The 58283-nt window shown below is 39.8% G+C and overlaps 3 protein-coding genes across 4 annotated transcripts; 2 read left to right on the top strand and 1 right to left on the bottom strand.

Annotated features, from left to right (window-relative positions):
• Positions 1 to 1109: 1109 nt before the first annotated feature.
• LOC116334387 (metalloreductase STEAP3) lies at positions 1110 to 11788 on the bottom strand. The gene is made up of 6 exons (XM_031757801.2): positions 11683 to 11788; positions 10696 to 10957; positions 8019 to 8285; positions 7365 to 7892; positions 6372 to 6536; positions 1110 to 2975 (listed from the first exon to the last, which is right to left on the bottom strand). The coding sequence occupies exons 2-6, from the start codon at positions 10915 to 10917 to the stop codon at positions 2688 to 2690; spliced, it is 1470 nt and encodes a 489-aa protein (XP_031613661.1). The 5' UTR covers positions 10918 to 10957; positions 11683 to 11788; the 3' UTR covers positions 1110 to 2687.
• Positions 11789 to 29445: 17657 nt separating this feature from the next.
• On the top strand, positions 29446 to 33327 carry LOC116334406 (complement C1q-like protein 2). Its single transcript, XM_031757830.2, has 2 exons — positions 29446 to 30462; positions 31039 to 33327. Exons 1-2 carry the CDS (start codon positions 29863 to 29865, stop codon positions 31216 to 31218), a joined length of 780 nt encoding a protein of 259 aa, XP_031613690.1. The 5' UTR covers positions 29446 to 29862; the 3' UTR covers positions 31219 to 33327.
• A 19175-nt stretch (positions 33328 to 52502) lies between these two features.
• Positions 52503 to 56788, top strand: en1b (engrailed homeobox 1b). Of its 2 annotated transcripts, none has more exons than XM_031757823.2 (2): positions 52503 to 53358; positions 55559 to 56788. In XM_031757823.2, exons 1-2 carry the CDS (start codon positions 52824 to 52826, stop codon positions 55876 to 55878), a joined length of 855 nt encoding a protein of 284 aa, XP_031613683.1. In that variant the 5' UTR covers positions 52503 to 52823; the 3' UTR covers positions 55879 to 56788. The 2 variants fall into 2 exon arrangements, with proteins under 2 accessions (XP_031613683.1, XP_039462527.1); XM_039606593.1 differs by having other exon boundaries at positions 55547 to 56788.
• The last annotated feature ends 1495 nt before the right edge of the window (positions 56789 to 58283 follow it).

The raw sequence follows: 58283 nt of genomic DNA, 5'->3' as shown, positions 1-58283 counted from the left end.
TTACTTTCCTCAATAACTAGTTGGTAAAACATACCTTTAAGCTTTTCGTGTGTTTTGAAATTTGGTGACCTGGAATGTAAACATGTCTGTCTCTGATGCACTTAAATATAAATAAAGTAGACATGACAAAGTATTGATTGTCATTTCATAGTGTGTTGCGTGTATTTTGATCTCCAAAACCAATTTTTTTTTAACAATATCAGTGGACAACATGCTGATCTTGAAGCATAGAAACAAAATATCAATCAGATACTAATACCAGTGTCAGTATCGATACTTATACTGATACTTATAATTGGATCGATCTATCCACATCTACTCTCCAGTATGAATCTGTGAGATATTTTACACCCACTATAGCAAACCTATATATATTATACTTACAAATTTTCCTGCAAAAGATCTAATCGTTACATGTCAAGGGAGTGGTTTTGTGTGACAGTAGAAAAAGTCACCACAAGAGGGCAGCACGCACATATTAATCTATGTGCGCTTTTTCCAGTCAGTCCTGGTGAACAAACCAGTTGTGGCGCTCCAGCTTCATCAGCAGGAAATGTGAATTTAAAAGCATATTTTAGTTATGACGGCAGGAAGGTAAACACACGTTTCCGTCTCTGTCATATAAACACACATAGAAACTCTGTACCTGGCCACTTTATTAGGTACAGTTTGCTGTTACATGGTTAGACTCTCTGTTGCCGTCAGCACTGGCTTGATTCTTTGTGGCACAGATTCAACAAGGAGCTGAAAACATTACTTTGTCGACTGGTTGTTCATGACATGACTCTCCCTTTCCACCACATCCCAAACATGCTCTACTGGACTGGGATCTGTTGACTGTGGAGGCCATGAAGTGGGTGGAAAAAACATCCAAAGGAGAAGTCGTGCAAGACAATAGAAAAAGTCACCACAAGATGGCAGCAAACACAAAATCACATGTTCGGCCTTGTGTGTGTGTGTGTGTGTGTGTGTGTGTGTGCGCGCGCGTGCAGATTTGGTGGCATTAAGTGTAATATTTAAACCATGAAGATGGTTTATTTGAATCCAGAAGTTAATCTAATCTGAAGAACCCCAAAAACAACGACAAACACCAGAAATGTGAAAGCACGCTCTGTTATAGAAAACTTTATTCCAGGTTTTATAAATTAACACTTGAAATCATCATGTTGTCACAACGACAGACACAGACTTAACACATCCAGCATATAAATGAAAATCTCTGGCAAGAGCAGAAAAATGAGAGTGCACGTAGGGCTGATGTACAAGGGTGTTGTTTTGGGGAGTTTTTTAATGAAGAAAAAGTGTTTAAGTTGGTTAAAGAGTCAAAACTTCCTTTTTAATCCGTTTTTATTTTTCCGCTCCGCCTTCTCCGTATGACAGATTATTTAGAACATGAGAAAGACTTCTTCATTTTGTGCCACGCTTCCTAACAGAGCATTACACCTGAAATTGCATTCGTTTCTACATGCAGATATATCCACTTAAAATGAACATGAATCTGAGTTTTCAAACTATTTTCAATCAGTTTGGTGTGTAACAAGTATTAATGTCACATGATGCTTAGTTACATTTAAACTATGGGCTCTTACTTTACCCAATATAAGCCTGCCGTACCTTAATTTAGAGTCAGGACTGTCACCTGACATGAAGTGAGCTTAAATAAATAATTTCTTATTTAGATTTATCCAACTCCTAACAGTAAAATATTGTAACACAGCTTCTTAACTGTGAAATATTACTGCCTGTGTTGGTGTTTACTTCATCAGAGTGGGAGAAAAAAAAAGCAGCAGAAACATCTGACATTTTACATCAGAATAAGTCAGAGGCCGTGGTGAGATTCCCCTGAGCGAGATGGCAGCAGCAGACGTGCATCTCGCCGGCCTGGATGCTGCATCTACGTGCATCGATCTGGAAAATGAGAGCAGTTAGCACCTCTAAGTTACGACAAGGCAGGCAGCTGATCCGTTTGAGAAAATGGCTTAATTCAAACGTGTGCACTCGTGTCAAATATTGTGAAAAATAGTGATCTATGATGATATTCAGTGTTTAAATATTATAGTTTAATATTTTACTGTTGCAGTGTTTCTCTGTAAAGGAGAGGATTCCAAACATAGTGTCAACTCTGGGAAGGAGTCTGTTTTTCTTTAAGATACGCCTTTCCCAAAACAAATAGTTTTAACACAGTGCTGATCACAGTGAAGGGAAGAAAAGGAGAAATCAGAAAAGAAAACCTTCAAATGACTTCAAATAGAAACAGATCTGTACAGCACAAAATACTCCTAGAGAGGAACGCAGACAGCGTGAGGAAAGCCGAGCGTACTTCTGATGCTCACAGTAAACCCCATTTAAGCTCAACTATGAGCTGCAAGGTTACAGAGGCTGTTTTGATTGCATGAATACTGCTCTTTAGTTTTGGATTGACAGAAAACAAAGAGATCAATAAAATACTTTAAACGTTAACTAAGTAGTCTAACTACCAATGCATCGAGCAGTAAAGGTGGCACCACCGCTCTAAAAATCTCAAAGAGTCTTCCAGCTAATTGTTGAAGAGGATCCTCTCTGAACCCCCTCGAAAGGCCAGAGATGATCCTCCAAAGTGCTCAAAGAGTGTATAAATCTTTTATCCTCTATGTGCTTTATATTCATGAGTCTGGGTTTTCCATGCACGCCGCTGAAAACGGTGCTTCTCACACATTGCTGACATTCTCCAGCCCGTTGCGGCAGTCGTCGTCTGGCAGGATGAAGCGGATGTGCCGGCTCTTCTCCCAGCCGCGGCGGATCTGCCTGAGCCGGTGGCCCACGCAGGGCAGGAAGAGGGCCAGGCGGCCCAGCAGCACCGCGAGGGGGAGAATGAGGACCAGGAGGAAGGTGGGAGGCATGTAGAAGTGGTACTGGGCCGAGAGGAAGGCGCGGTTCCAGCCGAAGATGAGGGTGTGGAGGGTAGCCATGGATAAGGCGCAGTAGCCGAGTGTGGACTGCAGGAAGCAGAATAAAGGGCTTAATTAATACCTTTAATAAAATCTTACAACACTGATTGCATTTTTTAGCTTCCTTGTGTTCACGATTAAAAAAAATGCAATATTAAAATCGTTGTTTCTATCCATAGATTTAAAAATGAGCTATATTTTAGTTAGCACACTTTTTAAGCGAATTCCACTGGTTCTACTGGAAGTTTCTTCCTGTCAAAGGGGAGTTTTTCCTCCCCAATGTTGCCAGCTGCTTGCTTATATGGTGGTTGTCTGACTGTTGCTGTTTTCTCTCTGTTATTGCAGGTCTTTACAGTTTAATATAAAGCGCCTTGAAGCAAATGTTGTGATTTGGTGCTATATAAATAAACTTGAATTGAACATTTGTGTATACCTTTTAAAGGTATATACTGTATATACCTTTCAGCATTCATGGTGCCTTTACAGACGTCCAAGCTGCCAATTAAATAGGCACCGAAACACTGCCGTACCATCAGTCATGCAGGCTTTTGAACCGAGCGCTGATAAAAAGCCGGGCAGTTCTGCTTTGTATAAAAGAGCTTAGGTCCTGAGACAGCGGCAGCATTTCTGAATCATGTTAACATACGAGTTCCTCTTTGTTTGACAAAGCTTTAAAGTGTTTCTGAGCTCATGCATTCATTTCAATGACAGACTCATGTCTGTTTTTATTGCAGTGCCTCCCAAGGGCCCAAGGATCACAGGCATTAATAACTGATTTGTCCCTCGCATACAGAGATTCTGTAGATGAAGAGATATTCAAGGACTTCATAAATTTATGTTAAAGGACATTATTCTGAAATTGTTCCACAATTCGTAGATGCAGTTTTTTTGCAGATTAATGACACTCTGCCAACCTTTACTTCTAATAAGCTGTTTTTAGACGCACTCATGTTGCTGACCTGTTGCCAGTGAACCTATTTAGTTGCAAAAAACATAATATTTATTGAGGCTGAAACTTTTTACAAGGGATATCCCTGAAATTTAAATGTAATTCAAATCAAAAGCAAATAAATAAAAGAAAAAGAGCGGTGGGATGGTCGGCGACGAAGACTCATGTAGCAGTTAGGGTTAGTCTGAGACTAGAGGCTGTTTTTGACCGTAAAACTCATCGTGCAAGGGCAGACGGGAGGGTGGGGGGGTCGTCAGAGAGCCAAAGCCAACAGCCAAAGGCAGCTGCAGGTTTCTGCTATCAATCCTTCCACAGGTTCACCAACAGAAACAGTGCTCTCCTAGTGCTCTTGTAGTCAGCTCAGCTCAAGGTGAATTAAACACCAAGTGAGCTGCAATGGCAAGAGATGAATAATTTTCTATTTAGATCATGTGACATCCTGCAGTACTTACTGCAGTCCAGTCTGATGGCTGGTGGGGCAGTTTTTCCTAATGATTTAAAAACTTCAAAGTTTGCTTGAGTTTATCCTCACTGCTAAAAGCTATGATAAATTTATGGAAAGGTGCAGGTCAGGGTGGATCATTCTGCTTCGTTTGCTTCCAAAGAAAGCCTTTTTATGGAACCGGTGTACCAGTTTTGCTTAAACACACATACTAAAAAATAAACCATAAAAAACACATTATTTTTAAACCCAGAACATTTTTGTTTTTGCATTCGTGTCACCTAAAACAGTGATTCCTAAAGAGTGGCCAGCCCTGGTGGACTGTAACGGTACTGCAGGCAAGCCACATTAATAACAAACAGTCCCGATCAAAAGATGTTTTCAATAAATTGCATGCTCAAATATATGTTTTGTATCACTCCCATTTCTTCTTGTTGCATGTTGAAGCGCTACTTGGAACCTTGTTAAGATTCAACCATGCAAAATATGATTTTTTGCCATTTTTCAAGTGCTCTTAAACTTTTGATCGGGACTGGAAGTCAGTTTGAAATTACTTACGCACAGATTTATTTGTTTGTTTTTTTGTTTTATTTGAAAAAGAACAAAGTGCAATATTAACATAAAGGCTGCCATGATGCATTGTAACACTGTTATCTTAAAACTAATTTGCATCTGCAATCCCTTGGCAGGTTACATATTTATATACGTTTATTTATTAAAAAAAGAGAATTTAAACTGGTAATAGGAGGTGGTTAGCCTGAGATATTACTCATTACTATGACCTAAATTTACTGCTCTTATATTGAAGTTAGTGTCCCAGTGGCAGGTGGGTCACACATTGGGCTTAGCAATTTGCATATGCCTGGGTAGCAACTTATAAATGGACTGGTTTACATATAGCATGTTTCTGCTCTACCTGAGTACTCAGAGTACTTTACATCTAAAGCACCTAAAATATTAGCCAGCTGATAACTGAAATAGCAACTCAATGCCACCACAAAAACTAGATGGAGGAAGTAGCACTGGTTTGTTGGTTTGTTGAGATTTGTATGTGCGTGTGTCTATTAATGCAGCAAAGACAGAATAGCAGAGCTGAGTCAGTGTAGCTCTTCAGAAACACAGCTGCTGTGGTCTTTTACTGTCTTTTTAATCCTGTTTCAACTCTTTCTATTTTGAGCTTGCACTGCACTGCTTGTATAGACATGTAATACAGTCTGGACTTGCCTATTGATTTCACTATGTTTTGTTCCATTTTTAGAGCTAACCGTTGCTTACACCACTCATCTTTGTACTGACTTTAAAAAAAAAAAACCAAACAAACACTACCAGTCACTTGAGCTGCTCAGATCTATATAAATGAAACACCTGGATCACTCAAAGGTTCCTTAACTGTCTGAGAGCGCCCACCCTGAAGCAGAAACTAAAAAAAGACCCCAAAAACAGGGTTCTGGATACTTTGACAGCTGCTAGCTCTGACAGTGTTTATGCATTTTTTTTTTTTTTTTAAAGGGGGGGGAAAAAAAAGCACACAAAAACAAACAAATCCTGCACCTATGCTGCTCACAACAAGTCCAGAAGTGCTTTCATCACACAAACTGTTGACATGTGACTAATCTGAAGGCCACTGAATTAAGGGAAGATGAAATGGGAAAGTGGCACAAACAGACTTCAAGTCCTGGAAAACTGGAGGCCATTGGGGGGTTAAGGAGAGGAGAGGAGGAAGTGTGTGTACAAACTGAGTCACAACCCTCCTAACGGCTTTGTCACAGCACAAGTTTAACAGCAAATCTGGGGCAGCTGCGGGACTGCAAACACTAAGAGTCAGTGTTTGTATATGTGTCTTACTGCCACACATTCACTATGTGGTGTAAGAGACACAGCGTGCATTTGTCTGCACATCAGAGTGACGCATGTCTGCTCGTATGCGTGCGACTCAAACGTCCTGCCTGTCTCCAACGTCTTTGACCATCAGCCTACAAGCACGGAGAACAAAAAACATTTGACAGCACATGCTAGCATGAAGTATCTGGCTGAAGTATGTGTGGGTGCGTACCTGAACGAAGGTGAACTCCCTCCAGTTGACAGTGTTGGCCACTGAGGGCAGCGAGGTGACAGCCAGCAGAGAGAGCAGCCCGAGAGCCATGATGCCCACGGACAGGTACAGCTCCATCCTCCAAACTTCCTCCTCAACCCACGAATCTGAGCGGCCAGTCTGCACCTGCGTAACAAGCAACGATGATAGACATGCAGTCAATGCAAGGGTAACAGCAACATGACAAAAATGTGAAACTGCCTTTTCAGATCCTTTAACTCTTGAGTGCTAAAGAAGTGTTGAAGAAAAGCACTTAAAAGGACGGTACAAACACCCTTCAATCATGTTCTGATTGCTGATGTTGGACAGTTTGTCCATCAGGGGGCGCTTTGTAACTTCCCCATTTGCCACAAACAGAACAACCAGCCTACCTGGGCAGATAATAACTGAGTAACCAATGACTATCTGTTATTATAAATAAATAAGGGTGTTTATGAATGTTTCGTGTGTTAGAGCCCTGACTTTAGTTCAGGAGATGAAGCTTAAGGCTACGAGGAAGATTACATCTTATTAAGATGCAGATGGTGTCTCTTCTTTTGCATTTTCATTTCTTTGGTGAAGAGGACTCCTCGTCCAACAATACAGCATAGGCCTGATGTAAGGTGCAGACACAAATTTAAACGTCCCCTCTTCAGCACAAAAACACCTATGAGTTCCCTTCTCCTCTGCCTTCAGCATATTTGACTAGAGACCAGCACAAAGGGAGACGTCCTTCCTGGACATTGTATTCAAATATGATGGGGGAACATTGTTGCTTCCACAAACCGCAAGCCCACTGCTATGTATTTTAACGGATTAAATATAAGTTTACCAGAATACATCAGTTTGTTGGAAAATGTAATTACAGACTGTATATTTATTCTGTATATATATGTATATTATATTTATTCTGTCCTGTTTGTTAGACTCATGGAACGTCTGAACCGACACCTCTCTTCTTCTTCTTCGTCTAACCTGTTCAAAGGCCTTGTTGATCAGCTGGAAGCGGGCGGACTTCCTCATGGGAAGACACAGGCTATAAATCGCATGTAGAACTGCGCACAGGAAGCTGCACAGCCCAAACTGCTTCCTTTGGATCAACCAATGGTCCAGCCAGTTAGGAAAGCGGTTGTACTTGGTGCCCCACCACAGCTGGAGGAAGGCGGCAATCAAACCGGGCAGGTAGACCAGTGCTAACATCACCAAGGCTACACATGGGAAAGTGACATTCACAATCTCAATGGGCAACTTGTATAAATTGTTCTTCTTCGACGTCACGTAGGGATACAAGACATCACGGACGGAGTTATACAGGTAGAAGAAGACAAAGAGGGCCAGAGCGCAGATGATGGGGGTGCGCCAAGATGGAAACAGGTACAGCGGGAGGTTTTCGATCTCTAGTGAAGAGGAGAGGAGGCCCATGTCAACAGGGATGAAGCCCATCCTGCGGCAAAGCTGCATCACCGAGCTCTTGGCGTTTTGATCGTCACTGCAGAGGAAAACCTGGAGAAAAAGACGACGTAAAGACAAAGAAGTTTAGAGACTAGAAACCGATTTCATTTGAAACCGCATTTACCACCAGACCTCCGTGAATGCGAATAGTCTTAGAGTGGTGATGACGTCCCCTACCTGTCTGCTCCCATCCCGTGGTCCTGCCTGTAGCGTCCAGGCTGATATGGTATTAAACCCCTTGACCACATAACTCTCAGGAAATAGATCAGCCAGCTGTTGGGCATTGGAAGGCCCTTCTTGCTTGATTTGCAAACCGTTGCTGACATCCACGAGGGTCTTTCCAGCAAGTGCTGGCTTCAGCTGGACCAATGTAGAGTGGTGCTCAGGGTACACGGCAACAAAGACCAAGTCTGCTTGGTTTGCAGCCTCCATCTGCGAGGTCACCTGATGGACAAAGACAGAAACATCCACACTCGATATAGATATCAAAACTTTCCCTTATATTTAGCTTGTTTCATTAGTAGATTTCCCAGTATTGTTAAATACAGCCTGGTCAAATATTAGTAAAACGTAGCATAGCATAGACCTCTGCTTACAGTATTTACACTAAGCTAAGCATCTCCTAGTACATATTTGGCTCTAAAAACACACCTCTGAACGTGACACATAAATTGTATGTTTGAATTAAAACCCTGTAGCTCGTCGCTGTCAGTCTCAGTCGAATGCTTTGCACAGTTCCCATTAACCACAAACTATGTTTACTGAAAACAACCATGGAAGAGAGCCAAAAAAAAAAAAAAAAAAAAAAACTATATTGGGATTATCTGAATTTCAAACTCAAATAAGCCAGGAAGTCCTCTCTTGCAGCTTCCAAATGAATAAACAGGAAGTAATAACATATGATATTACGGTTCTGTTTAAAACTCTTCCACCAATGAGCCAGACCTTCTTGTAGTTATTAAAAGCAGTCTTAAGCAAGAGTTCTCCAGATTTTCTGAATGTCTATCAAACCCTTTCTGTGGACACTGGTTTGACAAAATCAATGACATTATGAATATAAAGAAGTTGAGCATTAGCTCCATCTAAAAAGCATCTGAATGGCAACAACTTCATTTGCCAGCAATGATCCTAAACACAGTGCTAAAGAATGCTTGAAAAGAGGAACATACAATTGAACACTATCAGTCATGGTCTCGTGTCTCACCCAAACGGTGACACGAGACCATGGCTAATGGGCTCTATTGTAATTTTAGTCAGTGCCATTTTTGGCAGTGCAACAATAAAGTCTATGACAATCATGGCGTATCCTCCCCAGACCTCAACATTATTGAAGCAGTGTGGGATCACCTTGACAGAGAACAGATGAAAAGGTAGCCAATATCCAAAGAAGAGCTTTGAAAGTCCTTAAAGAAGACTATTTAAACAAATGACAAGAAACCTGTGTAAGCGAGGTCAGGGTGTGTTGAAGAATAAAGGTGATAATACAATACGCTGCACCTATTTCCCATTTCCGTTAAAGGTTATTCAGCTGTTACACATTTCATCACATGGCTTGACTCCAAAGAAAATTTGACCCTTAAATTTTTTTTTTCCTGTGGGTTCCAGGTGCCTATACTGAGCTGAAAGCACACTGGTAAAGGCTCCACACTGGTGACAGTAGTGGAAGTGGATCTGGTCAGATAGTGTGTGTGACCGGACATTGACATGAGACCATAACTCGTGCCATCTTACGGATTTTAGTCAGCAATTTTTTGGCAGAGCAACAATAAAGTTTACAACATAGCCCAACTCTAACTTCCAGATCCTATAAAAGACAGGTTGATTACTGAGCATGAATTCTAGCAGGCACTAACACTAAATTAGCAAAACGAATGATAAGAAAATGCCTAGCCCTTGCCACTTTCATTTAAAATGATCATGTGGTGACTTTCAGCTACTTATGTTTACTCTTGTAATCCACTGGAGGGGATTTGGATGAACCAGAGTTCACAATAATCCTTATTTAGATAGCTGCCCCTCCCTGAGCCTGGTACCTGCAAAGGTTTCTTCCTGTTAAAAGGGAGTTTTTACTTCCCACTGTCTCCAAAGCACCTGCTCATTGGGGATCATCTGATTCTTCAGGTTTTCTTTCAGTTATTGTATGCTCTTGCGCCTTAAAGTGACTGTTGTGTTTTGATGCTATATAAATAAAACTGAACTGAAATTATATTGGACCTTGGTGCAGCCTTTCAGCTCAATTTAAGCCAGCCTTTTTCTGATTGGCTGCCCTTCACTAACAGAGGGATTTTAACAGCAGCTAAGTGGGGATTTCTACGCTGACTGCCAGAGTCACTGACATCCCATAAGAGTAAAGACAACTGTGTTAAACTGAGCCTTGAGAGAAGACTTAAATTAAAGCTGTTGCCTGAGAGGGATTACTTGAACGTATTTGATATAAGCCATTGTAACAGCATGTGAAAAACATAACAATAGCACTTTCTGTTCCTCATCCATATTTGTATGCTTGTGATAAAGAAACCTTAAAATAAATGATTCAAGCTGCAGATGGGAACTTAATCAGGGGCTGACGAGAAGTCATCTTGTGGTGCAAATGCATTGTGGTGCAGGCTGACTGGTGAAAAGTGATGGATTAACTGCTGTATGCTCCTCCCATACCGCAGCTGACTCTCATCTTCTTCTCTCAATCAGCTGAGATTATCTAGTAGCTATGTTTATGAGGTATAGCAACAACATCCATTATCACTGCTGCGGGAAAAGTCAAAGGAATGTATAATTACCACCAGAGGGACGGAAACAAAAACACCAATTACACTGCGAGTGTGAACGTGAGTGTCAGTGTCGCTGCATATGTCACCTCTGACTCTTCGGGGAACAGAGCCGCTGAGCGCGCAGGGGTTCGGCTGCCCACCACAACCTGATAGCCTGAGGCCACCAGCCTTCTGGCCAGAGAGCGGGAGAAGTCGCCGGTGCCCAGGATGCCAATCACCAGGGTGCTGGGCTCCAGCATGGAGGCTTCAAGGTGTCTGGAGCCCCCGGCTCTTTCTCGAATTAAAGGCCTCGCCATATCATCAGGCATAGTGCACTGACAAACCAGCAGAGAGAGCAGCAGATGAGACCTAAAACAAACATGAATCTTAATAACAGAGGTACAACAGGTTGAATTTGACGGTAGCTTTCTAGCTGGACCATTGCAGAGCACAGACGTCTAATACCCATTATCTGTGAATCTCAGCTGGCATGTCCTAGATCCACAACTCTGCACTATCAAAGCAAAGTTACTGTCCAATAATAGCGTAAATGGATATTATGGCAGCCCAAATATAGCAACTACTAATTTTGCTGCTACTCCTGGACACGCTGACTAAAAAAAAAACAATTAAAAAAACCATAACAATCATACACATTTAACCCAGGACGCTTTCACTTTAATTATTTCAACTTTACTGAAACACGTTTGCCCCGTTTGATGGGATTATCTCACGCGGAAGGATTCGAGAAAACACACTTTGAAGCACTTTAATAATCATTTAATATTCACAGTGATACGTGCCGAATTTATTTTAAAACGCTCATACTTCAGAGGCTGTCTCGGTTAATGTTGTATCTTTTGCTAAAAGTGGTTCGGAGTACGATACGAACTTAAACAGACTGAAATCCACACAGACTCTGGCATGAAAACGTAAAAGCGGATTGAAAGCTACTTTGCTTGATGCCCTTGAGTCAACTCGGGAAAACTTTGCCTCCGAAAAAAGTTAAACAAGACAACGCAGGCAAAACGAAGAGGAGCATTTTGGTAAAATAACAGCTTGTCTGACATAATACATCGTCTGTGAATACTTACAGGCACACTGTTTACTCGCGTGTAGGTGTTCAGGCTCCACGCTTCCAAAGCGCTTTCTGTAAACTGCAGCCTTCCTTCCTGATAAGATGACGCGGGCGTTAAAGCCACGCCCCCACGTGTGTAAGCGAGATAAAGCAGCGTAACGGGCTCCACGATATTTACGTGTGATTTCGGCACTTAAAGGGGCGGCTTAACACCGCATTAAGCCTGAGCACTGCACACAGTAAAGACAAAGTGGCTGTTACTCCATTTCCATAATTAATAGGAAAACTTATGCGTTTTTCTCTTAATTATGACGTTTGAGAAATGAAAAGTTAATCCTTAATAGGGGCGGGTCCAGAGGGGGTGTGTGCATGGGCTGGCACCACCCCCACTGGAATACAATATATTCTTCTGGTGCCCCCAGATTACTGCTATCGGGTCTTTAAGTGATGATGTATGAACCCTGCTTCCGGGCCAGAACTACTCTGCGTTTAATAAGGCTGTAACTTTTCTGACACCTCCTGCTTAAAACCCAAAAAGTCAGAAGGATCGTGAGGCCCCGCTTTCACGGTCTGTATTCATACTGAAAATCAAGATCAAGCGAGCTTTTGCCCTTCTGCTCCAATCTCTGCTTTGATCTTCTAGGTCTATTGATTTAGGTTTCTTCCTGTTAAATCGAAGTTTTTTTACAATGCAAAAGTGACTGTTGCTGTGAGTTGGTGCTATATAAATAAAATTCTATTAAATTGAACAGACTGATGATTTGGCCACTCTTAGAATTTTGCAATTTCTGATGGGAGGATGTGCATGTATGTGTGGCGTTGATATTTATTTGGACCTCAAGTTGAGAGTTTCAGTGAACAGCTACCATATGCAAGTTCAGCAAATTGGGCACTGTAAGTAAAAATCGATGTAATTCAAAAGCAGGTAAAGTAATACTATTTCTAAATTCCTGAATTGAATTTAAGTCTGCACCTAAATCACATCATGATTGCTTGATTTACAATCCACTGTAGTGGTGTGCAGACAATAAAATACAAAAATGTGTCACTGTCAATAAACCTATGGACGTAACTGCATATATGGCACAAAAAGAAATGCATTTTTGGCTGGTCACTCCATTTCCTTGGCTCATGTGCAACCCTGCCCCTAAATGTATTATGTGAAAACTGATCATGCACAAGAGTTTAAACACTGTTTATAGAAATTACCTGTTTTGCAATGTAACAAACCAGGTATTAAGGGCTTTTCATGAAAAAAAAATCATAATCGCACTTAAGTAATTGGCTTAACAATACTCATTTCTTCAGCACCAAAATACGCTTAAACTATCTAAAGCAGGGGTGTCAAACTCATTTTACATTTTGTTCTTTAGTGGGCCAAACCAGTGAAAGTCCCCTTTTTGTCAGTGTAAAGTTATTTAAATCCTCATTTAAACCCAAATTAAAATAATAAGAAAAAAACTGCAATTTCAGAGTGACATAAATGTTTTACAGTTGATAGTGAAAAAATAGGAAGTTTTCTATCATTTAGTTGTTTATCTCTTACATGATTAGTTGTTGTAGTATGAATAGCAACGGCAATGACAGAGGTCTGTATCAGCGGAGAAAGCTGTAAGTAAAATACACTTTAAACTGAAATTACAGTTATATACAGTTTAAAGTCCAATGTCTATGCTCTCCTTCATATATTCCTAAGCCATTTAGTGGGCCAGCTTGGCGTCTTTGACGGGCTGATTTTGCCCCCGGGCCTTACATTTGACACCCCTACTGTAAAGTAATGTTAAGATTTGCAGCTCTGTAGCCCTATCTGGTGTTTAAGTCTGACGTCGTTAGCCGTGTCTGGGCCCAAACTCCGCTGCAGGTCCCTTAGTCACACGATCACTGAGGCATCACTGAGAGTTAAAAACTGTCTAAATTCTTTCATCTGTAATAAAATGATCAGTGTTGCTGTGCTACCAGGTGTAACAATTAAGGTTAACATCCAGGCATCCATGAAAACCAAATTTATGGGAAGAAAACTTCTTTTTACAGCGAAAAAAACCCCTAAACTTCCAAGCAAGCAGCGAGTGCGCTACGACTGTAATAGGAAATTCATAGAGAAACTCGCGGATTCTTCCACTGACCGCTGCGGCACACCTGCACCAGGGTAAACCTCCGCCTACCCCAGTCCTGCTTTACAGGTGAAAATAGAGCAACTAGCCTTTGACTTTGTGTGTTTTACTTGCATCTATTTGAAAGAGTGAGTGTAAACACAAAAAAATATTTTATTTTATGTGCTGGAATGTGCAGAAAATAGGTTTAAATGTTAAACAAATTTCTTCCAGTCAGAGAATGTTGCATATAATTTAATTTTTGCTTGATGCACAAAGTTAAAAGATTAAAACTAATAAAACAAGTTTTAAAAAGAGAGTTTTCCATTTGATTACATTTTGTATGATGGATTATGCAGAAAAAGTAGAATTGGGCTGAAAGATCTATCGCTTTATCACCTATTCAGGCTGTAAATTGTGTTTTTAAAAAGTAACTAAGCAACTAAGTAATTAATTACTTTTGAAAATAAGTAATCAGTAAAGTAATGGGATTACTTTTTGGGGGGAAGTAATCAGTAATTAGTTACTGATTACTTTTTCACTCGCTGCTTGCTTGGAAGTTTAGGGGTTTTTTTCGCTGTAAAAAGAAGTTTTCTTCCCACGCACAACGGACGCTAATGTTTTTGTCACTTTTGATGGAATCAAACTCAAAGTAAGGTCAGTACTTCCACGCTTTAAACGCTGCACGCTCAAACTCTCTCCCGTACTTGATATATTATCCATTGTTGATCTGCAGACAGCTGTTGTCACGAACGTCGCACTCGCTTACGTCACTGTCATGAGACATTCTCGCAAAAAACTCACGGTTTTAGTAACGCAGTAACGCAGCGTTCCTACGGGAAAGTAACGGTAATATAATTACCGTTTTTGCAATGGTAATCCCTTACATTACTCGTTACTTGAAAAAAAGTAATCGGATTACAGTAACGCGTTACAAATAACGCGTTACTGCCCATCTCTGGTGATCACGGTCGGCTTCTCTCGGTTTTTATTACCCCTATTACATAGCTGTGTCGCTGGCGACCACGTAGCACATCATTATATACCAGCTAGCCCAACTTCAATAACCCTACAAATGTCACTGCTGTTTACTTTCCTGTCTTCATTTATGTTGGAAGTGATAGCAGAGCTGTACGTCTTAATTTGTTTCGGAAATCTCTCAGTCAGAACATGCTATATTATATTTAGATGGAAACTAGCGAGCTAACTCCCTGCTAACTTTTAACTCCGTTAAATTTCATAAATTTGGTTTTCATGGATGCCTGGATGTTAACCTTAATTGTTACACCTGGTAGCACAGCAACACTGATCATTTTATTACAGATGAAAGAATTTAGACAGTTTTTAACTCTCAGTGATGCCTCAGTGATCGTGTGACTAAGGGACCTGCAGCGGAGTTTGGGCCCAGACACGGCTAACGACGTCAGACTTAAACACCAGATAGGGCTACAGAGCTGCAAATCTTAACATTACTTTACAGTAGGGGTGTCAAATGTAAGGCCCGGGGGCAAAATCAGCCCGTCAAAGACGCCAAGCTGGCCCACTAAATGGCTTAGGAGTATATGAAGGAGAGCATAGACATTGGACTTTAAACTGTATATAACTGTAATTTCAGTTTAAAGTGTATTTTACTTACAGCTTTCTCCGCTGATACAGACCTCTGTCATTGCCGTTGCTATTCATACTACAACAACTAATCATGTAAGAGATAAACAACTAAATGATAGAAAACTTCCTATTTTTTCACTATCAACTGTAAAACATTTATGTCACTCTGAAATTGCAGTTTTTTTCTTATTATTTTAATTTGGGTTTAAATGAGGATTTAAATAACTTTACACTGACAAAAAGGGGACTTTCACTGGTTTGGCCCACTAAAGAACAAAATGTAAAATGAGTTTGACACCCCTGCTTTAGATAGTTTAAGCGTATTTTGGTGCTGAAGAAATGAGTATTGTTAAGCCAATTACTTAAGTGCGATTATGATTTTTTTTCATGAAAAGCCCTTAATACCTGGTTTGTTACATTGCAAAACAGGTAATTTCTATAAACAGTGTTTAAACTCTTGTGCATGATCAGTTTTCACATAATACATTTAGGGGCAGGGTTGCACATGAGCCAAGGAAATGGAGTGACCAGCCAAAAATGCATTTCTTTTTGTGCCATATATGCAGTTACGTCCATAGGTTTATTGACAGTGACACATTTTTGTATTTTTATTGTCTGCACACCACTACAGTGGATTGTAAATCAAGCAATCATGATGTGATTTAGGTGCAGACTTAAATTCAATTCAGGAATTTAGAAATAGTATTACTTTACCTGCTTTTGAATTACATCGATTTTTACTTACAGTGCCCAATTTGCTGAACTTGCATATGGTAGCTGTTCACTGAAACTCTCAACTTGAGGTCCAAATAAATATCAACGCCACACATACATGCACATCCTCCCATCAGAAATTGCAAAATTCTAAGAGTGGCCAAATCATCAGTCTGTTCAATTTAATAGAATTTTATTTATATAGCACCAACTCACAGCAACAGTCACTTTTGCATTGTAAAAAAACTTCGATTTAACAGGAAGAAACCTAAATCAATAGACCTAGAAGATCAAAGCAGAGATTTGCTTACATGATTAAAAACGTCTTCACATCGTTGAACCAAGTTGATAACAAACTTGTGGAGGTAGTTTTGTCACTGTCAAAGTCTACAATCAACCAATGCTTCATGAATGGAACTATAGAGGGTTCATAGCACTGTGCAAATCACTGGAACACTCAGAAACAGGAAGGCCAGATAAGATTTTAAAAATATGTAAAAGTGCCAGCCAGGTTCAGAAAAAAGCCTTTGGAGTGATGAAACCAAGATTAACTTGTAACAGAATGATGGGATGAGAAAACAGTATTTCACAGTAAAAACGCATGATGAAAACATACTGCGAAAGCAATCCAACATTGTTAAGGGCAAAGAAAGTGGATATTCCTCAATGTCCAAATCAGACACCTGATCTCAATCCAATAGAACAGGCTGTTCAATTATTAAAAACAAAACTGAATTCAGACCAACAAACAAGCAGCAGCTGAAGGAGGCTGAAGTGAAGGCCCTGCAGAGCATCTCAAGGGGGGAAACACAGCATTTGGTCTTGTTCATGAATTCTGCACTTCAGGCATTCAATTGACTGCAAAGGGTTTTCATCCAAGCATTAAAACAGTCCTCATATTAGTTTGTTCAATTCATTTGGAGCCTTTGGAAATGGGGGATGATTATGTAACTGCAGTAAGGTTGTACTGGATTATGTGGAGCTTCAGGGAAAGAAACAAAGAAAGATACAACAGTGAATCATCAGGATAAATAACAGTAGGAGACATGCTGGGGGCAGAATATAACTAAAGAGCTGCTCTGGATAAAGAATTGACCACTATGACATGTTACATAGTTTGCTGAGGCAGATAAGATTTAAACAACTCCCAGTGCAACAGTTCCCATTATCCGGGCCCCACTTCCTGAGCCAGTTATGGCAAATGAGCAGGCGGAGTGTAATACAGTGATTATACTTCAGTGATTTCTCAGCGTTTCATTTTGTGCCACTGTTAGCTCAAAATTCGAGTCTGTACAGTTTAGTGCTAATCAGTTAATACCCCAACAAGTTCTCCAACTTAACAATCATATTGGTTGGCACATTCGTGCCCAAATTTCCACTCTGTTTTATTAGCCCTGTGACAGACTGGAAACCCTTCCAGGGTCTACCTCGCCCTACATTCTTTGACAGGTGGGCACCTAAACTAAAGGTTAGAAACAGATGGCAGTTTGGGTTAAAATAGCTTTTTTCAACATTAAAGTATTAGAAAATGTCACTTTTCTAGGATACCAGGGTGTAAAGTCCTCTCCCAACTCAAGGTGAAGACAACAGCACGCATTATGAGGGGTTGTTTCCTGGGTGAGGACAGTTTATAACACCTATGTGCTGACATTTAAGATGTAGATTGTAGATCATTGTAAACAACTAAACATTAACAGCACACAGTTGAACAGCACACCGGAAAACACTATAAACACTGCCCTGGTGACTACATGCTAGTCTTGTTGAACACACCATTATTTTTATGTTAGGAATATAATGCAGGGGTACGCTTTGAGCACATAGTATGCTCAGTTTCAAGTCTGCTGACTGCTCTTCGTGTTCATTTACAAAACACAGAGAAGCCCATGGCGACAACGCTCAGCTTGAATCTTCACAGCTAATGTGTGGCGACACACCAGCCACGGCTATCCTTTATATACAGTCTATGTTCCAGCCTTACAGAAATGCTACTGTAGCTGGAGACTCAATTATAAGAATAATTTTAGAGGCGCATCCCAAACTGACAGGTCTGCTTGATGAAGGAGTAGTAACAGTATATTAGATAGTGGCGCCTCACATTTTCCCTATTGCTATTAAATCGGAGTATTTGATACACTGGCCTTGGGATTAGAAGAGAAAAGCAAAAGCAAATCTGTGTTTAAAAGCTGCCTGACCGCAGGACACGCACTGTCAACATGACTTCATCATGTCTGCCTTTGCCACTTGCAAAAGGTTGAATCCCCGCGGCTCGCTGTGCTGCATCAGTGCCACCACACACAAACACACAGTCTTTCTCCCTCACCCTCACTCAGCTATGGCCTCTAGTTTGTTTATATCTTTAATATATATATAAGTATATGATGTTGAGATTTCGTGAATATGTATCGATTACTGGTGAATGCAGGGTATTCTGATCCAGTAGTCTGTTTACACATTTGTTAAAGGAAAAAATAGTACTCTTTTTATGGATTCTAATGTTAAAAATGATATCAAGTCCTACGAATTGCCTTGTCTATGTGGCTAAGTGAATGAAAGCAAAGCAAAATTCATCATGAATCAAAAGGGCTTGGATGGGAAATATTGTGGCAGGGGACGAAAGGCAAGGTCATAAAAAGTTTGCCTGCAGGTGGACAGGTACAGCGATGCGATGTTAACATCTGACAGGACCTCAGTGTCAAAGTGCTGCAGGCAGGAAGGCGCTTCTATCAGAGCCATCAGGGGCAGAGGTGTCTCTAGTGCCCTTCATCGGGGATTGGGGTCACACGTTGAGACAGGAGCTGATGTTGCAGTTCTCCTCGCTGTCCTGTTGTGGTTCAGTTACAGGTTTCTCATGCACATTTGCAGTAACACGCTGCAACATTTTACTCGCAGCAAATACACTTTTAGGCTAATTAAAGCTTCAGACACGGCGTTAGCAGTTTTCTGAATTCCTTTTTTAATGCTGTAATAAAAACACAATATCTAATAGAGCTTTAAAAGTAATGCTTTACTGTAATCTGATTACTTTTTTCAAGTTGCACAATATGTAATTAGATTACTGTAACTTTCCCATAAGCACGCTGCGTTACTAAACCGTGATTTTTGTTTGTGAGAGTGTCCCATGACAATGACGTACGAGCGTGGCAGCAACAGACGTGTGTAGGATAATATGGAGTGCGGGAGAGAGTACGACCATGCAGCGTTTAAAGCGCGGACATAGCGTTCGCTGTACACTCTGCGTGAGAAGAAAACTTTTTTCTACAGCAAAAAGTTAAACTTCAAATCTGAGCATGCACCGAGCACGCTGCCACGGGACTGTGAGATTCACAGAGAAACCCTCGGATCCTCCCACTGACATGACCACTGCGGCACTGGTCAAACCTCCACCCTCCCCACTCCTGCTAAACAAGTGAAAACAGATTTCAGAGCGACAGGACCGCTGTATCTTTGATTTTATTTATTTTTTGCTGTTTTATTGTAAACACAAAAACTTATTTTATTTTATATGCTGGAATATGCAGAAACTAGGTTTAGTATAAGTAAGTAAGTAAAATGTATTTATGTAGCACTTTTTAAGACAGGAAGCTATTACAAAGCGCTTCACATGGGAATATAAAAGCATATCAAATAAAACAACATATTACACATGAACATTACCTAAATGCCTGTCTAAACAGATGTGTTTTAAGCTGTTTTTCAAAAGAAGCCACAAAGTCGATGGTGCGTTGCGGGGGACGTAAACTGTTCCACAGTATTGGCGCAAGGGTTGGGAAAGTGCGATCCCCCTTTGTTTTCCAGCAGGTCTGTGGAATAGAGTAGGGTTGAAGAAGCTCAGTGATATAGGTGGGGGCCTCACATCGTAAAGACATAAACGTAAAAGTGAGGATTTTACACTGATATCTGTACCCAACCAGAAGCCAGTGCAAGGATTTGAACATGGGAGTGATATGAGAAAATTTATTACTGTGGGTTAAAAGCCTTGCTGCGGCATTTTGGACCACTTGAAGGCAATTTAAGGAAGCAATAGACAGACAGGAAAAGAGTGCATTACAATAGTCTAACCGGGAGGAGATGAAGGCAGACAAGCATCTCCATTTCACCTTTGGAGACAATAGTCCTAAGTTTACCAATATTTCTTAAATGAAAAAAGCAGGAGGGGTCACAGACCTGATATGAGCATCAAAAGACAGAGAGAGGAAATAATTTTGAAACTGCTAATGATACGGCCTAAAGGAAGAATATATAGTGACAATAACAAGAGGCTTAAAACTGATCCTTGTGGGACTCCACATAAGAATTTAGCTACATCTGACCAGAAGTTTGCATCTGAAACTAAAAGTGTTCTATCCGCCAGAAATGAGGTGAACCATGTTTAAATGTTAAGTCAAAGACTGTTGGATATAATTTAATTTTTGCTTGATGCAATGTGCATGAAGTTAAAAGATTAAAACTAATAAAACAAGTTTTAAAAAGACACTTTTTCATTTGATTCAATTTTATATGATGGACTATTCAGAAAAAATGGAATTTGGCTGTAAGGTCTATTGCTTTATTATGTATTTAGGTTGTGTATCATGGTTTTAAAATGTAACTAACTAATAAAGTAACTAATTCCTTTTGAAAATAAGTAATCAGTAAGGCAATGGGATTACTTTCTTGGAGAAGTAATCAGTAATTAGTAACTATTTACTATTTTCATGTGACTTAACCAACACTGTTCATCACACAACAATGTCATTATAATTCAAGGGAGTTAGTTTATGTGAATCACTAATAAGACCAAGCTGGAAAATAAACTGCCAAACACTGTAGTTCCTCTGATGGCCACTGGAGGCAGGCTACAAAAGTGAGTCAAACATAGACCCCCATATTACAATGCCCAACTTACCCAGCTACAGACTTAGGAAGCTTGTTTGAGATGTGTTTAGAGGCCCAGGGTAATTTATTCAGATTTTTAAAAAATATATCTTTAGTAACAAAGCCATTAACTTATGATAAGGCTTTAAGATAGGGGCGTGGCAGGTGTGACAGGTGGGATGGCTGTTAGCTAGCTCACTGTAAAAAAGAAAATGTTGAGAAAACGTAAAATTTCAAGGCAACATGATGCAAGAGATTTTTGAGTTTTCTCAACTTTTGCCAACTGTTGTTGACTTAACTAAGATTTACAAGTTCTGCCAACTTGGATCTTCTTGTTCACCTAATTAGGATAATCCTGGAAGTCTAACGAAGAAATTCTGGTTTCAATGCCATGTATTTCTGCCTTCACCAAACACAGATATTCTTGTTGAGTAATCATGCAATTCTTACTCCAGTGAGTTGAAAATTTACCTATATAAACAAAGGAAAATGTATGTTGTTATTATACTTGAAAAAACACTTAATAAATAGATATAGAATAAAACAAAGCACAATTCAATGTTATCTAAAAGCTTATTTATTTTGTTCAACAGTCTTTTCAGTACATTTCAGAATGTCATGGGTAGTAGGGTGAAATTCTGTTAAAAAAACAAAAAAAAAAAGAAAGAAAAGAAATAACAAACAAACAAAAACGTGTTGCCAGTTTCTTTTGGGTGCTTTGAGCACCCCAGCAGAGACGTTAAAATTCCAGAGTCCAGAACCAAAAAAGAAAAGTGTCCAGCAACTTAATAATTCACGCACACACACACACACACACACACACACCCTGACCGTCTTGTAAAAGCTGAACATAACTATTGCACATTAAATAGGGTAGTGCCACAAACGATTGCCTATGCACCCAGACATTGACATTTTACACAGGCTTACTATGATGAACTATGGAAGTTAAAAGTTCTTAGAAATGTTACCATCAATGAAGAGGAAACTAACACTATAACAAATCTTTTAAAATACTACAAGACAAATTTTCACCATATATTCTCAACAATACAGATTCATCTGACTAAAATTTACATTTCGAATAATGATTTATCCACTTCACCTTCATAATGTCCGACCAGGCCAAAATAAGATGGCCTGAATTGCTTCAAAGGTAAAACTCATCTGCTTTGGATAATCAATGTTGAGGGCATACAGAAGGCCAAAGAGGTGTGCCAGGGCAGTAGAGAGATCTGGAATGTTATGTAGCACAATGTCCCCTTCCAACACAACTGCATGTTCTCGCACAGACGTATCAGCATCGCTCATCTTGTAGGATGGTGAGGATGGCAACTGATGCACCGTTCAACACTGGTTCCAAAATGTCAGTGTCCTGAAGAAAAAGTAAAATATGAATTATTGAAAGCTAAGAAAAACTAAAGACAAAACAAATTTCTAAAGATTTTAACTTTAACCTCTATACCATGCTGGTCGTTTGACTCATGGAGGTTTTAAGAAGAAAAAGCTTATTTTCTTTTAATTAATGCCACCTTGTGAGTTTTGTACAAAAATATTTTCTGCTATGGAACAACCACTAACAATGCCCAGCTGCTGCTCAGCAGAAAAAAAAAAAGGAGTGAGAGTTATGACAACTGCAATCCCCACTATAAAATTATCTGGACTGCACTGAGAAAGTGTACATTTCCATTTTGGATAAACTCATCCTTTAAAAACATCTCATAGCAATTAGTTTTACTTGCATTACTTTTTTTTGTACTTACTAAGCACTTCAGGAAAACCTCTGTTGCATCTTCTCTTGAGGAAAATGGGCAGGCCTCTCAGTGCCCGTTGGACACAGTGTTGGATGTCTAAAGAGTATTCAGTGGAAAACAAGAATTTCAATTAGTGAAGTAACATGGTGTACTATACACAATGCAAAATCAATCTCATAGTAATGAAAGTAAAGCACAGGTCAGACCCAGCAACACGCAAAAATGTACAACCCCCCAAAAAAAAACAACAACAACACCATGTTAACAATTTTACTTTCGTTTTACAAATTAAATAAAATACTGCCAAATAAGAACAAAGCAATGACTCATGACATTCATTTTTACTGACATGTCCACTGATGTGTTTTATTTGAAGCCAACATCTTTTCAGTTTCTGTTAAGAGAAAAGTATACTCTCTTCTAAAATGTCAGATAAAGGAGCACTTCACTCACCTGTTCATCAAGTTTATCCAGGAGGTCTTCCATCTCCTCACCAAGAGCTCCCTTCTTAGACCAGTACAGTTTCAGCAGGCCAGGCACAACTTTGTCAAGGGATGCATTGAAGGTCCCCAGGAGGTCTTTGCTTGTGATCCGATGAAATTTTCAGATATCTAAACAATACATTCACCAAAAATATTGTCATTTATTCAGCACAGAAAATTCCTGGGTAGCTGTCTTGGACAGTCTGCACCATGTTATATGCCTGACTGTGTCATCAACAGCAAAACCTACTTCAAAAATCTCTCATGAATACGTCTTTTGCACAGGAATAGAAACACCCCCCACAAAACCCAGTATCAATATGAAAATACATATTATGTTCTAAGTTGCACCAAAATCTGTGACTAATCAGATTCTGTGACCTGCCTTAGTATTCTTTCCCTAACAATCTCAGACTATAGAAGTCCTATTTCTAGCACAAAAAGAAAAAAAATACATGCTAAGTCAAAATTATGAGATTGCCTTTCTGTTTCACAATTTTGATTTAGCATGGGGACTCTTGTACTGGCAGAAATGTTCAGGGTAAGGATTTCAATATAACACTGGCAAGGGCCTTGACTGGAGTGGTAGCACAAGATAATAAAGTTGGCCAATGCATTACCCCAGCAAATACCGTACTGCTTCAATATAAGTATAAATCATGCCCAATTTGAATAATAATTAAATTATAAATAAATTAGGACAGTCTTACCTCCTCAGAGGAAAACAGCGCAGGTCATCTCTCCTGGACCTCAGATACCATAGGCTGACACTCCACGACCTCTCTCCGCCTGAGAGAAAATGTTTGCAATAATGAAACATTTCAATATAATGTAGAGAAAAAAAAACGAGAAAAAAAAGTTATGGATCGGACTCCCCGATTTTTACTGCGCATGTGCAAAGTCGGACCGTACAGATCGCGTCTACCCGTGGAATTGTACATAAAATCAATACTCCACCAACAAAAAGGCTCTCAAAACAATACAATACTTTTCCACAGCTTTGAAGGATGGGTCAGGTGTATCCTTCGTGGCCCACCCTATGCCAGAATTCATAGCGCGGCCCAGCCGATTCTAGTTTCAAACAATGGCGGCAGCCACTTAGTTTTAATATTACTCTTATTACTCTTTCTGGGTCACAAAGTAAACTTTTTTAGATATTTTCAGGCGAGAATGTAGCTGTGTAAATTTCAAATATCTCCTCAGTTTATTAAGACAACACATTTTTGCAAAAATGCTTCTACGTTTTCGGAGACGTCTGTTACCACCAGCTTCGATAGCTAGCTGGGGATTCAAGGCTCGCTAGAGCAGCGAACTCCTGGCATATCATTTTCAACCCCCGCGCGGTCCTTCGCTAGCTTAAACATGATATATAAGTCCCTTAGATGACTTAAATATGTTATTGTTTGGCTTTTTTTCAGTGCTTTACTCGTTCCACCCTCCTGGGTCCTCAGGAGGATGCAGCCTAGCGCTTGTAGAAAATCCTAATAACAGATGTCGTTAGCTTACCTGCTAGGGCAAATGGCCGGCAGCTCCCGCACCTGTCCAATAAATGGTCAAATAATACACTCCAACTTCAGACCATCCGTAATGGTCGAAAAATTGTAATTTTCATCCAACTTTGGCCACGTTTGTTCAAATTTTCTTAGTTCAGTTCAGAACACATCGACAAACCACTATCACACAGTCTGCTCAGGCTCGTTTGGTCTAGTTCAAACTTATTCAGACCACGACGTGTGCCAGTCACCTACAGGGTTTCCCACTGGTTCCCAACTCGACTCAAAAACTCTACTCAAAAGTTGATAATCTTTGTTATGCTTGCTAGAAAATCTTAGTTAGGACAACAATGGAAGAAATTTGTTGGGCAGACAAGCTATTTTAGGTTGTAAATGGAAAGTTGTATTTCTAAGTCAGTTTAATTTGAAAACTTTACTCAAATCAGCAATTACTAGTTATCGTTTTTACAGTGCTGGACATCTGTTAATTAGGCTCTGAAATGAATCTTTAGACATTGTTTGTGCTGCTGGTTCCTTCTTTATTTTTAATGGAATCATCTGATAAATATGTTGCTTTGTGGTACAACCTCCCCCACCCCTACCCCCTAAAACAAACAAACAAATAAAAAAAAACAACAACAAAAAGTAATAAAGTTTGTGCTTCAAAAAAAAAAAAAAAAAAAAGCCCCCTCTTTTCGAGGTTTTTGGACTTATTCGTACAGCACTCTGTACGCAGATTTCCCTTTGAAACCACAGGAGTTATCCCCTGCTGGCCTTTAGAAAGAAGGCGGGACTTTATTTAGTTGTTTCCATCTTTTATATACAGTCTATGGTCACAAATAAAATAGATTTTAAACACCATTTTCTACAGTTTTCTACAGGTTTGTACAGGTTTAGCAATTCAACAAAATTACTGAGTGTAGAATTGTCTTTGTAGGAAAATAGAGACCAAATTAAAAGTATTAAAAACTGTGCTGAACTGATTTAAAAATAAGAAATAAAACTTAAATTATGCTGTTAACACTTGTGTATTTACATATGTTTTTTTTTTAACTTATGGTAAATTGTATACATGGTAAACAAAGATGTCAAAACCTACAAGTCACCTCTTTCTTTCATATTTTACACATATTTTGTCATTCATATTCCTCATTTATAATATTTCCATTTGAGTATGACAACTAGGTCAATATTCCACGTAGAGTCGTAGATGTCAGTCTAACCCTGAACAGATCTCTGGAGATGTCATAGATGCATTTCCAGTTATGAGAAGATGATTTCTTTATTTGCGTGTGTTTCATTACCTAAGCTGATCTCTCAGAGTGACCACACGTTTTGCTTTGTTAAAATTTCTGTATGGTATTATATCCTGTCTTCCCTGATTACACCCAATTTAGATAGGAACCTAATAATGCGTTGCCTCCTTTGTCTCAATGTATGGCTCATGTGCACGACACAGCTGTGCTCTAACATGATTAGAAGCATGGCAGCGCTGCAGGGCAGTATATTCTCAGAAGCCGCAGTGCCTAATGTGGACAGTGTGTCCTGCATGGCTCACCATGGCCTGAGGATACAGTTCACTGTACTAATCCTGGGTAAAGGTCATTTCTGCAGTCGGGGATCACATTGTGCTCTGTGTGCCTTCATGCATACTTATTTTAAGAGTTTTCTTTTGCTATTAATTACTTCCTGTTTCCTTTCAGTTAGAGGAAAACACAAAATTTCAGCTTTGCCGGGACAGTCGTGTCCACAAATTTTAACCCCAATTTCATTTATGATTTCACCTTCAGATAAGAAAAACCCAACCGGACCAATGTTCGGGGGAGTCGGAGCTGAGCTGAGCACAAGCTGGAATTGCTTGGAGGGGGAGGCAGCACAAGGGCTTCGGCTAAGCCTCGTCTTCAGCCTCTGAAGATTTCTCCACATCGCCTTGAGCTTTAAAGCCTCTGTCGTGGATGAGAGGCCCGTGCTCCAATTCCAGGTGCTTAGCTCCGCTGACCTGCCGTTTTGAAGTGTTTCAGGGCCTTTGGGGAAAAATTTTGAGCTTGAAAAGGAAATCAATAGATGCTTTTTATTTTCAGTGAGCATGGGTCCTCTTTATTGAGTCTCTCAAAAGCTTGCAAGTCTTAACAAACAACCAGTGAATGGCATTAACAATAGTCTTATTTCCACTGACGAGCTCATAAAGCACATAGTAAGTGGGGGCCAGCAGCCTCAGCGGGGAGATATTAAGAGAGGCTGTCGAGGCATTTAAGACAAATCTGTATGCAATAGAGTAATGATTGCCCATGCACGTCAAGAATTTTAATTTGCCAGACAATCTAAATCTAAATTCAAGGCCCGTGGTGCTCGATGTGAAGCAAGACATCAAATATGTCCCTGCAGCCACGGGGAGCTTATTGCTGAAGGTGTCGACAGCAGTTAGACATCTCTGGTCCACATCCTGCATATATTAGCTGACCCCCCTACCACCACCCCGCGCCACTCTGCTTTCTGTGCTCCACTTCCTCTCTGTGTGTGTGTGTGTGTGTGTGTGTGTGAAGTGACCAATGCAAACATGATGTCAGTCACATGACGTCACCATTGCAAACCTGCCCTCAGCCATCTGATGTGACTTTGAAAGATCTCCTCGTGGTCTGAGTCAAATATTTGGTCATGAGTTTAGCTGCTCTTCATTAAATTTGACTTTAGCCTCAAAACAAAACAAAACAACAACAACAAATACATAAATAAATAAGAAGCAACCCGCATCTTTAATGCATTTAACTACAGAGTTATTAACTACTTCATGTATTTATGATGATCAGTGCAAAATCCAGCATCTGTGCAGACAGACTGCATGAAGACAAAGCGAGTAAAAAACAAAACATTTTTAAAAGCTGACGGATCAGGAGGAGACAATTCAAGCCCCCAAACTTTCCACTAATTTGTCTCAACAGAAGAATAAATCTATTTTAGAAAACCTCATTTCCATCAAGGGAATGAATGAATACATTTTCCCCTGTAATTTATTCCGCCTACATAAAGAAAATTTGTAAACAAATATGCAGTCATGTGGCTCTTTAAGGCGGTGTATGTACGCATGGATTGAAGCAGTCCGCTACAAGACTGCGAGATGTAAACACTGCCAGTCGTTGACATTTTGAATAACATCTGTGCAAACTTTATATGGCTGGTTCTTTTTGTCAGGTCACTGAAAACTAAATAGAGCATTTCCTGTTACACCTGCAGAAATGAAAGCGCTTTTAAACTGTATCCGATGTTGGTAATATTATTATTTGAAAGTTAAAAAAATGAAGAGAATCAAAACCGCCTATTAAGACCTCCTTCTGCTGTAAACATGACTATCACTAGACATGAAGTTTTCATTTCTTTATTGATAGAAGGGGTTCAAAAAGTCTAAAAGAAGCATTTTAGATCTAAGTTCTAAGGGGTTTGATTTCAGTAAAATGCCTTTAAATATCAAATTAAATGAAATTTCCCCATCTTACCTGGTAAGTATGTTGTACTTCTTGGGGCTCGGGCTATATTATGGAGTGGATTAATCTTTCTTCTTTATATCTTTCTTTAATATTCATTATGTTGAAGTGTATGACAGATGTTCTCATATTCAACTGTCCTTTTATTTGACCATATTTTATTTGTGATCACGACTGTTATTATTTACTTACGCAATCATTTTATCTCCTTTCCTTTAAAATAACTGATTTTATGCAATACTTAAAATGACTCATGGACTACCTAAAATTACTAATGTGTTACTTGAAATTGCTTTTAGACTGCTTGAATTGACTTACATTATAATTATTTCTTTGTTTCCTGTATAGACCTGACTTGTTACCCTACTTTTAAGTATTTGTAGGTTAATATAATTATACTGTAAATTCATATAAATACTAAAACTGAGAGGAATTACACCCTCAGTCGAGAGGCCATATTATGAAGTGTTATAATACATAACTCTGGGAATAATAGGCAAAAAAGTGGACCAAACCACTTTGAGCTTTAGTGCTTTAGATCAATAATTAGCAAAAGAGCTTCTAGTGCATATTATTTAACACATTTTATAGTCATATTTACAATGATGCAATGACTCAGATCCTTTTTTATGTTTGCCACAACCTTTTTAAAAAAAACATTGACAGACAGATGTTTTCATTGTGTCGTTGGGATCCACACAATGTAATGTCATATGTAAAACTTCTTAGCTTTTAAAGAAAACAAGAAGTGAAGTAACAAATACAGCACACCCCTCTATACTGTAGCTGAGGTAGCAGTGTAATATAAAGATAAAGCAGTGGAGATAACGCAATGTTACTTTCGTAAAAACAGGAGAGTACTGTACAGAAACACTCTGTTAAAAGTCGAAGTAATGCATTTCATTTTCCCAAGGTAATATTCAGTGTGTGAGGACCTCATTCTGGTAGAGAAGACACTAATTTAACTAAGTGAATTACTGCTCAGTGGCTCATTAACATGAATTATTTACTGATTAGATTCAGTTCAGGTTTATCTATCATATAAATGGCGTCAAATCAGTACAACTGTGGCCTCCTGGTGCTTTGACCCTACTGTACCTGCTGTATTCGACATTTAGTGTAATGCATCTGCAAAGTTAAAAGTAACGCTCCAGCAAATATTTATTTCGACCACTGAAAGTAATCACCTCTGAACTTTACTTAAGTACAATTACACACCACGTGACCTTCAGTCAGTTGTGCGCCTTAACTTCTTCATGCGTCTTAACTGCGCAGTGCAGCCTCGTGGTTCTCACTGGCATCGCTAAGCATCGTTTCCATCGCTCAGTTTTCTTCTGTAATCTCGATATTACTCGTTCATCGGTCAGTAGAATAGAGTTTTAATTTGAAAGCCACATTCTCTGTCTTCCGGTCTCATCCTTTCTAACCCTTACAGCTGGAGGCATCTGTCCGCGCGCACCCAGCCGGCCAGCCAAGACGCGCACCCTCTCTCCGGTCACATCCGCTGCCCATAGGCTAGAAGACGCCAATTAGAAAAGCAGGAGCGAGTTACGCGCACTTACTGAACTTCACCTGTTTTGGTTTTTCTCTTCTTGAACCCCCCCTCTGTCCTCTGTCACGATTCCTCCCCAGAGCCGCTCCTCGGGTTTTTTATCTTCCATTGGTCCCCGAACGGCGCGGAGGAAGTGGTCCGTGGTGTTTCTGGTGACCGCCGTCGCGATGGTTTTGTTAGTTCTCGCCATCGCTGTCCCATTACTGCTGATCCGCAGCTCTAAAACCACTGCTCATTACTATGAGATGATGGGCACCTGCCGGATGGTTTGCGACCCGTACAGTCCCAAACCGGGAGGCGCCACGGCCATGGAGGTGATCCAGAACCTGAACGGGGCGGCTCCGCTGCCGCCGATGGCGCAAGGGAGCCGCGGGGAGCCAGGGCGCCCGGGTAAACCGGGACCCAGGGGCCCACCGGGCGAACCGGGACCCCCTGGTCCCAGGGGCCCACCGGGAGAGCGCGGCGACGTAAAACTATCCTTCCCTGCGCTGACCGGAGCTGCGGGGGGTGACAACGGCGAGACAGAGGGGGCGAACGCCACTGCGAGCGGTTTCAGGATCGCTTTCTACGTCGGTCTGAAAAATCCGCACGAAGGATATGAGGTGTTAAAGTTTGACGACGTGATTACAAACTTGGGGAACCACTACGATCCGAGCACCGGGAAGTTCACCTGCCATGTGTCCGGGATCTATTTCTTCACTTATCATGTGCTGATGCGGGGAGGAGACGGGACGAGCATGTGGGCCGACCTGTGCAAGAACGGGCAGGTAGGAGGGTAGCTTCAGACGGGAAAAGCGGGAGCACTAACAGTTTTTAAAATAAATTCATAACTATTTAAGTTTATGTAGATATACATAAAAATGGCTTATTTTACTCGTGCCGAAATACATATTTTACGCACCAAAAGCGCACACGGTTGCACAGGACTCCAAACGAATTGTGGAAGCAAATATATCTTTATTGTTTTTAGCATAACACCAGCGGTATTTCTAGTTCTCTCCAAGCCTGTCTGTGCGCTCGGTTTGACGGTAGCGCTCATGCGTAAATCCCATTTAGATGAGACAGCTTCAGTTGGATGTGGGGTCAGACAGGAGGGCTGACATCATTAGTTCAGAGTTCAGTTCAGGCTTAGGGCCAAATTTTGCTCTATTCTATTTTCCTCCACGTTTTTTTTTAACCTGACGTCCCCTTAACCTCACACTTGGTAGCTTAAAGTTGGAATCTATCCATTTTACGCACCACTGCTGCTTCCCTTTGCCTCTCAGGTATATGTGAACTTTTCTGCTTAGTCCTATTTCAGTGTTCCTTACAGGAACTCTTTCTCTCTCTTTCTCTTTAACCAGGTTCGAGCCAGTGCCATAGCTCAGGATGCAGACCAGAACTATGACTACGCCAGCAACAGTGCCGTGCTGCATTTGGACTCTGGAGACGAGGTCTACGTCAAGCTCGACGGCGGCAAAGCTCATGGAGGAAATAATAACAAATACAGCACGTTCTCTGGTTTTATCTTATACCCCGACTAATCACGCTGCAGCACAACCTTGGACACTCACTGAATATAGTTTACAGTAAAGAATATGATCAACTCGGTTTCTGTTCTTTTGAATAGGTGCAACATTAGCGGCTTTATCTGCAACTTGTTGTTCTGTTACTTCAGTCAAAGATCCTTTTTGTATATTTATTTGAACTTAAGTTCAACTGGAGGTTGCTGTCATTAGTGCGTGTGTGATACCTTAGTGTGAAGAAACAAATGCTCCAGGTAATTTAGAGCATCCCTGGGAGAAAATATTACCTGAGCTCCTTTCTGAAATGCTATGGAGGCAACAGGTCTGAAGACGTAAAGCTAACAACTGGATGCTTACAGGCTGAGAGGGTCTTCTGAAGCCACATGTGTGTTAAAAGTATGCAGTATTTCGAAGACGATATGAAGAAATCAAGATGTAAACTGAATGTCAGATAAGCAGTTTTCAGAGTATAAATTAGCCAGTAATGTTTGCCCTTGTGGCCTGTCAATAGCAGCAGTGAAAACATTCATGGCAAAATCAATCCATTCAGTGAGTTCTGACCTTTCAGGGAGCTGGAGGGGGAAAAGAAGGACGCTGTTGTAGTTTTATTGTACTGTCCAGCTTTATTTAACTTCCTCTAGTAGATTATGAGCAAAACTCAAAAATCATAGTTTGTGGAAAGTTAAAGGGGATATCTCATGTTCATTTCCAGTTCCATATTTTAGTCTTGCATTCAAGTAGAGTAGATTTGCATGAGTCACAGTTAAAACCAATTCTTATTTATCAAATATTTGGCCTTAATGCAGCCTCTCAGTTCATCCTCTGTTTGAAAAAACTCACTTTACCTACTTTCCGACTTCCCTTAAGACACCTTTCTTCTGGTTTGTGTGCCTGTGATAGTCATGAACATCCTTTCTGTAGGATATCATACAAAGGAATAGAGCAAACTGGCAGAAACAAAGCATTTAGAGCAATCTGAAGTCCAAAGTCTAAATTTTGGCTCACTTGAACAAGTTTAGCATAGGTTCATGTTACACTTACAACAAAAAAATTATTTTATTGACTGAGCTTCCCCACTAGCTAGCTACAGCTATCAGTTAGCACGCTCAGACGTTTATAAATATACTTTCCCCAAATTCATTAAAATTCTCTGCTGAATAAAATTATGCATAACCACAAGGGAATATTACGTCCATAATAGGCAAAGGGCCCAGATGAAATATAAAGATTTTTTGACTGAGTTGTGCTAACACATTCCTGGCTAGCTAGCATAACTGTAGCTAGCCCAGCAGATAAATCACTTTACCCATACCTCTGTTCATGTAGGTCTAAGGGCTTGTGAGTAGTTTCTACAAGTTTCTAAAGCTACAAAAACGGTTCCACCAAACCAGGTTCTTGGGATCATACTGACACACTGTTATTTCCTTCTGTCCTTATTTCTTTTCCTCCGTTGCTAACAATCAAGCACCACCAGTATGCATGGGTAATTGGAGCAGCAACTTAAAAGTAAGGTGTATATTTTTTTCATATCCATCTTTAAACAATAATAAGGCATCAATATCCATGACAAAAAAAATTTTTTTCTTGGTGTATTAAACCATCGCGTTAACATTGGCCTTCAAATGTGGTTTCAGTGTAAGTGATGGAGGGAATAAATACAAAGTATAAAGCAAAACGTCATGTTCAGGAGTCGTATACCTGTTTGTGCTTTAATTTTTCATTCAAGAGTAGCACAGAAAGACGTTAGAGAGACAGAAGAATGAAGTGTGGCATTAAAAGAGTGCAAATTTTGGAGGAGATGTTGCGATTGTGTGGCTATGGAAAGCTGCCACAGATGTATCCAATAATGTTTAGCTGGGACAGGAGGAAATTTTAGTCATTTCTTTATTCATAAGAGCATTGTTTTAAGATAATCTTGAAAAAAAATATTCATCCTTAAAAATCGGACTGCAGTACATTAAACTCTTCAGTCAGTGGAAACTGACAGAGCTTAAAGACATGGAAGACATTCACTGTAACAAGGAAATCTGTGGTGCTTTGAGTAGTGTCCAGAGTTTAACAAAGTAACCAATCACCACACGTGAAAGATACACATGGATGTCTCACGTCCTTACTGAATCTGTTCTGTTCTCCTCTCATTTACATCAATAAATACTGTTTGACAAAAAGTTTGGTTTGTCTGAGTATCTGTGACCGAGCGAATCCTGGTGAGGACAAGCACATTTCAAAATGCAGATGCAGAAGGGTGAGAGGAGAATGTAAATCTAAGGAGGATGCAGATGGAATATGTGTTGAGTTGTTTCACGGCAAACGTAGGTGGAACTGTCATCTGTCTTCTCCTAACGACTTTTGGCGTTTCCGGTTCAATTTTTCACCACAGCTCTGAAATCTTTCTGCATACATTTTGTTCCACACTGGTCTCTAAAACCGTCGCCTGCCTGAATGCATTGCATTGCACTGTAGCCTATAAAGCAGCCTCTCTACAATATGTCCCTCGGGTTCCAGGTGCCTCTCTAAATGTCCTTTGCTCTGCTGTGGCTTGGAGACATTTTTAGTCAGTGAGCTTGGACACAGGAACTCTGCTCTCTGGCGTTTTCTACTGCAAACCACTGAAGCTGTAATTATTCAGAAAGGTTACAGTGAGTTCTTTGCATTTTACCACATTAGTCATATTTTGTTTTCTATTTTGGTAAGCTGAAATGATCAATAATTCTTATTTTCATATTCAGAATATATTTGAATAAATAATATCAGTCATGAACTTGGACACAGATATTGGGACTGGCATTTTTAAATTTGTTTTTGACATTTTCTTAACTATCTATCGAAATTAGAATCATGGGCCTGATCATCTATCGTGTTGTTTGACATTCACAGACTATATAATGACCAGATGACATGTACCCTCGCTACATTTGAAAATATCTTTTTGCAGAAGAGATTTTCTCTGTATAATACTGAGCAAAAAATGATCACTTTTGTAGCTTACATGCTTTTATTTTGAAGGGCACAAACCTGGTATTGTGGTTATAAAATACTGCAGGAATGAGTCTTAAATCCCAGAAATTAAATAGTATTTTGCATTTCTGGTTTCCTCTTCTCAATCTACTTTTAATATGTCAGTAAACTATGATGTATTTGAGACTACAAACGTTGTTGGTGACATTCAACATTATCGTGTCAAATCAGCCCAGCTTTAAGCTTTGAAAAAGTGGCAACCTTAGTGGATGAAAAATGAAGCCATGATGGAAGTGCCAATGTCTACAGCCTGGTACAAAGAAAAAAAAGCAAACAAAATAAACGACAGTGGCGTTCCATCTAGGGCAACATGCTGAGCAGTCCTTGCCCTGTGAAATTAGTGAAAACATACCAAACTGAAAGTGATCTTTTCACTTGCATGTCAAATTGTGTCATATCGCATCAAATGTCTCCTATCGCCTGTTTGCATCCAGCTCTTAAATTGCTACCTTTCGGAGTCACAAATAGTTGTTGTCTGTGGAAGCGAGCTTTACTACGAGCCATTGAAATCTTTAGTTTTTCCATTTTATTTGCAGATTCACATCGTGGATAAACCTGATGGAAGACTGACAGGGGACAGGACACGACAAGGTTCTATTTTCGCACTTCATTGTTTTTCTATTTGATGCTATATTTTTTCTCACCTCATTAAAAAGTGCTTTTGTTTTTTGTTTTTTGGTTGACATGTGGTTGCCACAGGTAAGTCACTACAAAAATATGATTTTAAAGAATATGTTACATTACTGATTTAGCAGGATATAAAATATTTGATAGCTCAGTCTTAAATATCTGCAGCAGTCATTTTAATCTATATAACATTGAGAACATTTTTCTCGGAGGGGGTTATCTTTTTAGTAGCGTTTTTGTGCGTGCGTGTCATTCTGTCTGCAAAAACAATAGCTCGAAAAGTTTTGAATGAAACGAAAGTTTCTGATAAAACTTTGCAGGGGTGCCGAGGGAGGTCATGTTAAAAATACATTGAAATTTGGTTTACATCCACCAAGATCTTTAAGGTCAACTTAATGATTTATTGGCTAAAAATCGACAAAACGCTTATAAATTAGAAATTACAAGTGTGGTATGTGTTGGCAGCATATAGAAAGTACCATATAAAGATTTAAAATGTCATGCCACATTTGACCTCTGACCTCTCCTTCAAGGTCAATAGAGTGATCTGAAGATCAAATATAGCTGTATGAAATGATATATAGAGCTCTTTATTAAAGTTATGTTTTTTACTGCCATTGTTTGTATTTTCAGCATATATACATATAGCAAATTATATATGAGGATTCTAAATATCATTTTACTTTGTACCTCTGACCTCTGTAAGTTTAAATAAAATGTCTTTTATCTTTAAAAGTATGCTTAAAATTCTACTGCCTTTGTTTGTATTTAGAAAGGACATATAGGAAATGATGCTGATATATGAGGACTGTAAATAATACGATACTTAAACTATGAGTTCACATTTACATTTCACATCTGCCTTTCTTTCAACCCAAAATGTGTTATTTCTTTAAAGAAAGTATTATCAGAAGAAAGAGCTGCCAACATAATTTGAAAAATACTCTAGTATTATTTAAGGTCAAGTTATTCACGGTCAGTTTATAAAAAACTTTATATAAAAATTTTTTTTTTTTACGTACATATAGTACACATGTAACCTTCATTTAATTTTTTGGAATATTTGTTTACATTTTTTGTAACAAAGTTAGTTTGTAACTTTTTTTGTAACAAACTATTTCTCAAACTACTTTTTTGTTATAAACTAACATTGTACCAAAAAAATGTAAACAAATGTTTCAAAAAATTAAATGAATGTTACATGTGTACTATATGTACACAAAAAACAAATAATAATAATAATAATTAATACAAAATTTATTGAATTTAAAATGATGTAAAGTGTATTAAAGTCAGAAATGAACAAAATCACTAAATATGGATTCTGCTGAGGCCAAAACCAGTGGCTGTGTCCATCTTTTATATACAGTCTATGTTTAAAATTCAACCATAAGCTTCATAATCTTAACCCAAACTAAGTGTTTTAACTGTGAGTGGCAAAAATCACTGGAAAGTTCTCCTTTATTCAAATGCACACTGTTTCACACTCAGAAGTGGAATGTTCACTTAAACTAAAAGAAATGTGGTTATTTTATAAACTGCCATAAGACTAAACATTTGAGATTAGCTGATTCATAACCTAACATTAGCGTTTATTTCTTAAGCTTCAGATCTATATCTACATCTACACTGCTTTAATTTGTAGACATTATTTTTCTGAACAGAACGTTAAAGCATCAAAAATTTTATTTTCTACTTTTATTTTCTGCAATAATCCACAAACATTATGGAAAAACCCAACTGATGTTCAGCCAAGGGAACTGGGGCAATGCTAATTTCCAAGTTGACCTCCAAAGAAACACCCCTGCAGAAGCCTGTTGAGAGATGGGCAAATCTCCATATTGGTTACTTGTATAAACTATGGTAAGCATGAATAACCGCCTTTAAGACTTCATGAAGACGTCAGTTACATTCTCAGATCTAAATCTTGGTGGAAGCTGGTGGTTTCATTTTTGATCAGTTTGTCCTGAGATGTGCAAATGCTTAGCCAGATCCAAACATTGCTGTAAACATCTATTAAGATGATGGCTGTTTTGTGTGTATTTTCCATTTTTCCCCCCCTTCGACTCCATCCCCTTCAGGGACACCAGCTGTTTACACACCACTCCTGTCACTTTAAATGGAAATCATGGGAAACAAATATTAGCATGTCTGTTTAGATAAACCTCTATTAAGGTGTTGGCTTGTTTTCCTGCACTCTAAAAAAAACAGCTCTATCCTCCTCGGAGGTGATGTTTTAGAAACCGCTCAAAGAAAAGAGCATGTGAAAGCAGAAACAACAGTATGGTTTAGGCTTATTAATAAAATCTCTTAGATTTGATCAAAATGCGTGACATAGGAGTATTTGTTTGAGATGATCGCTGCTCAGAGAGGTTTAGAGACATTAACTGGAGCGATGATGTCACCACTAGGGCTCTTTTAAACTGCTTAAAGATCAAAGCGTGATGGCCTCGGAGAGGCTTGCAGCCCCCACTGCAGACACATTTAGGATGAAAAGTGGAGCTGCTGACACCAACTGAGACATCAACAGTGTCACTAACTGCCTGACGGATGCCCCCCACACACACAGAAACGCTCACACACAAACACACACACACACACACACACACACACACACACACACACACACACACACACACACACACACACACACACACACACACACACACACACAAATAAATTATATATATATATATAAAACAACACGATAGATGATCAGGCTGCTGCTTCCCCCTACTCTGCCTGACAGTGAGGGATTTCTGACTGACAGGTGGAGTAGTGAAATTCTCTGATGGATGAGATAAGTGGGGCAAGGCCTCACACACACACTGTGTTCGGGGGAATTCAGCCTGACAGGCAGCTGAGCAACAGGCATCACTGAAGTAATGATAGCGTGTGTCGCCAGGCGACCGAGCTGTGTGTTTTTAGTGTTGCCACCTTTATTAACTAAGATCAGTTTAATTGACTTTTGAATCTGACAATAGAGCCTGCAGTGCAAAACACATAGCAGCCTGCAACCCGAACGCGTGTCGCCGGGAACAAAAAGCAGTCTCCTTTCAGCTGATTTCGTCTGATTGCCGAACCCGGCGTGAAATATTGCGGCAGACAAGCTCTCTGTGCAGGCAGCCAATCACTGGGACATTTTTAAAACCTTTCCTCATTCGTTCGCTCCACTGCTTCTCTCCCTACAATGATTGATCCATGTTCATGCCTGAGATGCAAATGGCAGCGTGGCATGAGTGAAATATAAAGACGGGGACATCTAAAGAGACCCCCCAGAGAGGGATGACGCTGAGAGTTTTCACTCTGATTGACACTTTAAAACCTTCTGCTTATCTTCCTCTTTTGTTTATCGCATAAGTCTTACTCAGGATGGTGTGCTTGCAATCGCACAGCTGGGAAAGATGACGAGCAAACAAAGGAGGTTAAAGTGAAGAGTCGTCACATTAAAGATGGAACTGTGGAGTCAGTGCAGAGCACACAGGGAAAAAATGAAAGAAGATTTTGCCTTGTGGATTAAATTTTACTTCATCATTTCTTCAAACAATGCTCTGAACCTGGATGAAGAGTTCTGGAGAGAAAAAAAGCCAAGGATTGTAATCTTTAAACTTTTTTAATTAAATGGGGTTTCTGTAGAATTAGCAAGTTTAAAACCCTCTAAAATGAACTTAAACTATCAACAAAAAGTGAAAGAAAAAAAATCAATGGCAGTGGAAGTTATACCAGGAAGTCGGGTGTTACCCATTTGTTGCTTTCTTTTACAGAGGAGCCACAGTATCCAGAAAGAAATCTACTGTAAAGACATTTTTCATCCAGCGCTGTGTAATTCATTATCGTAAAATTTAGTGTTACGAAGAAATGATCAAACAAAAGAGGATCCAAAATGTGATCAAAACTATTTTGAGTTAAATTTTGACAGAAGCTATTTGGGTCTACTAAAAACATTAAATAAAACATTAAATGCAGTGTTGATGATGTCATTTCCAGCATCTACATGAATGTTAAAATCACACACTATAATAATTGTTATCAGAACTGAGCTCTAAGTCAGATAAAAAGTCTCAGATATTGAATAGAAACTCTAAATAAGTGCCAGCTTTTTGTGTTTTCCCGTTAAGGTGTACGAGGCTCAGAGTCAGAGTTTCAAATGAATTCAAACTCTGTCTGGGTCTTTGGTTGATTGATAATCCAGAGTGAAAGATTGCTGCCACTCCTCCTGAGCCTGTGCTTCGGGGATTCTGACAGTTAATATGACTCAGGGGTGTGATTCATTTAAACTAAAGTATTCATCCTGCTGCAGCCAGGTTTCTGAGAGGCAATATAAATCAATATTTTGATCAATTATTAAATCATATACTGACAGGGACTTAGAGGTGAGCAACCTAAAGGTTAATAGTCCACATTTAATTGTTGTGCTGCTGTGCAGTTGAAACAGTTACATTTGTCTTTCTTTGTGATTTTTTTCTGGTTATTTTTAGTTGGTTTGGCCGCAGACACGATTACTGGGCAGTTGGGGTACCAAGACATTAATCACATGGAGAACATCTTGTTTAAGAAGTTCAGACTGTTGATGTTGGAAATCATGATCTCTGGCATTTTGCTGGCTAATTGCAAAAGTTGAGCACCAGGAAAGCAAAAGGTTTTTGCCATCTTTGTCCTGCTATTCCAAAAGATGGAGTCTGATGGGATCCACTGTGACTCAAACTGAAAGTAGTGAGTCCAATGTAGCCTGCAGTCTGAACATCAGAACATCATTACAACATCATTTCAAACATACAAAGATGATATCAGTACCAGTATATGTACAGTCTCCTCTAATAACTTGATAAATGTCACAGTGTGCGGAAGCAGACTGTTGCTATGTCCCAACTCAGGGGCCGCATCCTTCGGAGGCAGCATTTGAAGTCCGATTACGTCACAGCCAGGCGACGAAGACTGTCCCAATTTGAAGGCTGCTCCAAATGCGGTCGACAAATGTGTCCTTCATTTCCCCGAATTTGAAGGGACGGGTCGGGTGTATCCTGCATGGCCCAACCTATCCCAGAATTCATAGCGCAGCCCAGCCAATTCCAGTTTCCAACAATGGCGGCAGCTACTTAGTTGTAATATTACTCTTATTACCCTTTTCAATACTTGATTAATTAAATTATTATTTATAATATTTTTATAATAATATAAAAACATTTTTCAAACGTGGCAATGGCGAAGGAACGCGGTTAAAGAGTTTGAAATATTATTCTTTCTGGGTCACAAATAAACTTTTAAGATATTTTCAGGCTAGAATGTAGCTGTGTAAACGTCAATATTTTCTGTTTCCAGTTTGCATCACACTCAGTTTCACAAGCACTTCATGAGTAGTTGTTGACTGTTTGCTGACAAGATGCAAGCGACTTCCTGCAACCGCTTGTTGCAACCAGGAGAGTCTAGGCTTAGGCAACTGGGACAACTGGGACATTTGATTACACAGCAACTTCTAGCAACCACTCAGGGAATGCTCATTTTTCTCTGACTACACGTGGTTGCCAACCAGTTTCTAGGCCAGTGTGAGAGGGCCAAACGTCTAGTCCATTGGTATTTATATCATGCTAGTTTTTTACTTGTACTGAACACTCAAGATACTTTTTACACATGTATGCAGCGGTTTATTTGTCACTTGAAGAAGACAAAGACAAACTTTGATGATCATGTCATTGGGGGAAATTTGAGGTTCAATTTCTTGCCCAAAGACACTTCAACAAGCAGAGCAGAAGAGCCAAGTATCAAACTCCCAACCTGTATGGCTTCATAGGTTCTGCTTAGGCAGTCAGGCAGCGAATAGTGCCAGGAGTGCCAGCAGATGTGGCTGAAACAGTAATACTGTACCTTGTTATATTCAGCGTCGAAGAAACCTATGAGTGAATCCAGACTTCTATGGGAGACTTCTGCACGGTCAAACGTGTATGATATGAGACAGTTAATGGGCTTTATCATGAGAGTTCTGTTCTATATGCTACTTTAAATTTATTACATTAAAACATTCAGATTATATTACAGCTAAATTTTATCTGCATCATCATCACATATGAGACACGGCTATACATTTAACAATCCAACAATGTATAAATGAGATGGAGTGAGTCCAAACTAACACCACAACACAGAGATACAGATTTAGCTCCAGTGGAATTTATGCTCAGGATTACAGCTCATATGCTGGATAATGATTCGGCCAAATGGTGACTCACTTCATCTGTCAGCGTGCACTCCGAAAATCTACTCTACAGTTTAATCGGCCAAATGAGGGGAAGCAGAAGGAAAGAGAAAGCAAGGGAAAGACAAAGCCATGAGCGGGTAAAAAATAAGAGTGAGGATTTTTCTGTCATGGAACTTCTTCTTTTTTTTATAGAGCATAAAGGCAAATAAATAAAACATCTGCAGCCCTCCAGGGGGTGTAAACTCAGGGTTAAGCTTATTTAGTGAATGGACGCATTGCATCATGAATACGTCCACGTGTGTTAATCCGTTGCTGTAACTGTCTCGCTCTAAAATATGTCATTGAATTGATGCATTCTGTTTATTCTGTTTTTGCTCCTTTTCATCGGGCACTTGTTTACCTCTGGGACTTTCACGGATCATATCTGTGTCATCTAAGACAGTCAAATAAACTCCATTTTATACTTCCTATAGCCTTATTGTTGCTGCAGAAAGACTTGGAAGGGCAAGAAACAAATTTTCATTTGATTTCATTCGATTCTTGTACACTGAAATGAAACAGCTCACACGCAGAGGAAAAGGCATAACCGTCAGAAAAACACATCCCTGTCTTGTTCTGCCATAATGAGAGGCTAAAGGAGAGTACACAGAAATCAATGCCTCTCTCCAACACACACAGCCTGTCTTTCTCCCATGCTGTCAGCCATCATCCACCTCTGCCCTCCCGACACCTCCTCCCTGCTTTCTCTCTCACTGATACTGTCATTATTAATGTCCAGCCTCCTCCCTCAGCCCGTCGTGACTGACAGTTTTAGAGCCTTCAACCATTCACCTCCTGCCACTCTAAAGCTCTTAACATGAAGCCAACAGCCTAAATTTCTTGGGTGGGAAAAGCATCTATTTTTAGCTTCATTAGGATTGGAAATCTTTGGGTTCACCTGAGCTTCTTTGGTGCAAAAGATGATGCAAAATCTGTTAAAGTATAAACCTTAATTCATACTTCTGCGCTGAATCTATGTAGCGCCTACACAACCTGCTGACACACTTGCCAGCATTTTTGCTTGTGCTTGGTGTTGGTTTCCCTCTTCCAGTTAATTTGAAAAATGGTGTCAGAAGAAGAATTAGCTAAAAACTAATTGATGAAAGAGACAGTACTGAATGAGTGAATCAAGTCTTTGGAGTCTATCCAGGCTTTGTCAGCGTGATGTGTAGTTACACTTGAAGGGAGGTTCATTAAGATTTGGCTTACATCCACCACAGTCTTAAAGGTGAACTTGAAAAACTGACAAAAAGCCTAATAACTCAGAAACTATGCCAGAAGGTTGAATCTGGTCATCTAGATGTAGTGTTTTCAGTGGGAGAAACATTTCACTCATCCAAGTTGTGACTTTTAGTCAATCGGTGGCGGCAGATGGCCCCGCCCTTCCCTGAGCCTGGTTCTCCCAGGGGTTTCTTCCTGTTAAAAGGGAGTTTTTCCTTCCCACTGTCGCCAAAATACTTGCTCATAGGGGGTCATATGATTGTTGGGTTTTTCTCTGTATGTATTATTGTAGAGTCGACCTTACAATATAAAGCGCCTTGAGGTGACTGTTGTTGTGATTTGGCGCTACATAAATCAAACTGAATTGAATTTAGTCTCAGCTGACTGCAGGTTTCCTCAACCTTATAAATAGTGAATTTGCATGATGAGTAAATTAAAATTAAAATATGTCACATTTGACCTTAGACCTCTCCTCCGAGGTCAATAGATTGATCTGAAGGTCAAAGTGATAATAATGCTATATATAGCTGTTTTCAGAATGACGAGAACATGTTGGCATATGATCCCTTTTGAGTACAGTTTACTTATTTTGAATGATTTTGTTAGGTACATTACAGTAACAGGTTATAAGCCTTTAAATACAATTTCAATACATGTTCCAGAGTAAGTATTATTTTGTAATCAAAAACGTTTTGCACTTCATATTTATAACTAAACATTTAAACCAATTTTACTAAACAATGGAATGAATGCTACACATGTACTGTATCCACATAAATAACAAATAACAAAAAATGATTGTACTCAAAATTATGTCAAGTATATTGAAATGGTAACAAAGAAAACAAAAAATTCCTTTAAAAGTAAATACTGCCCAGAGAGCGATCTGCCTCGGCAGAGGTTTGCACTCGCTGAGTGCTTCTTGTTGAGTAATGACCAAAGACGTGTTTCCTTGTGAGGTCACAGGCACCTTGACCTTTAAACACTGAATTCTGGTCATAAAAAAGCAGTCTAGTTTAAATTCACCAAAGTGAACTGCGTCACATTTTCTTTTTTATTAGTCAGGCTATGCAAAATGGTTGTCATCTGTCAGCTTTCACATCTGATCAGGACTTATCTGAGATATTATTAATTTATCACAGCGTCTCTACGGAAGATTTTGGAATCCTGTGTCATGCGGGCTGTCATTCCTGAATATATGGGAGAAAAGGTTACAATGAAATAAGTCACTGAAGCAGGCGCCTCTTTTTGTAACAAAGCCAATAAGGACTGTAGGTTTTATCTTTCTGCTGGCTGATGACAATGACAGGCCGAAAGATGCCAGATGAGAGGGATGATCCTCTGAGAGTTGACTGAAAGGTTAGATTGGCCCCAGGCAGCATGGCTGATGAGGACACACATATATATGCATACACCAAAACCCCATTCAATCATGTGTAAAAGCTGCCTGAGCTGCTTGATGTGGCGGTTGTATGTCATTCCACAAGTTGATTATATTTTTTTTCTCTGTAACTTTACAAAAAATTGAATAAAAAAAGAAAAAGCACAAAATGGAAAATCACATCATAAAATGGAGAGCCACCCAAGTAGACAAGTTGTGATGACATCTGTAGAAGTTTCTCATTTCGTTCACAGTTACAAACGTGTTCGTTTTTAAAATACGCAGCCCATTATAGCTGAATGTTACTGTATTCCTGGCACATTTGCTTCAACTCACTGGCACACACCCACCGACCAGTGGAATGTATTCAATCCTGCCGCTGTGTCAGTCATGTCAGCTAGCACGATGGCATAGAGGATGGCCTTTACACTGTGAATTATCTTGTCCTGGGGTGACAGTAAGTGCCTGTCTGCTTCCACAAAGCTCTATGTCACTTTTTAAGAACCACTTGCAAGCTAAGGACAGCTTCACAAAGCTAGTAGTGAGATCTGCAAAGGAGGAGACCGGTGCCAGTGCTACGGCTCTAAAATTGCTAGCTTGTTTTTAGCTTTGTTAAAGTCTTTGGTTTATGAGATTTAAAAGGCAACTTGACATAAATATTAGCTATATAATAGCTATATGGTGTACAGAAAGCTCATTATACAATGAGATACATGCTGAGAGTTAAACGTGAAGTAGGTTTTAGAGCCTCTGGTCTTCTAACCAACATTTGCAAGCTAAATGTAGCAGCTAAGTATAACAATACTTAAACAATATAATGTTTGGTAATGCAAATGAACTCTGCCAACTTCTTTTTCTAAGTAGGTAAAAATTTCTAAAGGCAGTGATCTTATAATGCAACAGTTTCCATGTTGCTACTCTGCTAAGCTACAGTGTGGCTTTTAATTAAAAGTCAACATTAGCATTAGACTTGCTAACAGGGGCAATGACAGCTAATGATATTAATTTATTTCAGCTACCAAAGTTTAACATGTTAGTGTGTGGTCATTCAAGAATTAGCATCCTCCCAATGGAAAAATGAACTTCTTTTTGTGAGCTTCTTTTAGAGATGAGTGCTGTGAAATTTTAACTTAATTTTGATTTCAAACACTTTTTAAGATAAATTTACTCATATTTTTGTTTTGTAGTACAACTTCTCATATTTGCTCTATCCAGCCTGAAAGTTGAATGAAAATAGCATTTTCTTCATTTTTGTGACTTTGAATTTCATGTTAAATTGTATTTTATATGCCTTATTTTAGAGTTTTGCGAAATTCAGCTACACACCCATTAGAAACGGTTACTAGCAGTCTTTTGCAATGTGACAAATTGTTATTAGTTTGTGCCCAAATATGGAACTTTACAAGATGGCTTAAATTTTTTCATATTTGAACTACTCAGACATTTTGTGATGTACCTGTCCCAAATTACAGATCCAGATTCAATTTGATGATTCGAAACGTAAAAATTTCAGGCTTTTATCTTTAATAGTTTATGTGATATTATGTTTTGCATGTTCACACATTGCCACAGATTTCAATGTGTGAGAGAAAAAAAGGGCCTGAAAATAGTTCACACGCAGGGCCATTTAAAAATACATATCTTGAAAATTATTTGATTTGAAAAATATTTGCTATATAAAACTTTTCTGTATTCATTCTATGTGAGCAAAACTTGCAACATAAAATTTTCATGCAAATCATGAAAGGTTGAGCAGAAGGCTTGTGTTGATTTGAGAATGATCGTATGGTGTTGGCCAAAAGGCCAAACATGCGCCTTGCAAATGTATCCCACAAACAGTGGGTGACTTAACAGTGGCTATGTCCATCTTTAACATACAGTCTATTGTCCTGACAGCTTGTAGTGTTTGGGATAAGATGACTATTTTCCAAACATCAAACCTTCATCTGGGACTCCCTCAGCTATTTATTTTTATAGCACCATATTGTTGTCTTTTATAGCAACTTCTAGTTTTAAAGCAGTTAAAATCATCATCTATGAATAGAAACTCATTACTGAAAAACACAGAGGCTACGTGGGTACCCACAGCCTGATTATTTGGCTCTATGGGCTGAACTGAAGTAATCAGGAGTCATCGTCAGGGGACCACAAATGTTTAAACTGAATTTCGTATCTAAATATATGTTGAAGTATTCCATAAAAAGCTGTTAATTTAAGCCTCCTAAAGGTCACCAAACAACCAAAAGGCCCAAAAAAGAGGTAAAATTCAGCACACAGACATAAAAGAAGACAGAAGAGGCATTTCTTCTTCCAGAAAGAGAACGCATGGAGCTCCACAGAGTGCCTGCATTGATTTAATTTGCCAATTACTAAATGGCCCCCATTTATCATCACCTTAAGCTTTCACAAACTTCTCCGTAAGATGTAATAAGACTGAGGAGCAATCTGTCGCCCACCTCTCATTAGAACTCTGCAGAGATCCCCCAAAGCTTAATTATTTATCTGCATTAATATCCCTTCAATTATTAATGGCGGGTGAAGTGTGTGTGTGTGCGTGTGCATGTGTGTGCGAAGGCCAAAGATCAGCCCTGCGTTACCTCAGCCTCCCTCCTGATTAATGGATGAGGGAGAGGAGCCCTTCATGTATTATTAGTGGAGAAAGTCCGGACCTCGTGGAGACACAGAGAGAGACGGACACTCACTCGGTGAATGATAATCACCGTTTAGTATGCAAACATGTCCCCTGTACATTGGTGGCATTTCAATATTTGAAGGGAGTTGTGTGTGTGGCAGAAAGTAGACGGGACTGAGTGCCGCAAAGTTGAAAACTTGTCCTTGTTTGCGATGTCTCGTTAAGGTTTGTGTCTCCTCAGCACAAATGCGTGACGCTTTGACACTCGTGGCACGATGTTAGGAGATGTCAAACAGCCAAAAAAGCAGGAAACAGGTGGGATAATCATTTTGGTGGCCACTGTTCATTAGGCATTTGCATTAAAGACTCCTTGTTGTAAACAACATTATTTTAATTATGAGTTTTTTGCAGTGGTTGTAGGTTTTGTTGAGTGGTTTTACAGCCCCAGTGCTGCAGTTCACAGAGTTCCACAGGGGGACATTTTTATTTGGTCTTTTCATCCAGTAAAGTTGTCTTTGCTGTTGGTTTTTTCTGGCTTTGATGACCTTTATGAAAGACGAGTGATAGTAACAGTAAGAAAAATCATCAACCTTGCTGCAGGCCTCTGATCTTTAGTGGTTAATGCAGTGTTTTTGCTGTCTGTTTGGGTTCCTCCTCACTGGAATAATTTCAGCTGTTTTACTCTGACATCTGGTGGACAAACAGAGTAATGTCTGCATTTTTCTTCCAGTTGCTGACAAGATAACGACTCTTTTAAGTGCTACCATCACAAAATACTTTTCTTCCTTCTTGGGTGTTCAGGTTTTGTTTTTTTGCTTTTGTTTTTTCTTTATTTCTTTACTGTTTGTGTAGTTTTTTTTTTTAGTCTTTTTTCAATAGCATTACAATTTATTTTATTGTGTTCACAGTGTCATGTTCTATTTCTACCATGTAGTATGGGGGCCTTATTATCCTTTCTAGAGTCTCTTTGCATTACTGAGTGCTTGAAATAAGCCGTAATTATCTTACACTGGGTCTCAGTCTGAAATAAGAAGTTTAAACTCTTTTTTTAAGCCACCTTTCCTCTGATTGGCTGCCCCTAATAAACAAAAGAATTGAACAGCAGGTGGGTGGGACTTCTGTATCTACCATAGCCTTATTAGCGATACTCTCTCTCCTTGACATCATACAGAACCAAGAGCAGAAAAAGCAAGCATTTAGAGCTTTTGTCTCACACGGATTGCTTGCACATATTGTTTTTATTTTTAATTTTATTTAACCTTTTTTTTTTAACCAGGAAGCAATCCTTCTGAGATTAAAAACCTCTTTTTCAAGGGAGACCTGGCCAAGATAGGCAGGAGCAAGTGTCTCACAGTTACAAAAATTAGACAATTAAACAGAGGCAGCAACAACACACATGCAAAAATAAATGAAAAATAAAATAAAATAAAGATAAAATTCAAATAAAAAATTCAAAAATTCAGTTAAAATGACAATCAATCTAATTGACACAGTTGCATGTTATGGACTTGGATTCTTAGTTTAGATTTAAAAGCACTTAATGAAATGAATTCTGTCATTTTCAAGTCGATCTGCATTTCCAAGTCAAGGGTGCTAAATGGACAAAAGCGCTTTTGCCAAATTCAGTTCAGGCAAATGGAACAGGAACCAACAAGTAACCTTGTAGACGAAGACAATAACGACCAGCATGTTTCATTGCAAGCAGGGAACATATATATAGGAAGGCAGCAATCCAAGTATTGCCTTATATATAAAACTGTATAAATGAGAGTTCCTCTGACTTGCCAAAGCAGGCCATCCTACCAGGCTATATTCTGACTTCATTATGTGAAACTTTTTAATTTGAGCAACCAGGTGTAACTGCTGGTTATGTAAAACAAGGAAAAACAAGGAAAAGCACGACTGTTCCCCTTTAAGATTTCCAACAAACAGTGAGAGAGGCTGCATGGATGAATGTTTTGCACTGACTGCCATTCATTGGTTACTTGAAAGTTGCTTTCTACATCAATGCATAGTGTGGAAAAATCATTTTATAACCTGTTGCTGTAATGTACAAACAAAGTCATAATACAATAACGTGAAAGTTATAATATATTGACCTATATGTTTTCAGTGCAAACAATGGCAGCAATCATAGTTTTAAATAGCTTTATGTTGCATTATTATCACGTTGACCTTCAGATCAATCTGCTGACCTTGAAGTTGAAGTCAAAGGTAAATCTGACATAATATTTTAAATCCTTAAACAGTACTTTTCATATGCTGATGATAAACACCACACTTTTAGGTATTTCTTTGTGTCAGTTTTCGATGAATAAATCATTAAGGTGACCTTGAAGAAAGATCTTGGTGGACGTAAACCAGGATTTAATGGATTCATAACATTACTTCACTCATGGATACAAAATTTTAGAATCAGAATGGAGTTTATTGCCAAGTTTGTGCACAAATTAGAAATTGGTGTCAGACATAGAATATGGACTATATGGTATTTACAGTATAAAACATATACACCTCTATCTAAATATAAATATAAATACACATTCTGAAATAAATACCAGCTACCTAAGAACATGATGTGCAAAGTGTGCAAAGTTATTGTAGCCTGAGTGAGTAAGTGTGTTGTTGTAACACATAAACTGAGCAGCGAGCGCCACCTGTTTGTGACATTAAATCTCGGTTTGTAAAGTAACTGAACTTTTCAAAGGTGATAATAAATGTAATAAGAATTTAATATTTAGTATTTCACTCAGAAGATTCAAGATTTTCATTGGGAGTGACCAGGGTGGACAGACGAACAGCTCAGGTTGAACCGTAGAGAAGCAGTGCTGAGATGGTCTGGGCATGTGCAGATGATAGTGGATGTGATGGGACAAAGGATGATGAAGATGGAGCTGCCAGGCAGGAGGAAAAGAGGAAGTCCACAGAGGGGATTTGTGGGTGTAGTGTGGGTGTAGGAGGACATGCAGAGGATGGTGTGACACAGGGGGAAGGACAGAAGAGGAGAGGCAGGCGGACGATCCACTGTGACGGCACCTAAAGGGAGCACCAAGAAGAAAAAACTATTTACGCAGTTTGGTCAGTAGATGGCGCCAAAGTAATGTGGTCGCTTTTAACTTGTAATGGGAACATAAATGAGGATGTAAGGCCGGGACTTCCCACAGTGGTTAACGTTAATAATCGCCTTTATTTGCATTCAGCACCCGATTTCATATATATTTGTTCAGCTTAAAAACATATTTGCATTTAAGTTGCTGGACAGTGGGAATTAATCTCTAGTGGAACCAACTGATTACAGCCGCTGCTTATACCAGCTTTAGCTGAACTCTCACTCAGGAACAACAACATTTGGTGATACTGACTTATTCTCTTACTTCACCTTAATGACCACATTTTGAGCCCATATAAACCCAACATGTTTTTGGAGAGAATCATTTACTGCGCTTCCCGTCATCCTCCACTAGATGGCAGCAGACACAAACACCTGCAGCACCCAGACACAGCCCATCCAAAACCTCACAACTTTCCGCCGAGCATCACAATTATGCTGTCATTTGGAAACATTTGTAATATCCTTGACGATTTGAGGACAAACCGCATCCAAACACATGGTTCAATCGGGAAATATAATAAAATAAAGAAACAAAAAAAATAAATCTGTGTTTCATTTTAGCTGGTGTGGAAATTATAAATGCAGTATTTTGAGGATGTGGAACAAATGCTGAACTAATCATTTGTTCACATATTTGAAAGGTTAATAACGGGTCTATTAATTAAACTTTGAAACAAAATATAAATTTAAAAAAGTATATTTGTGTTTAATCCAAGCGTTTTTTATTATACATCTTTATGTGCTCTCAAAATACAACTCTATATCTAGCAATTCTGTGTGAAAAGAAAAAAACAATCAAGCGTAGTGTTTGAATGAATGCCCAGACTGTTGGTTTTATAGCAAACACAGATGAAGCCAGTGACGTTTAAGAGTGAGGACGTGGAGAAAGTGAAGCAGGGTTTTTTTTCTTTTTAAGAAATAAATGTAAGATTTTCTTCTTTTCCTTCTCGCGAGGCTTCCTCGTTTCACTGAACCTCGCAGAAAGAAACAATGTGCTGCTTAAAGCAACGGAGAAACCTGCTTTAGTCCAGGTGCAGTCCACGCACACACAGTGTCACACAGCTTTACATCAGCTCATCAGGACTGACTGTGTGTGTGTGTGTGTGTGTGTGTGTGTGTGTACCAGTGAGGCTCCTGGAGTATATAGGCTACTCAATAAAACCGGGGCTGCGATCCGTCAGTGCATTTATCATCCTATTACGGCGACAAATCCGGCTCCCAATACATGAAAGGTAAAATGAATTACCAACGTTAAGCCGTCAATAAAGTCATTTCTGTAAATGGTGTCTCCGAGGGCCCCCGCTATTATTCAACAAGCTTTATCAGCACCTTGGAAATTACGTGGCTTGTAGCGCGGGCCCTGCTTCACTTTGATTAAGGGCCCTGCCAGGGAGCGCTGACAGCGGCTTTGACTCGGGGTTTTCTCCGGCCCCCCGCTCCCGGTGATGAACACCGGGCACATCGGGCGGAATGAAGACTAATTAAAAGCTATAAATTATCTTTTGCAGCTCCTCTCGAGCAGCCCCTCTCTTTGCGGCGCCAGATAAGAGCGGGACTGAGTGCTCATTTAGCCACAATGGCGCTGCGGCTAAACGCCATATTGATACTGTCCTAATTGGAATTTAATTAAGTAGCCATGGTGCCCCCCACACCCTCCTCCACACCCCCTCCTTCATCCTTAACTCCGACCCCCGTGCGGATGAAGATTTCACCGCGGCCGTGTTAACCATCAACACGTCCCCCATTTTCACGCTGTTGCCATTATCATTATTAATATTATTATTATTTCAAATCGCCAATTAGGGCTTGGAGGCCATTTCTGAAGATCTTCACAAAAAAGGAAAAAAAAAAAACAGCAGCCACCTATTATCGCGACACGCTCCTGTTTTCCATCCTCCCCTATACCCTTTCAAGAGTGAGCTCCTGTGAACTGAAATATCACAGGGAAACGCAAACGTGTTGGTTTTTCATGCTGCTGTGGAAAAACCCCACTAAAATCATACTTTAAATCAAAGTCTTAGCTACTCAGTGGAAGGAAGGAAACTATACAGACTTACCTTTCTTTATGTGGACACACACTGTACAGACTACAGTGTGCAACTTTGATTTTTGTGCTTTTTTAAATAACTACTGGGTCACTTTTTCGGAATTTTGGGTTTGTTCATGTCAATTTCGTGGCTCTATAATAGCTAATCAAAATATTAAAGGGACATAAATTGGGATTAAGGGTAAAGTAACGCTGTACAGATGTTGTTGATGGTTTTAACAGTCCAAGCTTTGACATGTTCTCATTTACAGCATCCTCGTTGTATTTCACTGTTAGAGAAAAGAAAAAAATAAATAAGAAAGAAAGAACAAGGGTAAATCATCTGGTGAGATTGTAGAAACTAATGCTGTAATCCACAATGTGCATTTTATAATCTTTACGGAGGAGCTGTTTTAGCGCACAAAATGTTTTTATTTTGTTTATTTTTTATGTAATATTATGAAGACACATAAAAATATTTTTTTAAATATATTTAAAACACTCCACGTAAAATGAAACATGTTTTAGGTGGCTGATGTCAGTTCACGTGATGTAATGTAATTTACACTTGGACGGTTAACACTATTTACGCTGCAAAATTCACCAAATAAAAGGTCTTACATTTTAGCTAAAAATTAATGCTAGTAGTCCTATTTTTGTAAAAATTTCCTTGTTATTTATTTGTTTTTATTATTCCTTCATCATATTTATAACGTGCGCTTGCATTCAAATAGTTTGTAAAACTAAAATGTACTTAAAGAGCATGTAGCGATGTGGAATAAAACCCTTTCGCCCCTCTGAGCAGTGTTTTTAATGGTGGCTGTCTCCGCGCTTGTTTTTGTTTTGCTGTGTATTACGTGTGTGCACGTGCGCTTCTCCCGAATCGATCCAACTAATAAGCGCGTGCTGCGCGCGCGTGCTCGCCCGCAGCACAGCCAGAGCTCTAATTGGACGGCGTCAATTGTGACAGGGACGATCTTCCCTCCTGATTGGCCGGTTGCTTTGTGTGTACGCGCACACGTGCTTCCGGCTGGGTGTAAGAGAAAGGGAGAAAACACACACACACACACACGGGGGGGAGATAACGGTTTTAGGAGAGTTTGGGAAGAGCGAATACACAGATATTATGCTGCACCGAGGAGCGGCAGGGACACTGGCTGTAACGTGGAGCTGTTCGCTATGCCAGGTCTCGGAAGACTGTTAGGAGAGGACATGCTTTAGATGATATTGTTAACGAACGCAGGTGTTTATTCTAGTTAAAAAAAGGCTTTTTTTACATGCTGTCTGTCTGAATTGGATACCGAAGGGGACGGGAGAGTGAGCAACAAGTGGAGTTTGGCGTGGAGAGGCCGACATTTTTCACGGTCACCAGCTATGGAAGAGCAGAAGGAGCCCAACAGCGGCCGGGACACAACCGAGGAGGAGGGCATGTCCCTGTCGCCGAACCTGCCATCCCCTGCTATGATATTACCCCATCAGGCAGCCCAGCAAGCCCACAGAACCACGAACTTTTTCATAGACAACATCCTCCGGCCGGACTTCGGCTGCAGAAAAGAGCCGAGCTACCGCGACCGGAGCCAGACGTCGGGTCGGGAAAACGTGAACCCGCTGGGCGCGAGGCCGCTGCACACCGGCAGCCTGTGCCTGGACTCCAACTGCAGCAGCGACAGCAGCTCGTCGTCGCCTTCCTCGTCGTCGTCCACGTCCTCTTCCCCCTCTTCCAAGCAGAACTCGTCGAAGCAGTGCGAACCGACGAGCAACGGGACTGGCAGATACGCAGACAGCCCCTCGTCAATTATGGTCATGAGCGGCAGCAATGGAGGCTCTCCGCCCATGGCAAAAGAAAGCCAGCCGCTGTTGTGGCCCGCTTGGGTGTACTGTACGCGGTACTCGGACCGGCCCTCATCTGGTAAGGCGCTAGTAGTCCCCGAATTATACCGAGTGTGGTGCTGCAGTGGGGTGACTTGTGTTTTTCTCCGCTGTGTCAAATAAATTTCTTCCAGGTGTCAGCGTGAAGAAAAAGAGGGAATTTAAAATTGGCACGTGAGTGTTTAAATAGTTTACTGAGGTGCTCCAGCCAATCAAAACAAAGGGTTTTGATTTCGAAAATAAGAACTGTCGGGGGAGGGAAAGTGCTGAAAAGAAGTCGCTGAAATAAAAGTGGTTAGCAGTTTATAATGGAGCGTGTAACGGAAGCACAAGGTGACAAAAGAACAGTGTGTGTTATTGTAGTTTTAGTTTGGGGGGGTTGGAGGCGGTATTTTTAGTCAAAGTGAAGAATTAAGTAAATTAATTCAGAGTGAAGTTGAAGCACATTGGGGTTAAAGCTGATGTGGCCCCAGGCAGTGTCACGAGCAGATTTAGTTTTTATGTATTTTGTAAAAACTTTTTTAAAACTCTAAATAAGGCAAACTACACAAAAATATATGGAATGTATTTGGCTTTTATGTTTATATTAATGTTTCCTCCCTTATGCGGAAAAGACCAAACTAATGTAAAACAAGCCAACAACAGTGTCGAGGATTCATGCCTTATTAAACCCAATTACAAGTCCACACGGTTATTTCAAAAATCAAATGTATTGTTGTCTTTCATGGGCTAGCGTGTTTTTGCCGGTTATTTTACATTAATTTTATTTAGTCTGACAGAACTAAAGCTGCAATGTTTTTCTCTGTTTTTGCTCCCGAATTTTAGCCTAAAAATAATAATACTTAAAAAAGAGGCATGGATCTGTTTTCTAACCTCCACCACTGCTGCTTTTATTTTTCTGAAAGCAATTCTTTTCTTTTCACTTTTATCCGCTTTCTCCCCTCTGAGCTGATGCAGAAGATGCATTTTCGATTTAGAGATGAGTTTGAAGGCGTTTAAAGATTTGAATCCACACAGGTTAAAGTGTTTACATATGTCATGCAATGACTTTTTAGGCCCGTTTAATGTTTAGCAGTTCAAACATACAGGATGCTGATGTGTCTTTGAAACAGTGTGTGTGTGTGTGTGTGCGCGCGCCTCATAGCTTCTAGGCCGGCCTGTGTGATGGTGCAGAAGGTTTTATTGGCTTTAATGGTGGTGGCTATGTGTCAGAGTAAAGGTCAGAGGGCCTTCTGCGACTTATTGTTATTATTTTTTTTTTAATGAAATCTAATGTTAGAGCCGAAGCTCTCCAGCCTGCACTGTATCACAGCGACAGTGCTTCCTTTGTCCCATTGGATTAAATGTGCGCAGTGCACAGTTAATCAGCCGATCAATGCGCACTCATATATTCAGCTACGTGACCAAACTCCCGTGCTTTTTTTTCTTTTTTCTTTTTGCTGCTTCAGCTTTATTCGATGATGGGTTCTTGAAGTGAAAATACCGCGCTGCTGCAGTCATAACTGATCAAGCAGCCCCGGATGAGGTCCCATTAACTGTGCTGCAGCATGTGGAGCTGTGGAGTGTGCAGGGAGGATATCTGCATCTCTGCACCTCCAGTCTAACACTTCCACATGTGAGTGATAGGGCAAGGCTCATAAGGCTTTGACAAGTCTCATCATTTGCACCGGAGCTTTTTTTTTTCCTTGTTGTTGTTGTTGTTGTTTGGGTTGCTGCTGCTCTCTTCTGATTGGCTACTTTGTCTCCCACGTCCCACAATCACCTGTGAGGCAGACCTTCAGCATGTCAAATAGTAATGAATAATCACGCGTGATATTCTCCCACTATCCCCCCTCCACTTCCTCCACCAGAGGCTTATATTTATTTGCTCTGATTTAAAACAAGTAGTGTTTGCACAGCGTCCGGCTTTAACAGTTCGGCTCATTCCCTGTGCTGTTTTTTGTTTTGTTTTGTTGTTTGTTTGTTTGTTGTTGTTTTTTACTGTAACATCAAAACATTATTTTGATAGAAGTCATCCCCAGCACAGGCTAACCTGCCCAGATCAGTCATTCCCGCTCAGACTTGTGACCTACATTCGAGCATACCGAGCAGATAATAAGGCGCTATCACCGCTCACAGAGAGACGCTTTCACGTTTTTCTTTCCTTTAAAATAGAAGAGGGGAAAAAAAGTGGGGCTCGGTGTCAGACTGTGTCCAGCCTTAGAATAAATCTTTGTTTCCCATTGTTGTTTCCACACCAGGCCCAAGGACACGGAAACTGAAGAAGAAAAAGAGCGGCAAGGAGGACAAGCGGCCCAGGACGGCGTTCACGGCCGAGCAGCTGCAGAGACTCAAAACCGAGTTCCAGGCCAACCGCTACATAACGGAGCAGCGGAGACAGTCTCTGGCCCAGGAACTCAACCTGAACGAGTCCCAAATTAAAATCTGGTTCCAGAATAAGAGGGCCAAGATTAAAAAGGCCAGCGGCTACAAGAACGGCCTGGCCCTGCAGCTCATGGCTCAAGGACTTTACAACCATTCAACGACCACCGTGCAGGAGGAGAAGGAGGAGAGCGAATGAGCGGCCGGACTCTTTTGGACATAACGAACTGGGAGAAGAAGGAGAAGTGGGGGACGCTATTTAAAAACACAGATTTCTGTTTATGGTAACAGTATATGGACATAGTTATATAAATGAACGCTCGTTATTAAAGTTTATATAGCCACACAGTTATCATGTTGTATACGGTATATTTAATTTCAGGCTCGTCTCTTCACGCGGTTCCTTTTTTCTCTCCTCTCTGTCTGTCCTAGCTGTTTTTTAGGATCTATAGGTTCTTGTGGTCTCCTTGCCCCCACCCCCCTTTTCCCCATATTTGCGCCATATTTTCCCTTCAACACTTCAGTCAAGCCAAACAAGCCAAAGATTTTAATATGTTCACATGTAGTCTGAAATAAAAAAAGAGGGAGATAGAGAGAGAGAGAGCGGTAGTTAGTGGGTTAAATTATTATTTCTTTCATACAATTCCACGGATAAAAAAATAAATAAATAAAAGCGTTTTGTTGCCATATTTGAGAATAAAACATATTTAAATCTATGATAAGCTGTCAGCATGTCACAGTGATTCCGTACAATATGGTGAATTTACGGGAATTCTGGGTATTATTATTATTATTATTTCACTTGAACTACATTGCCTGGACTCCCCAACATATTAACGCCCACACGGACAAATAATCGTGGCATATAATGTGTTTAAAGGAGGAAAGTGTAATTACCGGCCTTTTTAAATTCCGTCTGTCTATAAAACAGCGAATTATGTGAAGTCTTTATCGGAGCTTTCATATTAAACTGAGACACACACAGAAATATATCGCACAGCAGGTCCTGTTTCAGCGCCTCCTTGATGGATACCATTTCACCTATTAAAACTATTCTGGGCATTTATAGGTTTTCACGCCTCTGCTCAACTTTCTCCCGGACACGCTGGAGCGTGAACGCGCACGCTGGAGTTAATACTAAAGAAACGTGAACTCGCGATTTGGGGAGAAGCGCTCTGTCTCTCTGTCCTGCGCGGCCTGACTTGACCTCAGGTTCAGGTTAGACTGAGCCTGGCTGTGAACTCTGTGGCATGGCGTGTGTGTGTGTGTGTGTGTGTGTGTCGCACTCCAGGGTCAGCAGCAGAAAAAATTATAGAAATCCATTTAATTTCACCCAAATCAAAAAGAGAAACTGTTTAAATACTCTTGAAATATAATTATTAGTATCAGACTAGTCTTCGCTGAACAGTCTGCCGTCTTTTGCCAGCTTGAATTTTTCCTCCAAATATTAAGAAAACGTGAATATGTTTTTATGTGAGCTCACTTTCAGTAATTCTAACTGTAATATTTGGAGCTTATGTCAGCGATAGAGTCCAGTGAGAATCCCCACAGCATCCCCTCGTTGCTAAAAATCCTCCCCGGAAGTAAAAACAGGCACCTGAGCCTTTAGTAGCCCCTCCGATTTATTTTGACCTGGATTAAATTCCACATCTTGATTGTGGCGCACATGAACAAAGAAGAGGAAAGCTCTCCTCTTTGACTTTTTTGGGGGGTTTTTTAAATAAAGAAGAAACACTGACATCCGAAGCACGTTTGTGAGCTCGATGAGCGCTGTTTCTGTTTGTTCCGGCGCTATTTAATTAAGAGCTAACGAGCCTGCAGAGGCGTTCACGGCCTCCGCGTTTCAGGAGCTTTAATTATTTCAAGTGCGTTTGCGTTCGGCTCTGCCTATAGAGCACAGATTTAATAACCGCGCAGCATAACGTGTTAATAATTGATTACAATAACGACGAGCGTGAACTTTAAAGGCAGGTTACAGATTTTAATGAACGATTTTACCTTAAAAATCTTTATTTGTTTGCCTGTTGTCCCTCAAAGCGACCAGCAGACATAACTGCGCATGTTTACGCTGGAGAAAAAATGAATTCGATTATAAAGAGGAAGGTTTAAATTACAAAAAGTGACCATATATATATATATATAGAGGTGTGTATATAAAGAAGGTGTGTATATATACACACCTTCTTTTTATAGTTAAGGGTTTCTATTTTTCATGGTGAATGTGAGGTAGCAGCAGATTGATAATAACTGGCCCTGCAGCATCTCCTGCAGCCTGTGAAAACCTCCAGAGGTCCTTGAAGGGGCTTCCAGAGGCCCCACACTAATATAAGGACTAATTTAACGTCACTAACCGCTATAATGTGTGACTGAATATTCATAGGACGTAATTTCAGTTGGAATTTTTTCCCTTTAACAAAAAAAAAAAAAAAAAAAAAGTGCTACTTTTTGTTTGTTTGGCTGATGCCGCTCAAAAGTAGCAGATGCGGTGAAATGTGCGCTGTTTCTCATTGATTATAGATACTTTATTGTAATTTCGATGTCTTCGGGAATAAAATAAGAGTTGGCGGAGATGTTTAAGGAAAAATACACAGACACACACAAGGA

The sequence above is a fragment of the Oreochromis aureus genome, linkage group 23, assembly GCF_013358895.1.
Source record: "Oreochromis aureus strain Israel breed Guangdong linkage group 23, ZZ_aureus, whole genome shotgun sequence".
Taxonomy (NCBI): domain Eukaryota; kingdom Metazoa; phylum Chordata; class Actinopteri; order Cichliformes; family Cichlidae; genus Oreochromis; species Oreochromis aureus.
Note: the sequence above shows the minus strand (reverse complement) of the source record. Positions and strands in the feature narration are given on the sequence as shown.

What these genes read in the sequence shown, in the direction of transcription:
- LOC116334387 (XM_031757801.2), bottom strand. Translation starts at nt 10,917, where the DNA reads ATGCCTGATGATATGGCGAGGCCTTTAATTCGAGAAAGAGCCGGGGGC. An exon ending in TCAACAAGGCCTTTGAACAG is followed by an intron (nt 6,537 to 7,364) that starts GTTAGACGAAGA and finishes CTTGTTACGCAG; the next exon opens with GTGCAGACTGGCCGCTCAGA. An exon ending in GGGAGTTCACCTTCGTTCAG is followed by an intron (nt 2,976 to 6,371) that starts GTACGCACCCAC and finishes TGCTTCCTGCAG; the next exon opens with TCCACACTCGGCTACTGCGC.
- LOC116334406 (XM_031757830.2), top strand. Translation starts at nt 29,863, where the DNA reads ATGGTTTTGTTAGTTCTCGCCATCGCTGTCCCATTACTGCTGATCCGC. An exon ending in ACCTGTGCAAGAACGGGCAG is followed by an intron (nt 30,463 to 31,038) that starts GTAGGAGGGTAG and finishes CTCTTTAACCAG; the next exon opens with GTTCGAGCCAGTGCCATAGC.
- en1b (XM_039606593.1), top strand. Translation starts at nt 52,824, where the DNA reads ATGGAAGAGCAGAAGGAGCCCAACAGCGGCCGGGACACAACCGAGGAG. An exon ending in CTCGGACCGGCCCTCATCTG is followed by an intron (nt 53,359 to 55,546) that starts GTAAGGCGCTAG and finishes TTCCCATTGTTG; the next exon opens with TTTCCACACCAGGCCCAAGG.